The 72,089-nt window shown below is 41.1% G+C and overlaps 1 pseudogene; it reads right to left on the bottom strand.

Annotated features, from left to right (window-relative positions):
* Positions 1-34,216: 34,216 nt before the first annotated feature.
* LOC128106037 (vomeronasal type-2 receptor 1-like) lies at positions 34,217-59,518 on the bottom strand (annotated as a pseudogene).
* Positions 59,519-72,089: the final 12,571 nt, after the last annotated feature.

Genomic DNA, 72,089 nt, shown 5'->3' with positions numbered 1-72,089 from the left:
ATAGCACCTTCAGTACTATGAAAGTTAGCCTGCAAGAAAAGCATTTCCTAATTAGTTCAAGATTAATTTCTGTGTTCTGCAACCAAAGTGCGTGGTGTCCTCAGCAACAGGGTCATACCATCTAGTTATGGTAGGTAACCAAAAACCAATGCAAATAGCCTGTACTGTTTGGGGTGCCTCTGGGGCCTTCCTGACCCATAACTAATGGGGGGGGGTGGAGTAAACCAGTGCCTGGCACTAAGATTTTCATTTAATAACCTATGTCTCCAGGAACAACATTGTTCACTAATATGAGGTATCTCTGTTCAAACTCCTTTTAAAGAACTATGTCTTTAATTAGCTTACAAACTAGTAGGGTTTTATTTGGCTTCTTCATACCTCCTGTTTTGGTGAACCTACCCTCTATGCCTCTTTTCCTTTCCCCCAGCCCTCTGCCCCCATCCACCCATCTGTACTCAAGCCTTTAGCTTCCCATACCCCTCTCCTGCTCTTTTGTATCACATATGTTCTATTGTCCACTTCATTATAATGGTAATGGGGTTGCAAGACCATGGGTTTCATCTAGCTTGTTCACGCACACTTTATGTTGGTTAACCCTTCCTCTGTCCTCTCTTCCATCTTTATCACTCTACTACCTGCTTGAACCCTCCTGCTCCTAACACTTCTCCCCTCTACTTTTCATTTATTTATTGATTTAATGTGGTGGAAGGGACAGGTATCACGGTGCCTGTGTGGTGGTCAGAGGACAACCTGCAAGAGTCAGTTCTCTTTCCTCTATGTAGGTCCAAGGGATCCAACTCAGGTCATCAGCAAGCAACTTTACCCACTGAACCCGCTCTCCAGGCCACTAAATCATTGAGTTTTGTATTTCAACAAATTGCTAGGTATGTTAATTAGCTTTTTGAGTTTCTGCTTCTGTGACCACAAGGAGTGAGAAGTTGAGTGGCTTCCCTGCAATATGCCTTACCTTGTTGCTCTGAGACGGCATCTCTCGTTGAACTGGAATCTTACTTTTACTAGTCTAGCCTGGCTGGTCAGTGGCATTTGCCTGTCTGTGTTCCCCTTTGTCTCTGTCCCATTACAATACTGGGGTTACAGGCATGCAGAGCTACCTTAGTTGGGTTTTCATTGCTGTGAAGAGACACCGTGACCATGGCAACTCTTATGAAAACATTTAATTGGATGGCTTGCTTACAGTTTCAGAGATTCAATCCATTGTCATTGTGGTGGGGAGCATGGCGGTGTGCAGGTAGACATGGTGCTGGAGCTGAGAGTCCTACGTCTTGACTCAGAGGCAACAGGAAGTAGAATGACTCACTTGGCCGTATCTTGAGCATAGGAAACCTCAAAGCCCGCCCCCACAGTGACACGCTTCCTTCAAGAAGGCCATACCCACTCCACCAAAGCCACACCTCCTGATAGCGCCACTCTCTCTGAGCTTATGGGGGGTAAAAACATCCAAACTACCGCAACAGCCACGCAGACTTTTGCATGGGTGCTGGGTACTGAAGGCAAGTCCTCGTGTTTGCAGAACAAGCATTTTTATTCACCGGGTGATCTCCCCGACCCCAGACTTATTTTTTCAAACAGAGTCGCTCACTGGATCTGGAGCTCACTGATTGGCTATGCTGGCTGTTCAGCAAGGTCCAGGAGCTCTCCGGTTTCCACCTTTCCAGAGCTGAGGAAGTGTTCTTCTGGCTCAGCATGTTTGTATGTGGGTGCTTGGGACCCTAACTCGAGTTCTCATGCTTCTGTGTCAAGCACTGTACCAACTGAACGTTCCCAGCTCTCTTGCTCACATTTATCTATTTTTAAAACATTCTACAAAGTCCCAAGGTTACTTTTGTGTTCAGAAAACCTATTTTAAAACAATAAATTACATTTAAAAAGTCATGCCCACAATTACATGATGTCCCTGTTGGCGTCTCTGTTGCTATGATAAAACACTGACCAAAACAGACTGGAGGAGAAAGGGACTTACTTGGCTTACACTTTCACACCATAAACTCTCACTCTGAGAAGCCAGGGCAGTAGCAGAAACCTTGGAGGCAGGAACTAAAGCAGAACCATGGAGTGTGGCTAACTGGCTTCTTCTTCATGGCTTGCTCAGTTGGCTTTTTTATTCATCCCAGGACTGCCTGCCCAGGGGTGGCCCAGCACACAGTGAGCTGGGTCCTCCCATATCAATTATCAATCAAGAAAATACCCCACAGTCTTGCCCACAGGCCAGTCTGCTGGAGGTAGTTCCTCAGCTGAGATTCCCTCTTCCACGTGAGTCAAGATTTTATCAAGTTGACAAAAAAAAAGTAAACAAGCAAACAATAAAACCAACTAACATACATGGAAACAAAGAGGAATGGTCAAGTTTTGCCTCCCTGACCCCTGCTCCATTCTCCTTTGGTAGCCAAGTAATGAGCTGCCACAGATAATAAATACATCCAATATCACTGTCATCGGGCATCTCTGACATGAACAGTCAACATGAAGCAAATTTTATTAGATTGTTTTATTGTGTAATCCCATGTACACACACAGCCCAGAAAAGGGAACAGGGCTACTCTTACATTTGTGTTCCTTGTCCTGCTCCCTGTAGGTATGTTTGTTAAATATTCTAGGACTCTTGAACCTGCCTCCACCTCTAGCCCTTTCCTCTGATCAGTTAATACCCTTTGAAACACAGGTTGTTGTGTGATCTAGGTATAAAACAATCTGACATGAGCTAGAGTTAACTTGCTATGAAATACTTAAATTCCATTTTCCCAGGAAGGGAATCGGGAGTCAGAATACTTCACCAAGCCCTTATTGGTGACCATTAATTAAAGAATCTTCCAATGTTTCTCATCTACAATATGTAGCATCTTTAAGTTCCCCTCAACACATTTCATGCTCTGCCCCATAAACAATGTTTCATAGAAGCATAACATTTAAAGTGTCTTATTGAAAGCTTAGGCACATTTGTCATCTACATACAAGTCTAAAGTGAAAATATCACATGGGAGTCAAACTATTTGAGGAAAACACACTGCAAGTTCATAAGAACTTTCCATAATTCCCTGACAGCTAATCCAAACACTTGGGTGACTCGGGGATTCGCATCCCAATGTGAGCATTAAAAGGGAACTACTGTCTAATTAGTCATTGTTCAAGAAACTCACTACAACTGGGTACTTCCCATATTGGCATCTGCAACATCAGGAGCTGGGCAAAGGGAAGAAGGGCCTTGGTCTTCAGAGCTACGCAAACTCTGAGATCTTCAGCAGATTCATCTACATTTGGAATGAACTGAGTGCCGACTGCATACACTAGTTCCTTCCTGGATACAATCATACTGCAAAAATCAAGGCTGGATGGGCATTTCCTGTCCATCTTTACTCTTTCACACACTCACTAAGCAAGGGCAAGACACAGCTGGTGTCAATCAATGGTCCAATGGCACTGCCCTGAAGATTACAATAATCTCAAATCATGTCTTATCCAGTCTTTTCTGACAACAGGACCAGTTATTATTTAAGTAGAACAGTAAAGAGTAGTGATTTATTTTTCTCCCCCAATCTCTTACTAAACCTCATTATCTTAACTGATATTTCACTTTGATTTGGGAAATGTTGATCCAGTGTCAGATGACAGCAGGAACTTTGTGGTCCTGTATTATATTCCTTATGGAAAATTGCAGGTTTAGAGTAAGTCAAAGAATATGTTAGGGAAAGAAACCATTATCAAGGATTTCTGTTGTCAATTAACTTCCCCCCAGAGGCTCTGTAAGAATAGCTTTACAGACATGAAAGATACACAATGATTTGGGATATGGGTTATGTAAGGAGGTGAATTTTCCAGCAGGAACAAGCTCTTGAGAGTCTTCCTTAAATGAGACTACCCCTTCCTTGAGAACTTCCTCCTCCTCACCGAAATGTAGGCATCATAATTTATACAAGAGCTTACACAAGTTACCTTGCCCATGAATACTAAATTTATTTCCCAGAACATTTCTAGAAGATTTACTTCATCCTACATTGTAAGTGGTGATTTTTCAATAGTGACTCACATTTTGAAACATTTATTTTATTACTGCCAATTAAAAGGGGGAAATATAAGTTTGTTGAGACATTTTAAAATGTATTGTCCAAGTTTCTAGGGTATATACACTATCCACTTTAATTGCTTTAGAAGTTCCCTGGAATAACCTTTTTGAATTAGAAATATAACAATGGAAGCTGGGGAAAGGCTCAGTGGATAAGAGCGATTGCTCTGCAAGTATTCAGACCTGCCTGAGTTCAAATCCCAGCACCCATGTAAAAAGTCAGGAGGGACACGCATGCTTGCAACTCTAGCCTTGTGGGGTAAAGACATACAGATCCCAAGAGCTCCCTGGACAGCCAGCCTAGCCAAAATGACAAGCTTCTGGCACAGTGAGATATCCTGTCTCAATGCACTAAGGTGGAGAGTAACAGAGGAAGAAACACGATGTCCTGCTCTGGCCTCCCTGCACACCTGCACACTCATGGGCAGGCACCACACATCCAACATACTCACACTACAGACACATCACACACTCACACAACACATACAAAGATACCGAACATTCATATAACACACATATACATCACATATACACATATCACATATAGACAATATGTATCTCAGGATGCAACACACATCACCCCAAACATACATACATGCATACATACATACATACATACATACATACATACACACACACATACACACACATATCACCCCATACACATATCACACACACATACCCCACACATATACACATGGAAGCCACTAAAAGCATACTGGATGTTTTGATACAATAAATTGTAATCTTTACAAAAGACATATTTTGGCTATTTCATTAATAGATTTTTATTATCATTTAATGAAAACTACTTTGGACTTATTTACACAATAGGTTTTCTTGCAAAATTACCTTTTTTCCTAAGAGATTTCTTGATAAACAGTTGTTGGAAGTAAGTACACTTGTGCTTCAGAACTCCAGACACTTTACTCAGTACAGGTTGCTGTGCTGCAGTGGGTTTAATGAAACTAGCTTTCCTTACTGTTATGTGAAGCCGAGACTGAGGAAAGAAGGGAAAGGAAATCTGCAGGAAATTGCCTACCTACACTTACATCTTTTTAAATAATGCCCTTTTCTCCTGGGGTTATCTGTCTCAACTACTGAGGTTTACGGTTCTCAGTACAACCTGCTCGGCACCCCTCTTGAACCACCTGAACCTTCAACTACCCGCTTTCAAACAGCTAAAAGAGCCTTCCCTTCATGTCCCACTTCCCAGGGTAAAGGAAATGCTGGTAGACTGCAATGATACTTTGTCCTTTGGGGAAGGAACTTCTCTTTCCCTACAGCCTCTGAATTCCTCAGGGTTTTTTTGTTGTTGTTGTTGTTTTTGTTTTTTTTTTTGTTGTTGTTGTTTGTTTTTTTCTTGAGAAAAATTTTTACTCTCCTCCAGTAAGCTCATCACTGGCTTTCTAAAGGATGCTTCCCCGAATCTCAACCCAGAGAGCCGTGTTCACTCTTGCACCAAGTTTCTGCCTTTGGTTGCACATGCTCTGAAGTACCAAGTATCCACGAAGCCAGCCGTTAGAGCGGCTGCTAAGATTTCACAGCCTGGGAAGGAAGGCACGCAGCGCAGCGCAGCGCACCCGCTCTGCAGACCCAGCCCCGGATGCCCCCTTCAGCGGCGCGCTCACCTGTGCGGCATCCCGGTGGTGTGCGCTGTGGTGTGCTCGCTCGACAGCTCGCAGAGCTTCAGGTACCAGTTCATCTCCACTTCCCGCAGCAGGGCCAGCTGCCGTGCCCTGAGCTGGCTTTGCCCGCAGGGGCTGAGGCTGCTGTCTTTGACATTCTCGGGGCCTTTCTTGGGAGATTTGTCTTTTCCTCCTGAAGAAAGGCCAGACTGCTTTCTGAACTTGCTGTTGTCTTCGGAGATCTGACTCCCTGCAGCGCCCGTGCGGGCTGCCAGCATCCTGGAAGTTCCAGTCTGCCTTTCTGAGAAGATGCTACACGACTGTCATCAAAGTAATTTGAATTGATTTCTGCTTCTGTCTCCCTCTTCTGCCCTGCCCTCCCCAGCCCCCACCTTAACCTTATCCTGCCATGGACATGTAACTGAGCCTGCTGCGCTTGGGATGAAAGGCTATCTACCTCTAAGGTTTCCTGACGGAGAGGTAAGGCGGCCACTATCTGTCACTTCCTGGAATATGGAAATTCAAGAACAAGTCTCCAAAACTTTGTAATTCTGAAGTTTATGCTGCTATAACCTCTCTAAAGTTAGGTATGTGGCTTCATTCAACAACAGTAACTTTTACCTTAGATGATAAGGTTTGAGTAACTTATATTTCATCGCCACATCAGAGTTACATTAAAAAAAAAAGTCCTCTTGAGACTCATCAGCCCTTTTTGGAGTTGTGAAAGTTTTAATGTGAATTTCCTCCCAATAAGACTGACAATCTCAATGTACAAGACAGGTTACCTAACTTTTGACTCTGCTGTAAAGTGAAATGTTAACTCTATTTCACATTCCATTGGGAGCTCAAGGCTCTTTGAATGTCACTGAACCATATAACATACCAGCGGCTCTTTGATTCCTTCTATAAAAACAGTAAATCTACCCCAGCTGATTTTAGCAATTGACCCTCCAGATATTTATAATCCACGGAAGGCATGACAATCATCTTAAAATGGGATTTGCAGTCAGAGTTGAAGTGAAGATGGAGTTGGATGAAGGCTAGGAATGTGTGTGTGTGTGTGTGTGTGTGTGTGTGTGTGTGTGTGTGTGTGTGTGTGTGTGTGTGTGTGCATGTATATTCGTGTATGCCTGTGCCCATGTATGTTAAGAAATATGAAAACTAGCTCTGAAGAAAGGAGAGTTTAATGTCTTTTTTATTAAAGCACATGGATGGGACCCAAGTTTGCTCAAGGATTTATAACCTCTGTTTTGGCTGAGAGGATCCATGATACCTATGATACCAGTGCTTACTCAAGATTCCCACTACTGCATTGTTTGGTATTACTAACCCTCTGGTCCCCCTAATCATCCTAATCCCCTCCTCTCTATCTCCTATTTCTGTGTCTGCTGTATGTGAGCCTGGGGATATATGTGAATTCTCCTATTTATGACAAGACCACAGGTTAAAATTATGGAGGTATAGCAAGGTCTTATAGGCTCTGAGAAGGCAGAGGAGAAAAGGAATGAAGAGATAGAAGGAATAGCTCTTCAGAAGCATGCCAATATTTTTGAGAACCTTAACAGTTGTTAACTGATCTAAGCCAAGAATTAGACAACAACAGTCATAGCACAAGAACTCTTTTACATATAGGGAAATGCCATGTTGAGTCTAAGCTTAGAAATGAGCAACAATCCATATGTAACCTGAAACCCATATCGAAGGGCAAGGAGTTAGCTGATATCAACTACCTGAAACAGTGGTCACTGGAACTTGCAGTATCAACAGACTGCACTCTCTTTGGTATCTTCCCTTGGCTTCTTCTCTTTGATCGTTCAAGACTCCTAGTAACATGGTACCCATTGAAGCTAGGCTCTCCCCTGTGCACCTCTGGAGAGAAAGTTCCTAGTTACACATTCTCAGACTCCTGTCAAATATGGACTCTGCACTATTCACAATAGCCAGGATATGGAAGCAGCATAGATACCCATCAACAAGTAAATGGACTAAATGTGTTATCTTTATACAACAGAGTTGTATTCATCTAGAAAGAACCTTAAAATTGTGTCATCTATAGGAAAGTAGATGGAACTAGTGATTATCATTTTTACAAAAAGACCCAGAAAGACAAATATCATATTTTTCCCACACATGTAATCTATTTATCTATATGTCTATCCACACATATATACACACATAAGATATGAGGGTAGAAAAAGGATACAAGAGAATAATTGAAATAAAGATAGACAAATATCATGTGTTTTTATACACAGAAATTAGTTATATATACATCTATATAGATATAAATATATTTGTATGTGTATATTATGTAACTCTTCCAAGCTTTAGTTTCCTTATCTATAAAACAGACAGAATTATCTAGTTATTACAGCTTTAATACATGGATCTCAAAGCCACCCACTTCTTTCACACTCCTTTCTCTGAAGGGTAGAGTTTTTTTTTCCTTCTCATGCTTCTAATTAGGGGTCTGACTGTTTATATTTGTAAAATATAGGGGAAATGATAGTGTATGACATCTACATATCAGACTGGAAATGCTACATGGTTTCTACCCACTAGTCTAGGGCAATTCACTTTGAGAAATTCCCACTGTCCTGGAGGAGTGTGACTCCAATGCCAGGGAGTCTCACACAGGTGCTCTGACCATCAGCCCCAGCTGATGTCCCAGACATCATTAACTGGTAACTGAACAATCCAGCTTGGATATTCCTCACATCTGACTACTCCACAAGACATCTCTAGGTTAGTCCTGTATGCTCACACCATGCTCCAATTCAAACTGGCAAGGTTGTGAGCTAAATTACTTAGTTTTACTTTTTTTTTTTTTTTTTTTTTTTTGGTTTTTCGAGACAGAGTTTTTCTGTGTAGCTTTGCGCCTTTCCTGGAACTCACTTGGTAGTCCAGGCTGGCCTCGAACTCACAGAGATCCTCCTGGCTCTGCCTCCCGAGTGCTGGGATTAAAGGCGTGCGCCACCACCGCCCGGCTCTAGTTTTACTTTTTTTAAATTTTATTTTATAATTTAATTTAATTTTACATATCAGCCACGAATTCCCTTGTTCTCCCCCCTCCTGCCCCCCTTCCCCCAACCAACTCCCCATTCCCATCTCCTCCAGGGCAAAGACTCCTAAATTTAGAGTTATTGTGCAACACCAGTAACCAGAATACTATTGATACTTTTATTAGAAACCGTTAATAAAATGTGTGTAAAATACTTAGAAATGTGTTTACTATGAATTAAATTCAACAGACATCAGCGTCTTCATTACTACAGCACTCTTACAGCCCTGAAATGCAAGCTTTCTGCTTATCCTTTTCTTTTAAACATTTAAAACTAAGTATAAAGGTAAATACTTACAAGTACTCAACATTTTATCATATATTAAGGAGTTGCAAAGGATACTTGTCTAGTAAGTATACTGTATTATTGTTTTTAAAAATTCTTACATTGTTATCTTAAATTAATCCAATGAAATTGAAGTCCCAAAGTGATTTGATATCATCCTTTTTAAAAAATAGATGAGCAAGCTCTTCCTCAGCAGCTGGGAATTTTACATGCTTCCTTTTCCTCTCTGAACTAGTTTCTTCAGTACATCCTCACCACAGACCATCACTCACCCCAGCTCATCATCTCTCACCACAGTCCACCTCTCACCACTGCAGATCATTTGCTTCACAATCTTCTGTCTTTGACCTCATGAAATAACTCTACAATAAAATATAAAAACAGTAAACATTTCAATTTTATATCTACTATATTTTATAATATAGGAATTGAATTATCCTGACAATTAACTATTGTGCATAATTCGTCAAAACTGGATTTGATATATTTTGATACCTTGGTACCTAACATAAAAAACAAACTTTTATTTTACTGTTTCAATACAGTATGTATTTTATTACTCTCTTAAGAACTTCATGCATGCATACATGATTGTATTATAATTTTGCATTCTATTAAGCCCCAATTCCTCCCCTAACTCCTCCCAGATCCTCCCTCACCCTTCCAACTTCATTTCTTCATTTCTTCTTCTTTTTTTTTTTCATAATCCACTGAGTCCAACTTGTGGTGTCCACATATGTGTGAGTGTTGGGCCATTCACTGAAGCATGGTCAAACTACCAGGAACTGTACCCCTAAAGAAAATAGACTGTCTGTGCCCTGGAAGCCATCAGCTGTCAAAAGCTTATCAGCCAGGGGTAGGGGCTTATGAACCTCCCTTTCCCAAGGGGACAGTTAACTGACTTGATCTTCCCAGGTCTTGTGCAGGCATCCACAGCTGTGTGCATTCATGAGTGTGGCAGACCTGTCCCATCCAGAAGACACATATTCCTCCTGGACCTCTGGATCTTACCCTCTCTTGACCCCCCCCCCATCCTCATCCCCACCCCTGCCTCCATAAAGTTTCCTAGGCTTTGGGGAAAGGGTGATACAGATGTCCCATTTATGACTGAACACCCGAAGACATCCATTCTCTGCACTTTGTACAGTTGGGGATTTCTAATAATTGCTATCTGGTATGCAAAGAAGCTTCTCTGATGAGGTCTGAGAGTTGTACTAATCAATAAGTGTAGAGATACACATTTAGGAGTCAGTTTGATACTATGTCCATTTAGCAAAATAATAGTAGTAGGTTTACCTGTAGGATTTATGAGCTTTCCAGCCTGTTGTATGATATTTTGTTTGTGTTCTGACAAATAAAGCTTGCCTGGAGATCAGAGGATGGAGCTAGCCATTAGTTAACCATAGAGTCCAGGCTGTGGTGGCACACACCTTTAATCCCAGCATTTGGGAGGAGGAAGCTGGAAGATCAGGAGGTCAAGGTCACCCTGGGTTACACAAGATTGAACCAGTCTAAAAGAGAAACAAGACCAGGCAGTGGTGGTGAATACCTTTAATCCCAGCACTGGGGAGGTGGAGACAGGAATATAAGGTGGGAGGAGACAGGATCTCAGCCCTCCCCCTGATTTGGTCTGAGGATTCATAGAGGTAAGAAGTTTCTAGTGGCTGCTGCTCTGCTTCTCTGATCTTTCAGCTTTCACCCTTAACATCTGACTCCAGATTCTTACTGTTAAGGATCATACTTCACCAGCTATTTTGTTCTTGGTCAAATTGAGAGTACCAGGCCTCCATTTCCTCTTGCGGAGCAGGCTTTATCTTCAGTCATAAAGTGGTTGATGCCACTATGGCATGCATAGACATACCTTGCCAGGCCAGTCATTATGGCAGTTCACAGGGTTCACAGCTGAGTAAGACGGTCGATGACTTCTGTCCCCAGAAGCCAGCATTGTGCTTCCTGGTACTAAGAGAGCTGGCCAACAAGCAGGATGTTTCCCGGTCTGCACCAGCTTAGTTTCTCTATGTCCTGGTGTCATGTGTGGGACACCTTCCCTCAAGCTGTTCATCAGAGGTATGCTAGAGACTCTCAAAACGATACAAGCTATTACCACTGGTCTTGGTTACTCACCAAAACTTAACAGTAAAACCCAATTGTTAAAGACACAATCTACTTCTTTTGATAAAAACTCAAGTTTTTTCTTTGACCTCATAATGAAAAATAAAAAAAACAACAACCCATACTTCTCATATATTATTCTTACTTTTCACACACTGGTGGTTCTTGCTATCTGATAAAAAGAAATAAATCTGTTTCTCACCCATTCTCAAAATAAAGGAATGTCATTTTGTGTAAGTTTTGTGTAAGATGTAAACCTAACAAGTATTGTGAGGATGCCTTTGACTTATGTTTTCTAATATTATATTATATTAGCTCAATATTATTATATTAGCTCAATTGATCCCATTGCCTCAAAAGGACCCTCATTAATAAAATCCACAAATATTGTTAATGAGGAAGTAAATGGCAAAAGTAAATCAATAGTTGTCTACTGTAAATGGAGTCTGAGAATTCACTTAGTTTACAAAAGCAAATGGGGATTTAATGGACATCAGACAACAGAGGTGGATGGATGGCTCAGCTCTGTCTTATGTGAGCATGTGACCTTAGCAAGTCATTTGAGCCCTTGTCTTAGTGTCACTATTGCTGCGATCAACACCATGATCAAAAGAGACTTCGGGGGGGGAAAGGGTTTGTTTATTTGGCTTACATATCCTGAATCACAGTCCACTGAAGGAATCCAAAGCAAGAACTCAAACTGGCTTGGAACCTTGAGGCAGGAACTGATGGAGGACTGCGGCTTGCTGGCTTGCTTCCCTTGGCTTGCTCAGCCTGCTTTCTTATAGAAAGAACCCAGGACCACCAGCCTAGGGGTGGCACCACCCACCATGGTCTAGGCCCTCCTATATCAATCACTCATTAAGGAAATGTCCTGGAGGCTTGCCAACAGCCTGATCTTAGGGAGACAATTTCTCAGCTGTGGTTCCCCTCGCTGAGATGACTCTAACTTAATATAAAACTAGCCAGCACTGTCCTCATGAATGCAAAAGTAAAACATGGCTTATGCTGTTTCTATGGGAACTGTGAATTCTTCAGATAAAGCAATTGAGACCTAGTAAGGCACCAATAAATTATCTTATAATTTATTACTGTATTATTTCCATTTCAACACCTAGAGAGATTTTCAGATGTGTCAAAGTGTCCATATATGCCTTTTTTGTAACATTGAAAGATCTGGCCCATTTTTTCCATAGTCTGAGTAATAAAAGTCACTTTGTACTAGGTACTATGATTGTGACGTTCAGGCCACATCACCAGGGAGCTCCTGATTCTGCAATGTCTGCGACCCAGTTTAGGACACACTCTCCAAGGGCAGTTAGGAACAGAAAGACTGGAGAAATCTAGAGGTTCCTCTATAAAGACAGGTGTCCGAAGTGCTGTGGCTGGTTAGGACACAGTTAGGATACTTCAGGAGACAGGACCAGGCATGTCAGTGGTCCAGAACTGTTTGCAGGGCTTCTGTCTTCCCTATGGGGTTCTAGAAAAGTCAGGGAATATTATAGGACTTTCAGTTCTGAAGGAACAGAAGCCCAGTAACTTTCCTTTCTCACATTCACATAAACTAAGTATCCTTTATTTAAAATATTTGGGACCAAAATAGCTTTCTTTAAATTTCAGATTTTAGAATATTTGCATGTATACAGATAATGAAATATCTTGGAGATGAGATTAAAGTATAAACAAAATTTATCTATGCCTCACACATATTTTGTACACATTGCCTGAAGATAATTTTATATAATATTTTCAGTATGCCTGCATTTTGACCATGTTTTGCATAGGATTTTCCATTTCTGGCAATCATATCAACTTCAAAAAGCTTCAGATTTTGGAGCATTTCAGTTTTGGTGCTTAGATTTTCAGATTGAGGATGCTCAACCTGTGTTATAAAACACATAGAGTTTGGGGTTCTCACAATGTGGTTCGAGGACTAGCTAGCTGGCTGGGCAACACCTGGGACCTTATTAGAAACAGAGACTTACCAGGCTTATGGAGTCAGGACCTGTATTTTAATAAGCCCCCTCAGGTATCAAATTTGCACGCTGAAGTTTGAGAAGCAAGAGGTTGCACATCTTGGGAAGCTAGAGTGGATGATGGGGTTGAACAGAATGGCAAATGCACAATTTTTGAATAGTAGAAAGGAGACAGAGATCTCAAGAGGTTTGGTAACTTTCCTAGGTCCACTTCTCCAAAATATATTCCAAAAATCCAGGCACTTTGATTAACATTTGATAATTTTTATGTGAAAAGTACATGCTCTTCAGACATGAATTGAATAGCATTTAAAGAATAAATGTGGTTTCTATAGAAGATTTTCTCTTTACAGACAGTGCCTATCAGGTTAGTACAACTCTTCCCAAGTGCCCTGGATTAGGGTAAAGATCAAACTGAAGCCAGGTCAAGGAAATTTCCACAATGCAGCAAGGGCTCCCGTGGATAGATACAGACCTGCTTCTGGCCTTGAGCCCATTTCTTGATGTTGATGCTTCTTCCTGTCCCAATGGAACATGAGACATTTTTCCTTTTGCCCTGTGCATAGTACTGACCATAGCATCATCCATTAAGCTCTTATGCTCCAACTTAGTTCTACCATAGGTTTATTTTGTTATAATTGAAAAGTTAAGTGTAGGATATTGGCATTAACCATGCTTGCAAACTCTTCATCAGCTAATCATCCTATTTATTAAACATAAATTTCCAAACAAAAATGAATAAATTGTTTCAAAATGCTGAAAAGCTTGATTTAGTCACCAGAAATATGTTTCAGCAGATATGCTGTCCACTCAGAGCAAGAGAGGCCATGTTCCATCCTCAGCCCACAGAAGGTGAGGCTATATTGATTCAGTTTTTATTGGTAGATTGATGAGATAAGACAAACAGAACCATGATGGTGGCTGAGGATAAGCAGGTGTTGAGAATGTGCTTTGAGGATGGGAAAGCCTTGACCAACACTGACTACTGGACGGGAAAAGCCAATGTGAAACTGAGGTTGAGGATCCCAGAGAGAATCTTTTGGTGACAAGAGATAGTCAGTTAGGGTCCTGTCTCCCTCATTGTTTGGAGACTTCGTTAGGATCAACTCTATATAGTATAGGGAGTTTCCACTAGGTTTCCATACAGCCCCTCAATGGACTTGATGTAGCTGTCTCTTCGTCATTCCTTCCCTCCATTCCATCTCCCCTCCCCCTCCCACCTGACCTCCTCTTCTTGGAGTCCCCGAACTCCAGTCCACCCATAAAATATGTTCTATTTCCCCCTCCCAGGGAGATTCACAAGTTCTCTAGTCCCTTCTTCTATGTCTAACCTCTCTGGCTCTATGGATTGTAGCTTGGTTATCATATATTTAATGGCTAATATCCAGATATAGTTGAATACATAATATATTTATCTTTCTGTATCTGGGTTACCTCATCCAGGGTGATTTTTTTCTAGTTCCATCCATTGTCAACATAATGTTTTGTATTAATAAATAACTATTATCTCATTCCTTGTAGACATCATTGGACTATAAATCCCCCAAACCCCCTACCCCCTGGTCACACTGGTGGCCATGTTATCGAGGACTTTCTACTAAGACCATCGTAAATGTGTCATTTGCATGTTACTATGTGTTTATCCAAGGAATGAGCAAATAAACCTAACAGAATCCCTTCTGCTTTTCTACAGGATTGACGTGGAGGCTGGGAGAGTTCGGGAAAGGCAGGGAGGGGAGAAGGAAGGAGGATGTCTGTTCCTACTGCAGTGCAAATCAAATCATGAACGGTGGGAGAAATTAAAATGCCAAGGTTTCAAAGTCAAAGAGAGAGTGGAAAGCAGAGAGGAAAAACTGACAGTATGTACCCCTTTGGCCTCTGAGTCCAGTCCTTTGGAGTGGGTTTCTGATTTCATAAAATAAAAGCCCCCTTTGTACTTCAGCTGGGCTTTATGGGATTTCTGTTGGTTTTTATTGCATGTCTCTTGCCTCTCACTGGGGATGTCGTGCGTTACAAAAACAAGGGGGCATTGCAAGTGCCCAGCTTGACCGCGGACTTGTCTGACATTCAGTACTGCATGCTGGTCTAGGGCTGAACCTCCATGGGCTACTCCACTGCTCAGAAGAGCTCATGTTCTTGCGCATCCTGAGTCCCCCTTAACTTGGGGGATACACCTCTGTCAGCTTTTCTCTTTTGCTCAGGCTTACTCAAGGCTCCTCCTGCCTCAAAAGCCACCCAGGTCAACTTGTCACCCGTGGTCCTTCTACCTTCCTCATTGGAGCTAACCCAGATTAGTGTGGCTCCATGGCAACAACACGAAGAATCACAGCCATCTGGAGTCTTAAAGCAACATTAGTGTATGTAAGAGCAGATCCATTGCCTTAATTTTACAGATAAAGAAACAGACCAGACTTCTTTCCTGTGGGCATCCACTACTGAAGTACTGAAGGGACCTAATGTTGAGTGCATCGGGAAGTCACCACATGCTGTGTCCTGTGGTTGCACACATGTGGCTTCATTCTCAAAACCATCTTGCAAAGAAAATCCATTGTTATCATTTCCAGATGGGGACTCTGAGGACTCTAGGTTTTCTATAGCTTATCAGGAGTCATTTGATAGCCATGCTAGAGTCCGTGCTGGGCCCCTTTGCCTCCAAGCTTCCTTGCCTTCTGAAAAGTCGAGGGTGCTAGAGCTCTATGGAAAATGCAGAGTGAAAGGCTGAAGAGGGGCCTTAATTTAATATTCCAGGTAGATTATGCCTGGGACACACTGGAAGCTCACCTTTCTCTGATCTGTCCACTGCAGTTGTGACCTTTGGAGAAAACAGCACACCTGATAAGTAGTGAAGGATACTACCATACACTCATACTTTCAGATGCCTCCGCCAGGTAACACAGCTGGGATAGGGGGAAAGAGAAAATGAAGGGGAGTCTTTCAGGGTCAAAGTAAGATGCTGCTGACTTCCACAAGGCAGTTCTTCCCGGGATGTCAAAGACCAGACACTACGACAGAAGAGTCAAGCATTTCATTTTCTTTACTCCTGACAGAAGCTTCTGAGAGGTCAGTTCAGAAGCATGAGAAAACAATCCTTCTGAGGACCGTGCAAAATTTAGGTTAACTTGAAAGAAAATCCTGCCATCTCCTTGTCAAGAGCCGTATAGCATGCACAGAAATAAACCCAGATGAGCCACAATAACCCAATCGTTCTATGGCCTGCAGCTCTCCAAAGCCTGGTAAACTTCCCTGGCCTTGTTTTAAAGGATGCTAGGCACAATTAAGAAGTAAGAATGAGGCAGGCAAACATGGGAAGACTACTTGGTTTTGGTTATGCACAACTTTCTCTTCTAATAATGCACTTGGTGGTCTGACCCCTTTACCCACAATTGCTATGCACACACATACCCCTCTCTGACTAATGTAGAACGTTGAGTCCCTGCTCACATGAGGCCACCATCACAAGCCTCTGTGAGCAGAGAGATAATTTTCCCTTTAACACTCAAACTAGGACAATTTCTTTTCAAATATATTCTCAATGTTTCTAGTAAGAAGAATAAAGGGCAAGCTGAGCTCTCTAAGTGAACTTTTAGGGAGAATCCCCTATCTGCTGTATTACTCCTCTCTATAATTGACTTCATGATTTTAAAAAGACACATTGTGGGAAAGGATATCACAGCAGAAATGATTATATGACCTACTCTACCAATCGAAATAAAGAACCTCTTAAACTGAGCCTCCTTAGTAACCAGCCCCTCCTTCCTTCAGACACTACAGCAACCTACTTCAGGCAGCGACCAGGGACCCTGGAGCACCTGCACTCCCACCAGCCCCTCCTTTCTTCAGACACTACAGCAACCTTCTTCAGGCAGTGACCAGGGACCCTGGAGCACCTGCACTCCCTGTGCTGCTGCTCTCCTGCAACGCAGTCTCGTCTTTTCTGTTGTTTTGTGTTAACTAAGACTTCCTTGCTACTCCTGCAAATAAGTGTGAACTTTTTGTTTCAGTTCTGTGAATTAAAAATCAAGAAAGGTCCAACCACTATTAATAAAGACACAACACATTGTTCCTCTGACTCCAGTAACAGAATAACATTTGAAAGTATTCCTCTTTCTCTTATCACTAACAACAGTTAACATTTTTTGAGTACTACTTACATGAAAGCATTTTGCTAAGCATGTATGCATCTTATTTAAAGACATAACAACTCTACAAAGTAACTAGCCCTGTTACCTATATCTTATAAATGAAGAAATGGAGCATTGGGAGGCTTGGCTAATTTGCTTGAGATAAAACATCAGTCTGTGCCTCCTTATGAACCGGAGTGGAGTCATTGCCTCATATCTTTACACTGAGAAAAAAAAAGGGTGGCCAGCCTTTTAAGTGACTACTATGTGCTCAACACCTTGCTAGGCACATTGTTTTCTTATCACCTCTTCCTTATGACAAGCTTGATGTCTACAAGATAAGCCTCTTTCTATAGGAGTTGAAGAATCAGCAAATGTAACACCTAGTTGATGGTTAGGTGATGATCTGTCATTTGCTTGCTCTGCTTGGACCTTCCATTGGTTTTTCACAGCTGGAGAGTATTTCCTGGTAATCCTGTGGTCTGGCCTATTCTATCTCATGCAGCTCCTGCTCTCTGCTCAACCTTCTCCTGACACTGTTCCAATGTTGCCCGCAGGGTCCCTTTGGTCTACTTAGATAGAAATCATGAATAGACAAGGAGTAGTTATTCTAGTATCGGAGGTTCTGGGCTAGTGAGTACCAAAGCCTCATGGACTATGCTGACATACCCAGAGTTTTAAATCTCCAAGCCCTGAGAAATAGGGGCTTATCATACTGGGCTTTTGAGCACAGAAACTTGGAGGTCTAGGTGCTTGGATAGAGGCACAGAGCTCTGGGATTTGATTGACAGGGGCCCAGCACTCAGCACCTAGTCCTTTTGGTCTCTAGCAGTAGCCAACGCAGCAGCAGTCACTAGCAGTCCACCCCAGCTACTGCTACAGTTCCTAAGCCAGGGGTATCAGAACCATTGGTCTTTACCCAGGCTGCAACCTGTAATATTAATGTGAATGAAGGCTAGAACCTCTCATATATAGCCGCAAACCATCAGCTTTTTAATACTCTTTTGCCTTCTTTGATGATGGATTTCTTCCACTTCTGTTCCCCACTGGTTATGACCTGGCCACCTCTGGGTCTCTTTAGCCATCTCACAGCTTTGACGTCATCATCTGGGCTGTGTTACTGCCTCAATGCCACTGCCAGTGTCTCTTCACTGAGTTACCAGCTCAGCATACAATGTTTGCAATAAAGGTCTCCAGTAGTCAAAGAAAAAGACCATTCAATTGAGGAAAGTCTTTTAAGGCTGAATATTGCAACACCCAAGTGGCAATGAAGGGTGTCTCCTGACTGACTTGGAAAGTGAGTTTGACAGTGTTGTTATACAACAGGAAGCAAACATGACATAAATGTGGTAATTGTAGCTCTCACCAATTATAGCACAACTTCCAGTTTTACAAAGACTAATCACAGCTGATGTAGGTTCGATGCTCTGATCTCTCACCAGAACGGCCCATTAAGTTCTGCTTCTAGCATTCTGGCCCAAAGTACCAAACAAGTCCACATTCCAAGCACAAAACAATTCCAAAGGTCTAAGAACACAGCAATGGTTCCGTTTCTCAGTACCAATTTCTGTCCTAGCTTCTTTTCCTGTTGTTGTGATAAAGTACTCCTTAGAAAAGCTACTTAAGGGAGAAAGGGTTTATTCAGGCTCACAGTTCAAGTCCATCATGATGAAGTCAAGGCTTGGGAGCTTGAAACAGCTGGTCATATCACATCTGCAATAAGGAAAGAGAGTCATGTATGCATACATGTTGTTCAGCTCCCTTTATCTATTTACATAGTTCAAGATGCCAGACAAACTGATGCCATCCAGAGTGGGCAGATCTTCCCACCTCAATCAATGTAGTCAAGATAATCCTTCACAACAGAGTAGTCAGGTCTTCCCACCTCAACCAATGTAATCAACATAATTCTTCACAAGTATACCTAGAAGCTTATGTCCCAGCTGATTGAATTTTAAATTCTGCCAAGTTGAAAATTAACCATAACCATAACCGTCTCTCTCTCTCTCTCCATAAACATTACATGTATGTGGATATGCATACATACATATTATATATATATGCATCTCAGTGTATAGCCCTGCTGTCCTCAAACGCATAATATCTCTCCTGCCTTCACCTCCTAAAAGTTCTGGGAGTGTAAGACATGCACTGTCATGCCTACGTTTTGTTCTTAGTCAAAGTAAAATAACAGCTAAGATTGACATGATTTAGCACTGGATTTAACCAGGAAACCTCTGTGAACTTGGTTTCCTGGGATCATAAAAGAAAGATATGGATAAATTAAATAAAAGGCTATCATACAGTAGGCTAGAGTGAAGTCATGGAGAGTCTGGCTAGAGAGCTCACTCTGTAAATATCTGGATATATTGTTAACTTTTAAATCACAAAAGAAGGTCAAACAGGTTTGTTACTTGGATTGGTAGTACAAGGTTAGGATTGAATTTGGTAGCAAAGCAGATTGGCTCAGAAGAGGAGAAAGCGGATCCAGTGTTTACAATTACGAGTTTGGAAGCCTAAGACATGGAACAGATCATGATGGCTTGGACAGGCCTGGAGGAAGAGGGGAAGAAAGAACCTGGAAATGCCGAGGGAAGGTGCTGAACAAGCTGGAATCTAGACTGATGCTTTGGCAGCCAGAGACAGCTACCGTCCACTCCTGTAAACCTGGTGTTGATCTCTAAGGTGCGTGCATCTGAAAGGTTTATGCAGCACTTGTAAGCTGCTGAGTATATGGTATAATTTTAGATTTCAGAGGCTAAATTTGGAATTTAGAGATGAATAAAAAATGTTCTGTTTTGATAGCGTTAATTTTTCCTTTGGACTGAAGACTTCTTAGAGTGAGACCAGAGAAACATTCACCCCGAACTCAGAAGGCATCACAGAGCAAGGGAGAGCTTTGGTCTTGGGCATACAAAGCTGAAAAGGCGTTGAAGGATCACAGATACTGAAAAAAGGAAAGAAAGTGAGAAGCATAATAATTTCTGATCTCTTCATTACTATTTGAGAACAATTCTTTGCTACTTGCTAAGGAGCAGGCTTGTCTTGCTGCTCTAATGAATTCATAGTCACTTAGAATTTCAGATGATCTCCTTCTATTCATTCCAAGCTGGATTTTAGTGGGAAAGAATTGATTTCTAATGGATTTTTTTTAGTGGCTTCATGATCTCTAAGCCAGCTTGAAAATTTGGTGGAATGAAACTTTGTTCATAATCACTAACCTCTGCGAACATGTTGCTGGTACCTAAGACTCATCTGCGTCCTGAGCATCTAAGAGATACAGTCCTTTGGGCATATGTTGAGGAATGGTACAGCTGGGTCATATGGTAGATTTATCTTTTGCTATTTGGGAATGCTATACTGATTTCCATAGAGACTGCACCACTTTGCAATCCCACCAACAGTGAATCAGAGTTCCCTTCTCAAAAATAAATGAAAAAAAATTTAAATAAAAGAGAAACAGGTGTTGGAACAGAAGAGCCAGGCTATTTGTGGGAACGATGTGAAAGCCTTTGCTATGGAGAAGTGATCAGCTGATGGTCTTTGCAAAGTCATTTTATATGATAGCCTATGAGCAAGTGGCTCACCCACCACCCTGTAATAAAGACAGGTATTTTGTGACTTAACAGGACTCTTCATGCATTTTGACTCTAATATTTCTAGGAAGAGAGAAACCTGAAGACCCAGAGAGATTGTCAAACCCTTTTTATATAAACTAAGTGGATATTTGGGAGAAAACAGATAGTCTTGTGGGTTTGGATTAGAAGCATTTTCTTTAAATCACAGATGAGCCCACTCTACATATGCCATCAAAGTGTTAGTCCACAAATGAGATCTGAGTCAATAAAATGAATGTTGCTTTCAGCGATAGGGAGAGATGTCTTCAGAGTTATTGTAAATACAGTTTTGAAAAACTGCATTGGAAAAGACAGCATGGGATTCAAGGACTACTTTGTTAAAAGTCACACCTTAACTGACAGACAGGCTAACATCATAATCACTACACTTCTTCGGGGTAAGGGACACCAGTTCTTATCTCCCTGCCCTGCTATGCATTTTCTCATTTTCACTTGATAGATTAAGAAAAAGCATTTGTCTACTGCTATGGTGCTTGGGCCACGGCACCAATGACAACTGCAGCACAGGCAAATACTGAGCCTTTACTACACACTTTAACAAAGTGCAGTGGCATAGGCCTTTAACCCTAACCGTTAAAGACAAAGGCAAGGGGATCTCGGTGAGTTTGAGGCCAGCCTGGTCTATAGAGTGAGTTCCAAGCAAGACTCTGTTTCAAAAAAAAACCTAAACAAACCAATAAAAGCAAAAAAATCCACTTTAATGAAACTCCATACTCCAGCAGAGGACAGAGTATACTATTACTATTTTGCTGGACCATGTCCTCTTGTCCTACTCCTCTGGAAGACTCCAGTCATGAGAAGCCTTTCCTGAAAGTACTGTTTCACAGCATTTCTACATTGCATTACTTGAACTTTGTGACTTCTGAAATGTCTTATTCATTGCTGCTGTTATGTACTGCTTTCAATTTCTAATTTTCTACTTTAGTCATTTTTTTCCCGTGCTATATGCCAAATAGTGGTGCATATGTGTGTGTGCTGGAGAATGCCGAGTTTTTACCAATCAAATCTGTACAGCATTACTTTATTATTTAAAATGTTTACAGTAGGGCCTGGAGAGATAGCTTCTGAAGGCACCTGCACTCATATATGCTCTTTCCCTCAAAAGTAGTAAAAATAAATCTTGAAATGTTTTAAAACAATCTTGTGGGAGAACTAGGTATGGTGAAGGGCACATATTAAGCCCCTGGTAGGAAGTGCTTTCTCAAGAGGACAACACAGGCTGTGGACTTCAGAGGAAGGAGTATCATAAGAGGATACTGTGCAAAACCTGATTAACAGATCCAAGAAATGAGCCAACCCATTTTACAGGAAGACTCTCATTTAATGATGTTCTGAGCCAGTTAATTTTCTGTGATGAAGGGGCTCTGATATGCTCTTTGAGATGTTTAGCAATATCCCTGGATTCTAGCTCTAGACACTGACAGTTTCTTTTATTTTATCCTTTTATTACTAGACCTTGTCAGTGGGTACAGGGATAAGAACACTGAACTAGAAGAAAGTGGTCATAGCTTGCCTAATAACCAAACACTGGGTCTTTAAAACCTTTTGAAACTAGCAATGCAATTTTATTTATTTATTTTAGGTGCATGGTGGGGGTGTGACCTGGCATGTATGTGGAGGTCAAAACACAGTGTGCTTCAGCTGGTTTTCTCTTTCCAGTATGTGAGACATTGAGATTGAACTCATGCCATCAGGCTTGGCAGCAGGCACCTCTACCCACTGAGCTATCTGTGGGCCCAACATTCATTTTCTTACAGTAACCTCTGTGCTACTACATCACCTACAGCTCAGAGAGTAAGCTATAGCCATAGTCCATGGAAATGCAGAGATTTTGATGCTGGGCTGGCTATTATCGTCAAGACTAACACTTCCTGAGGTGAATATCGCAGATGAAGACAGAGTTCACCCCAGTGTCACCAAAACCACATACAGTCACATGGGTTAGACACCACACAATTCAGAGGGCGCTATATACACAAACTACAATGGGAAAAGAGCTCCTAGAGTCGTGCAGTGATGCAGCCCAGGATGTCACCATGTCTCAGTCATTTGTCTAGGAGCTCATGAGACACTATTTCAACTTTAAAATGGCAGTATCCAGAGTTAGACCAGTTATCAAATCTGAGAACTCTTGTTACAACTTTTCTTTATAATATTTCTATGTTGTTACAAGGACTCTGTGAGTTTCCTTAAAATCTAAAGAAGATACACAGCCAGTCAGAGGGAACTTGAACTTCCCACAAGAAGACTGAGATTTGAACCATACCTCTGACAACTAAAAAGTGTGTCAGCCTGTTACTGAGAATCTAATTCTACTTTCTCGTCATTAATTGGAGACAAAAGTGATGTTTCTTGTTCGAGAATGTTGTGAGCACTGAGAAACTGATGGGAATGTGCATACATGGTGTAAAGGAAAAGCTGCAACCCAGGGGCAGCTCAAATCCACACGCAGCAGGGCAATTTGAACTGGCTGAAAGTTTGAGACCATCTCCGGAGATACTGAAGGTGTCATTCTTCTAAAGCATACTCATTTTTCACATTTTAAAGGGCCCTTTAACCAATATGATAGTGAGTGTTGTTGTTCTGATAATATGTTCTATGCTTAAGGATCATAAAGGCTCTCCTACTGATCAGGAAAGTGAGCAAAGCCTAATGACTAGACAGGATCCCTGAACCTGGCAGAATGTTAAGTGTCCTCCAGATATTCAATTAATTCATAGAGTGTAATTAGTAATTTAACTTTTTTCATTAAACAATTAACTCATTTAAAAGAAACATTTTTTAATCCATCTCCAAATTAAAAGCTGAATTAAAAAGCAACAAAATGAGTTCGTTTAATCAAGATATTCTAATGCTTGCTTTTGAAGTAATCCAAAGATAAATAAATAGGAAATCTTACTTATTTAGCTTAATAGGATGAACCTCTCTTATATTTTGGTTGTGAGCCTAGTCCTTAATGGTGGACCCATCTCTCCATTTATTCCCCTGAATAAATCTCTCAATAGACACTTCCATGATGACTATTGTAGAATATTATTTTAAGGTGTGTTACTTTTGTTTATGTTGCATCTGTTTAACTCGGTGAAGCTGTGTTACTGTGCCTGTCTAAACCTGATGTTCAAATAAAAAGATCTGAACAGCCAATAGCAAGGCAGTAGAAAGGATAGGCAGGACTGGCAGGTAGAAAGAATGAATAGAAGGAGAAATCTGGAAGAGGGAGATCTAGGAGCAAGAGAAGGAGGAGGACATCAGGGGTCAGCCACCCAGCTATACAACCAGCAACAGAGTAAGCAAGAAAAGAATACAAAAATAGAGAAAGGTAGAAGCCCAGAGTCAAAAGACAGATGGGATAATTTAAGATAAGGAAAGCTGGCTAGAAACTAAGCCAAGCTAAGGCTGGGCATTCATAGTTAAGAGTAAACCTCCCGTTGTGATTTATTTGGGAGCTGGGTGGCAGGCCCCTAAAAGAGTAAAAAACAAATAATAACAGATAACAGTAATGGAAAAAAGTGATATAGTTCTTTGTATTTGATTTTTCAGTGTGAAAAATAGATATTTTTCTAAATAGCACAATCTTAAGAATTTATTGCTTCTCAAGCTACTAACTCAACCCTTACAAGGGATAAGGGATCCCATTACTAAATGTTTTTACAACCTGCTTATTAAAGTACCAATGAATTATCAGAATAGATTTTCACATATGATACAAACATTTTAAATGAAGATTTAGGCTTGCATTCATTAACTAGTGTACATTTTGATGGTTCTGATTGTCTGGAAGAATGAGCTAGCTCATTTTTAAATGATTTATATAATCTTCCAAATTATCAGGCTATACTGTGCATTGATCTGAAATCCCAGAAACTGGTTCCTTCTCCTGTGTGAAACACAGAAAGGTCCTGGGGCATGCCCAAGGTCATGGAGTTAATTATCCTTAGAGTTAGAACTAGCACTCACAACTCTGACTTCCCAAAATGTATGGGGTTAATCACTCCACACAGTTTATTAAGCATTTTTATCACCAATGTCTATGAGTTTTCATCACATGAAGATTTTGGTAAGACTGTTTCTTAATAAGTGATCATGCTTTCTAATTAGATACCTTTAATTTATGCATTGTATAACATCAGAATATATAGACTTTGTCAATGACTTTATTCTGGTCCGAAAGATGTCATGGTCATAATGTAGAGAGTAGAGAGCTTATGCTATGGCATTGGATAGGACAGGGGTCTGAATTTTAATTCTAATGCCTGTAAAACTAGTAAAGTTAAGTAAATTATTTGAGGCATTTAAGTCTTTAGAGCCTCCATGTTTTCATCCAAAATTATAATAATCAATGCCAACTTTAGTAAGCTTAATCCGAGACTCAAAAATGGTGTCTGGATTTGGGGGAGTTTCTTCAAACGTATAAAAACTATCAGTTTTCTGGCCTATCTAAATCAACTATTATATCCATTTATCATTTACTAAGTATCATCTATATGCAGACATTTGTCTAGATACTGGGGATGCAACAGTGAGCATGATTGATTGATAACACCCTGCCTTCCTTTGGCTCACCCTCTTGTAGGGAGATATAACCAATAGGGAAATAAGAATAAACATAAATTAACAAGATTTCCAATGCTGTGGGTGCTGTGACAGAAATCACAGGGTGGTGTGTCAAACACTTGCAGTAGAGAAGTTTGTGATGGTTGTAAAATCTGACAGGAAGCCCCTAAGTGTTCAGAGCTGTTGGGCAAAAAATAAAAAAACCCACTAGCTCTTGTTCTCCTTTTCATGTCAGCCATGAGGTATGCGACACACAGATTCTCACAGAGCTCCCCTGTGAGTCTGCTCAACTGCCCCTTCATTGATTTCCTCTGTATTGCTTTATAACTGAATGGCACAAGACACTTAGTACTGCTAAGTCAATTCTTATCATCAGCCCGACACTGTGCCATTACGCGAGCATTATCCCACAGTAACCTTCTCTTGACTCTCTAAGTACTTACATACATAACAATGGGGGAAATGAGACTCAAGAAGAAGTCTCAGAGACAGTCATTGACCAGACCACGGTATTTAGTCACGAACTATCTTTCATGGACAACTGCTTGGCATGCTTGCATTGACTGGGTGCAGGTTCATCTCCCCGGCTAGAACGTGAACGCTCAGGATGAGGCTCCCGTCTTTATTCTTCCACAACCTTCCTTCACATCTGTCTCCTTAGGCACAGCGAGAACTTGGTCATTCTAACTCTTGCCATCCACAGTCTCAGAAAGACTGCTTGAGTCCCCTGGCCCAATCCGGGTTCTATACCCCACTCTGCCAGGGAAAGTCCAGCTCACAATAAGCAGGGGAGTAGACAGCACCACACTCCCCTCTTGGTCTACTCATCTCCTTTCTTTGGGAACTCTGAGTAGACAACCAGCAGCTGGCACATTTTTGCATCATAGATCCTGACTAATTTTTCGACATGTATTTATTTTGTTTGTGTGCATATGTATGTATGCCCACATGGATGCCATGGGAAGCATGTAGAAGTCAGGACAAGTTGTCGGAGTTGGCTCTTTCCTTTGGCCATGTAGCTCCAGGGGGTTGAACTCAGTGTCAGGCTTGGTGGCAGGTGCCTTGGCCTGCTAAGCCATCTCATTAGCCCCTGAAGACTCTGAAACATCACCTGTGTTTACCAGTTCTTTCTGTACTATGGTTACATTGAGCTGAAATACCAGCTTGCAGTTCGGCAGGCCACCTGAAACTGTCTATCAATGAGAACCATGCCATTATTAAGTTGATCAGGCTTCTAAATCCAACAAACATTCCTGAATCTCTATTACTCTGCCTTTAAAGTACATTAACATGTTAAGTCAAAACCACTTGTCTACACTGGACTCAGAAGTTTGAAAGAAGAGTTCAATTTGAACTGTAACCAAATCAGCTTTCTGAAGAAAAGTTCTCATTATCTTTTCCACAGTTCAGGAGAAGTTAGGAAGTGATGGAGAGCATTGAAATACAGGCAAGAAACATTGTAGAGCATTTTGTGACTGCTACCGGAGACCATGGCAAGCCACCCATGAATGAGACACTTGGCGTTCCCATTAATGCTGTAAAATTACTGTATGGTTATCCATACATACATATATCAGGCAACTACAGGACATTAAAAGGAACAAGATTCAGCCATGTAATGGTAACACCTCCTAACGTATTTCTCACCGATTACATCACAATGTCATCTGAGCCCCTGTTGTTTGCCTGATGCAGGGTAGGAATGCTTCCTTACTGATTCCCTCCACCATGAGGAAATTCAAGGGCCACAGACTCAGCTTCTACCACTGCTTCACTCCTGAGGGAAAGGAAGGACCATATCTGAGTTTAGACACCTTATTCGTTTTCTCAGACAACGGGGTACTCACAAGAGCTATGAGTTTTCTTGGTTCCCCAATTCCGAATTATTCCTAAGAAGCTCCTTACATGAGGAGACAAATGCCCCAGGCCTGCGTTGCCTACATGAAACCTGGTGGTAAGTCTATTTATTTCTTGGAATCAGATTTAGGAACCCCCTTGACTCTCAGCCAGAGAGTCCAATAAGTTACACTGTGAACACAGTAATTTGCATAATAAAGACATATTGGTCTGCCCTCTTCTACTCTGTGACTTGTATTCTAATTTATTACGGACCTGGGAGAAAGAAAAGAGATCTTTTCGTTGGTGTTACAAGCAGTGACTGCAACGTTTTATAGAATTGAGAAATCCCATGCCCAAAATTAGACAAAGCTATGCATTGGAGAAACACAAAATATTTATTCAGAGGGTATTTTAGACCCCAAACTGCAGCTGTGAGCACTGAACTACAGCAGATCAGGAGGACATTTTGTTTTGTTTTGTTTTGCTCTGTAGAGCTTTGTGTTAGACCAGTTTTCCTGGCCTGTGTATGGACGATTCTGAGCTGACAAGATGTTACACTTACCTTGATGTGTGGCTGTTGTCTGTGGTGGTTTGTTTCATAGCCTTGAGATTATGTTTCTAGAGGCAAGCCACTGTTGATTCCATAATGGTATTTGTACCACAGCTACTTTTTTAAAAAATTAAAACAACTCTATCTGTCTGTCTGTCTGTCTGTCTATCTATCTATCTATCTATCTATCTATCTATCTATCTGTGTGTGTATTTGTGAAGCATGAATCTATTTAGCATGATCCTCCCAAGTGCTGAGATTAAAAGCATGACTACCACTGCCTTGCTCTATGATTAACTAGTGGCTAGCTATGCCCTCTGATCACCAGGCAAGCTTTATTTGTCAGAACACAAACAAAATACACACAACATATTTGCATGTGTCTGTAAGTATGCATGCCACAACATACATGTGGAGGGTAGAGGACAACTTGGAGGAGTTAGTTCTTTCCTTCCATCATAGAGGTCCCAGGGATTGGCAGCAAGCACCTTTACCCACTGGGCCATCTTGCCAGCCCACAAAACTGCTGCTTCCACTACCTCCCCAACCCCCTTTTTTATCCTCTTCTTTTGAAACAGGGTCTCACTATGTAGCCCTGGCTGGCCTGGAACTCACAGGGATCCACTGGCCTCTAGCTTCTTAAACTGTAGGTTGGGACACCATAGGAGTCATGTAACTAGATGTGGAAGTGCAAACCTTTGGCAATAGTGAAAGGCTTCTGAATGAGCAACAACCAAAACTTAACATCAAAAATGTAATAAATCAAGGAGTTTCTGACAATGTCCACCCATGTTGCGTCACACAACTTCACTGCATCTTGGTTTTGAACATGAGCATGCACATTTCACAGGGCAGATGCTTTCTTATTCCAAAACACCAACAAATACTGTTTGAAATGCCCCTGCTCAAATTTGAGACTGTCCCATGATATACTTGCAGTGTTCTTACTATACATCTAATATTTTTGTTCTTCTAGAAACATAATGATTTAATAGTGGTAAACAAAGACCTAAAAATTTTCCACCAATCATTCCCCAGCATGTAGATGTTAAAATTAGTGTATCTTTGGATTATACTGAATTATACTGTACTAAAATGATTTATTTTAAAAACTGCTATTTGTTTTTATTTCATAAAATATTATTAAACAAATTTTGTCTTGTAATTAGAACAGAATTTCTAACAATTTTGGAAATGGCCCTAAACATACTTCTGCCATTTTGTGCATTGTATTACTATGGAGGGGCTTCTCGATATCGACAATTATAAAATCAAAACATCAATCAACTCTAAAAACTATGGGAGATGTAGTCTCAAATAACCAGATGAGATTTAATTATTTATGTAAAATAAACAGGTGCATCTATCTTACTAGTATTTAAATTTGTTTTTGTTTTCAAAATGATAAAAGTACATATATATGATTTTAAAAATACACTTAATTACAAATAATTACCAGTAAATGTTTGATTTGTATACCTATTTTATAGACCTATAGATTTGTGTGATTAAAAACTTCCCAGGTGAAAACAGTTCAGGAGTGGAGAATGTCTAAGACACTCTGATTTACAGTTCCCTTTAGTATGACATTCATTGGAAAGCAGGACCATGCTGAAGAAAAATCAATACAGCAACAACCATGGACATAAGTACAACTGGATACCAGTATGACTTAGGAACTTTAAAATGAGCAAACAGTAATTATGTGCAGTTCCCTCTGATTACAATGACCCAAGACACCTCTGAGTTCAATAGCCACCTGATCCTGTCCAGTGACATTCAGAAAATATTTATCATGTGTCAGGTCCTCTCCTGGAAATGAGAAATACAGAGATGAAGAATGCAGAACAGCCTGAGTTCAAAGTGTTCTGTCAAAGGATATCACAACACAAGATGATAAATGTTAGTATCAGAGGCACCATAGCAGTTCCTAGGAATGTACCTGTGCTGATCTTTGCAATCTAAGAAATAAAGCTTGCCTGAGGATCAGAGGACAGAGACAGCCACAGAGTTAAATTTAGAGGTCAGGCAGTGGTGTTGCACACCTTTGATTGCAGCACGTGGGATCACACACCTTTAATCTCAGTACTTGGAAGTCACATGCCCTTAATCCCAGAACTAGGAAAGTTGAGACAGGAAGTGATATGGCTGGGCAGAGAAAGGAATATAAGGCAGGAGGAGACAGGAATTAGGCCCTTTTGGCTGAGAACTCAGAGGCATTCAGTCTGAGGATTCGGGAGACAGGATCGGCTGAGGAGTTGGCGAGGTGAGAAGTGGCTGTGGCTTGTTTCCTCTGATCTTTCAGCATTTACCCCAATATCTGGCTCCAGGTTTTTATTATAAGACCATTTAGGATTCATGCAACATGGACTTAATCCCAACTTCTTTGAGATATGTTGGCAAGAAAGCTTCTGTGGAGAAGAGATGCACACCAGGCTCTTTGAGGGAAGATGGCTGAAAAAGAGGGACATTCCAGGACGGAGAAGCAACTGTTTCTCAGAGGCAATGCATTCAGGGAATTATAATAATCTGACTAGCGGGATGGGAGATCAGAAAGGGTCAGAGAGGAATCTGAAAGAAAGATGAATGGGGAACATTCATGTTTGAACATCAAGAACAGGATGAGCAGCAGCCTCGCAGGGAATTTAACCAGGAAGTGGCAGTCAGATGTGCACCCACGATGACTCTTCCTGCAGCGCAAGCAGTGCGGTGTAGACAGTGTGGCAGAGACAAACAAACCATTCAAAATTGGCTGCCATCATCTAAGTAAGTGTGGTGCTGGTCTGAGAGAGGAGCCACAGAATTTGCTCTTTTGCCCTTTCGCTCACTTTGCAGGCATTCATTTAACAGATAGCATCCGAGGGTATATACCACTCACCAGGCACTGTTCTAGGCATTGACGATGCTATCGGAAGCAGTGGGGAGAAGGAGAAAATCAATGTAAGATACCGAGTAGAGACTAGTATCAAAGACAAAAGCTGGGTGAGGGACAAGTTCTGGGGTGGAAAGCTGCTGCTGAACTGATTGGTGAATCCAGAGAAAAGGACTGGTCTAAGAGCCATACTGAAGCGGTTGGCTCTCTGGTTCATGTGGGCGGGGTGGGAATATAGGAAAAGGAAATGGTGATTTTCGATCTCAGTGACTGTGTGGACCAGGAGCACAGCAGACCACGAGGAAATAGGGGAGTTCACCGACCCCACTGGAGTTTCAAATACCTGAAACTCATGGGCCTAGGATGGGCAGACACAAGACACAGCTAGCTTCTGATGATAGGAATAGCTCTTAAATACTTCCTATTGTAAAAGCTTCTAAAATTAACTAATAGTTAATTATTAAATGTTGAGTATTCACTGAATTCATGCTCAGAGAGCTAAGGCAACTTATGAAGCATTTCACAGGAAAGAAAGAAACTACTGATCCTACACCATATTTTCTAAACTCTTTATTGCTCTGTTATTTCCAACAAATCCTAAGACTAAGACACCGAAGTGAATCATAAGTCTTGGTCTCTCCAGTCAAGAATGTTGCTAAGGACACGAGCCTCTCCATCAATATTTAAACACTATATAAAGATTTACTTTAAAAAGCCTGAAAACAGCCGGGCACTGGTGGCGCACACCTATAATCCCAGCACTCGGGAGGCAGAGGCAGGTGGATCTCTGTGAGTTCAAGGCCAGCCTGGTCTACAGAGCTAGTCTAGGACAGGGTCCAAAGCTACAGAGAAACCCTATCTCAAAAAAAAAAAAAAAAAAAAAGCCTGAAAACATGCTGCTGCTGGAGGGCATGTAGAGGTAGGTCCATGATCCTCAAAGATTGTGATGCACCAAAGACTATGACAATATCTTTGGTCCATGTTGCCACTGGAGACCACATTGACGTCCATGATCAGAGCTGCCACTGGAAACCATGTTGATATCCACGATCCGTGCTGTTGCTGGATGCTATGCGCAAGGAAGCTTCTTTTGCGATGGTATTGATGACTTCATAACTCATAACTGAGAGTTATAACTCATAACTGAGAATGAGAGGCATTGATGGCTTCTGTGACAACCCCACACACACACCAAAAAGAGAAAGCAACACTTCAGACAGGAAGCTATTGAAGAGAGTCCTTAAAAATTGTGATAAAGACACTGAAGTGTAGGTCTTCACAGTTGATGGTTTCTGGCGAGAGGGTGGGGAAAGACTGTTTTCCTTAAGGGGCTGGCCACTGTGAGTTTACCCACGCTCCGGTGAGTATATGGGTAACACAAGTTGGACGTAATGGGTATTTTGGGGGGAGAGGTAGGAGGATGGGAGGGTGGACCTGGCAGGGATGGGAAGCCAGTGTGATTGGAGTGTGTTGTATGAAATTTCAAAATAATTAATAAAAATATTAGTGAGCGCCAGAAACCTCTTTGAGATTTCATGCAGATTTTATCAGCTTGAGTCATATCCTTATTAGACAGAATTTCCAAGAGCAGTAAAAGCCAGTTTACAATGAGATCATTTTTGGAAACGATGTTAGTTGCTTAAACATCAGTTTGGTTTTTTTAGGTGTTTCCTTTTCTTTTGAACATACATTTTTGTTCAAATGTGCAGCTGTCAACTGTCTAAAGTACATCAGCAATTCTGATGTGGCTGTGTTCAACCTGCCCATGCTGTTGAGAGCTCCGTTCCTGGCCCAAGCCATTCCTCTCTCCTGCCTATACGATTAACCTTCCCAGTTCCAAGTCACTTCCACTCTTTCAGTGTCTTTACCCATAAAGCAGCCCTGTCTTAAGGATTGCTCTACAGCATTCCATTGAGTGAGTGTATCTCCACTTCTTCACCTATTCTGCCACTACAGGATTTGGGGCTAGCTTTTGGTTAGCAATTAAATTGATGCTACTGCAAATCTCTTTGGTAACTATACAGACAACTTAGTTAGATGAGTTCCTGGCAGTGAATTCCCCAAATGATAAGGCATAGACATGTTCAGCTTCAGGAGATGCTGATAATAATTTCCTGGGTAGTAATGTCACATTTCTTATTGATTTTCATATCATTTGTTTTTCTCTTATATTACTTTCCCAATACTTAACAATAAGTGGAAATACAAAAGGTAACGTACTCATTCAGAAAAAAGTAAATGTTTTTATTAATAGAAGATATGTCAGAATTCAAAAACACTTCCTGAAGATACTGAAAATGCTCTGCCCAGTGGCATGTTGATGAGAAAGAAGTCAGACAGCCAATACTGCACCATGGTACTTCAAACATACTTAATGGTCTTGAAATGGTTATTGATACAAATCAGTCATAGGAGCCAAATATCTTACAAGTATTTTAGGATATGACATTGTGTCATTCCATCATAGCAAGTGTACATGACTACAGTCATGTTAATTAGCATGATATTGTCCTAAAGCATACAAAGCTTCTGTTCTCATCCATGCTCAGTATTGATACATGCTTTAAAATGACACTAGTTTAAATTAGGAAAGTGCTCTTTGATCTGCTGAACTTGAATACATTTTTTTCATCATATTGTGGACCTGTATTATACAAGGATAACATGAACGTTGTTGGCTAGAAATCAGAACAACTGTCATTGCCTGTATGAGATTCTCACAAAACTGGATCATTAACATGCCACTGTTTGGCACCCACACGCTCAGGAATCTCATGAGTATCACAAGGGGAGGCATATGAGGGCCTTCTCCTCCCAGAAGATGGATAAACAGTTAATTGCTGGAAAGGAGGAACAAGACTCTTCTCCAGTAGAGTAGATGACCATGCTTCTGTAAATGACATGTCACCCACATCTCTGTAACTGAAACTCATTGCTTCACCAAACTAAAGTTGAATGGAATTGTCCTGCCATCTATTATTGCCCCATCTATCTGACTAGCAATAGACTCCCTGGGAAAATTCATGCAGCATCCCCACACTGTCCTGTTTCTACCCGGTGCAGGTCTTATTCTCAACTTGGTCTTCTGAGTAGAGGTTTGCTATTTAAGTAACACTACTGTTGAATAGTCTGAAGACATGGACCCCAGGCAAGCCACAAACAGACCTTCCCATATCTCCTTCCACTCATTGATAAATTGGGGCCTGATGCTGTGTTCAGAATAGCCTGGTCAGCTTACCACGTCCACCTGATGTCAGCTCTGTCTTCGAGGTTTCCAGCTCTCATCTTGACTATGACTTGACCTTCTCCTTCCCCCAATCCCGTGTCATTGCTAATACCAAATGAATCTGACAGCTGTTGATGTTGATTTCATTCACCATGTTAACCTTACACTAACACAGCAACAAGCCAATGTTACCCCAGAGCAACAAGCAGCTGCTTCAGAAGCAACCTGAAAGGGAAGGTGGAACCAGGTCATCATATCACATGGGACTCACAACTCTAATCATCCAGCACAGTCGACACTGTGGTGTTGTTAAGTTCACTGCTCACAGAAGCTGAGGTCAGTTGGATGCTCCTGTCTATAGTGGGAACTCTCCCACCCACAGTTCCCTCAGTGTTCCTCTTTGGCCTCAGCAAGATAATGAAGCACTTGGGAAGAAATATGCATCCTAACAAGCCATAGCTGGATGCCAAAATGGCAAATATTTTCACGGCCACTTTGAATTTGCCTTTGGTGCTCAGGTAAGCAGGCACAAAAGAGATCCAGACAATGAAAAAGACCAGCATCCCCAAAGTGATGCATTTCCCTTCATAATAGTTATCCGGCAGCTGGAGAGCCACAAAGGTTGTAAGAAAACACAGTAAGGCCAGAAGGACATCAAACCCAAATATGGAGCACAGAAACTCTATAGAACCTTCATTGCATTCAAAGATGATCTTTACATTTTGAGGTTCAATGTTCTTGTACACTCTCGGAGGCTCCAACACCAAGTAAGCTGAGTGAGCATACACCAATCTCCCCTAAAACACAGATCAGCACAATGAGTTTTCGAATAATGGGGTGCATGGATGTAAGCCGAGTTTTGGATATGGAAATCCTGTAGGCAAAAAAGAGTGAAATAGTCTTTCCGAGAACGGAAGACAGACAAAGGCAAAAGCCCAGTACCAGAGTAGTCTGGCGAGCCATGCAGGACCAGTTGAGTGGCTTGCCTATGAAGAGCATGGATGAGACCAAGGTGATGACCAGAGACATCTGAATGAGGAAGCTCAGCTCCCGGTCATTGGCCTTCACCAACGGAGTGTGCCTGTGGATCACATACACCACGATGACTGCCAAGACCACAAGTGCCCCAAAGATGGAGAGGATGACAACAAGGGTGAACCCCAGGGCCTCCTCATAAGTGAGGACCTCCACCTCCTTTGGCACACACTTGTTCTTCTGTGCATTGGACCAGTCATCTTCCCCACATGGATCACATTCCCTTTGGCCTATTGAGAAAGAGCAGAGAACTGACTGCAAGAAAATCCACTTGTCACCTTTAATTGTGAACATTCCAGAGTAGTCAAAAGTTCTAGCAGTCATGTTCAACTCATGGATAGCGCAGCCAAGGACAGCTTTGAGTAACATGGAATGTAAAGTTCTTAAAGTAGTAAGAGATTATTTTGTGGTTTTTCTTTGTAAATCAATTATTCTGTTCTTGAGCATGAATTTTGTAGATGACATCATGTCACAATGTCAAAAGGTTGGAAAACTCTGCAAGAATCATTGAAATACCCTCATATAAAATCTATATAGTGTCTCAAATTAGTCACGATGAAATGGAGTGTGCAGATACACCTATAGATTTAGATCATTGAAATACCCTCATATAAAATCTATATAGTGTCTCAAATTAGTCACGATGAAATGGAGTGTGCAGATACACCTATAGATTTAGAATTACTTTTACTTTTAGGAATTTAGTCCTTCTTTTCCATTTCAGCTTTTCCTGAGCTGGTATTTTCCACTGGTGTGTTTCTCTTTTTCTTCTCCCTAAAGCTCAGAACAATCCAGAAATGGGGTGAATAACTACTGAGGTGAAAAGATCAGCAAGATTATTATTTGGACAAAGCTGTTTATTTAAACCCGCTGTGTTTTCAATCCACCATTCAGTATCCCCTCACAGAAGAGAATGTTATAGCTGCCCATTCGGATATCCCCAACGCTAGATGCAGATCTGAGTGGGTGGAGAGAATGAGGACAGGAAGGGAAACAAAGTAGCAACCATGGTCCCTGAGGCTAGGAAGAGGGGTCTGTCAGGATGGAGAGTCTAAGGGAGAGGATTGGTGTCAACGCAAGGTGAGTTTATGTTAGTCAGCGAAGTGGATTTCTGTTAATGTTCACTCAAGAATTCAGGTAAAGACTGGAGTTTCCTTTCATCAGTCTGAGTGCTGTGCTGACTCCTGTGGCTGGAATTCTCTGCAGACCTGACACCAGGGAGTAGCTCAGGTTACAGTGTGCTCATTTTTCCCTAGGCCCACAGAATGTTTTTAAAGTATGATCTGCTCTTAAGGGCCATTTGACAAAAGACAAGTACAATTGTGTCCTTTTAACAGAAACACAGCAAACCAGCATCAATAAAACCCACAGCCTGAGCCTGCTGAACAGTCAGCTCCAGCGAGCGAGGAGCAGCAACTGAGCAGACTGTTGTAGGCGTTCATGCAGCAGAATCTGTGCAAGGCATGTGCTCTCAGTGCTTAGAACATGAAGACAATCGGGTGACTTTCCTCCAATTATAGTTAACGTTTAATCTAGTTCATAAGCAAGGAATTTGAAGACTGTGAATTTATTCATATTTCACATTTCACAAATGTTGCTTAGTATCATCCTTTTCAGTTTCATATTTGTAGGTCTTTCCCAACTTCAGCTGCTTTGAAAATGAAAATCGACACTATAGCTTTTCTCACATTGCACAGAACTTTGGTGAATTTTATGTTTTTGTCATACACTGTCTACACAATTTACCAAAAAGATTCCCAATGACCTATTATTGACAACACATGTTTAATCTTGATTTAATATCACTGAGAAAATGTTCCTCTCCACCTGGATTTTCTCACACATCCATCTGTACATGGCAGACAATCAAAGTAACATAAGGTTCCCTGTAACAAATCTGTTCACAGGTCCCTGGAGGACACACATCTGCCCACAAAGACAAATGCAATGGATATACCAGAAGTCTTAAAGTATCTTCTTCTGTGAAACTAAGAAACTAAGAAAGTTCTCATTGGGTTCCCATGGAGACTTTTCTGTTTATAAAGGAAATGAACCCAGGGTACCTGGGACAAGATACTATACAGAGACAGCACAGAGAAGTCTAGAAAGAACATTTCCAACAGGATGGTCCTGTGATTGAGCTCAGAAATGCCATACTAATGCTCAGACTAGTTCTGCTTCTGGGGACCGAGACCAGGCGCCTTGCCTGTGACACTCTGGAGATGAGACTATTTGATAAGTCTATTCCTCCTTTGGGGGAAGCCTATGTCCCCAAGAATCATCTTGAGAACCTGAAAGATAATCCCTCTCAGCAAAGCAGAGATCTTCAAACAATGATTTCTCCCCATCATTGTATTAAAATCAAACATGAGCCATGAATGGTCAATAGAGCAGAAGAAAAAGAAAATAGCCTATACAACAGCAAAAAGTAGGAAAAGTAGAGAGATGTAGTACATAGGCATTTTCTTGTTAAATGAGTTTAGACATTCCTGTAGTTAACACAGGCCTCCCTTTATATTTTGAATTTTATCTTAATTAATTTGTTTATTTTGGTGTGTGTGTGCACTGTGTTGTGTGTATGGTGCAATCATGTGAGTATGCACCGATATATGTGTATGCAGAGGCTAGAGCAAGATTTCCTGTGTTTTCCTCTAATGTTGTTCAACTTACTCTTGAGGCCAGATCTTGCATTGGAACTGCAGCTCATTGTTTTGGCTAGGCTGACTGGCCAGCAAGCTCTCCATTTCTACATGCCTCTGCCCTCCATTGTTGGGGTTACAGGTGTACATAGCCATGCCTGCCTTTTTATGTGGTCACTGAATATTAGGTCTTCAGGTCTCATGTTTTCAGGATACATGCTCTTTATCTTCACAGACTCCTATATTTTTATATTATACATAGAGATATGCTTTAAAATTCAGAAGTAGCATTTATAAGTGTTTATATCTCAATTGGAGGAGGTGTTCTTATTTCAAGGAGGGGTAGGATACCTTTTCCGGGTCAGGCTTGGTGACACAGACTTGCAATCCCAGAACGTGGAGGGCTAATTCTGGATGATGGTGAGTTTGAAGCAGCCTGGGCTATAGAGTGAGCTCACATCTCAAAAACCAACAGAAAAATAATCAACTCACAATGTAAGCCTGTGAAATCTTCAATCACTAATCAATGTGTACTGTTGATGTACATGCTTATGAAATTTGTGTTTAACTACTACAGTGCGGAGGGAGGGGGCGGTTGTGTAAGAAAGCTGTGAACTGATTGTGAACTATGGACGAGGCAGAGTGCAGAATGTTCTTCCCACAAAGTGTCTTAGAAAGAATTGCATAAACTATGATAAGTGAATGCACTTGAAAGCAAGGGCATGAAGAGAATGCTCTGCCATGCTCACACTATCCCTGTGGGAAAGGCAAAGGCCTGGGAGGAATATTCTTGGCTCTTTCACATGATCAAAGATAATCAGACATCACACTAGGTGTATTCCCTTGCTATTCTTGTATTTGCTTAAGCTGACTGTAAATATCACCTGGTGTATTGCTTGCTTCTGTATGAAAATGAGAAGTGCTCTTTTTTTGAGCTCAAAAGCCTTGAGTCCCCTCATCACCCAACTCAGATCTTGGGCATTTTCTCTTATCCTGGGAGACTTAGCCTCACTGACTGAGGTGGGTCAACAGACTACATTGGAAGCAACTGCGATGTACAAATACATTAATTCTAGTAGAGAAGTTAAGAAAAAGTGTGATTGTACCGTATTGGAATAGTATTAAAATAGAAATTTGCTAAATTTTATTGTTTTTCTATTATTTTAATAGAATAAGATTCCTGCAAACACTGGACAAACAGCAACATATTCTTTATTCCTTTTTCCATGTAGGACATAAGCCCCTGCACTATACTTAGCTTAAGCAAAACAAACAGAAGAGTGTCAAGGGTCATCCATGAAGTAGTTCACCATGCAGAGAATAGGCTCGGAGTCATAGAAGATGTTACACAGTTCTGGTTAAGCAGCTCTGTCCTTTCTGCAATGTCAGAAGCATCCCAGATCTGTGTTGTCCTATGTGGTAGCCCCAGGCTATACAAGGCTGCTGAGCCCTTGATACAGCTAATGTGACTCAAGAACTAAATTTCAGGTTTCTTTTTCTTTTTTACTCTTTTGTTATTTTATCAAAAATAGAGGGTTTTTTTCTCATATACTATATCCTGATTAGAGTTTCCTCTCCCTCTACTCCTCCCAGTTCCTTCCCATCTCCATTCCCACCCAAATCCACTCTCATTCTCTCTCATTAGAAAACAGGCTTCCAAGAGATAATAATAAATTAAAATAAGAATAAAAACTAACACATTGGAATAGGACAAAACAAAGACACACAAGGAAAAGAGCCCAGGAAAAAAGCACAAGAAACAGATATAGATGCAGAGACTCACTCATTTGCACACGCAGGAATGCCATAAAAACACTAAACTGGAAGCCATGTTATATGCACAAAGAACCTGTAGGGGAGAGAGAGAGAGAGCTAGAGAGAGAGAGACAGAGAGACAGAGACAGAGAGAGACAGAGAGAGAGAATTCTCTCTCCTATATATATGCTCTGTATACCGTGTGTGTATGTGTGCATGTGTGTGTGTGTGTGTGTGTGTGTGTGTGTATAATAAAAATAAAATTTTAAAAGTCATGACAGAACATCACAAGACAATGAATCTCTGCAGATGTGGCTGGATTTGTTTTCTGTAGACCATCTACTCTGGGCATGCAGTCTACCCTTAAGAATAATTTGTTTTCCCAGTGAGACTCTCTTAGAGAAAACTAAATTTTCATTTTGGGTGTTTATCAAATGATAATAGCTTCTGGCCTGGGATGGAGGTACGTAACCACTTAGGTCCCTGGCCTATCTAGTATTAGGTTCTTGACAACTCGAGCAGTGTCAGACATTTGTTCCATCTCATGGAGTAGGCTTTAAATTCCATCAGAGTGTGGTTGGTTAGTCCCACCACGTTTGTGCCACTGTTGTATCAGAGTATCTTGCAGACCAGTCCCCACTGTAGACAGAAGTGTTTATAACTGAGTTGGTTTTTACCTTTCTCTTCTGGTAACATGCAAAGTACCTTTCAGTACCAGGAGGTGTGAAGACTCTACTTAGGCACCAGTATGGCTTTTCCGTATTCAATGAGATTATGTAGGTATTGTCTTCAGCAAAAGGTCTTACCATAAGCTTGTAGAGAGCAACCAATGGCCTTAGTAATTGCCTGGGTTATTTGTGGGTTTCCATGAGGCCAACAAATAAATTTTATGTAACCCATTTCTGGCACTGGAGGTTTCACCTGGTGGTGAGAAATGTCCAGTTGGGACTTCATCTCCCTTGTTTGGTAATTTCATTTAGATCTCTTTCATATATGTATCTATTTTAAGAAGCTGTGGTAGGTTTCTTTATGATCCCTCAAATAGCCCTTAGTGTAAGCTGTCCCTTCTGTATCCCTTCCTTTACCTCCCTCCCCCCATCATTGAATCCTCCCATTCTAGTCTCCACCCCACCCCTGTCTCTCCATAATTATGTGTTCTAGTTCTCCTTCCTTGGGAGAGCCTTCTGTACTGTAAGTTTGGGTATGTTGTTATGTCCACTTTCATTAAATTCTAGAAAGTCTTTCGTGTCTTTCTTATTTCTGTCTTGACCCATTCTTCGCTCAGTAGTGAGTTGTTCAGGTTCCGTGAGTTTGTAAGCTTTCTGTTGTTTCTGTTGCTGAAGGCAGCTTTAATTTGAGATGGTCAGAAAGGATTCAGGGAGCTATTTCAATTTTCTTATAGTTGTTGAGACTGGCTTTATGTATGAGTATGTGGTCAATTTTGGAAAAAGTTCCATGAGGTATTTGGAAGAACATATATTCTTTTGTGTTTTGGTAAAATGTTCTGTAAATATGTTAGGTCCATTTGGCTTACAATGTCAATTAGCTCCAGCATTTCTCTGTTTTGTTTTTGTTTGTATGACCTGTCTATTGGTGAGAGTAAGGTATTATAGTCTCCAACTATCAGTGTGTGGGTATCAATGTGTGATTTAAGTTGTAGTAGTGTTTCTCTTATGAACTTGGGTGCACTTGTTTTGGGGGCATAGATATTAAGAATTGCTATGTCCTCTTGGTGGATATCCTTTGATGAGTATGTATTGACCTTTCCTATCTCTTCTGATTAGTTTTGGTTTGAAATCTAGTTTGTCAGATTTTAAAATGGCTACACTTTCTTGCTTCTTGGGCACATTTGTTTCTAATATCTTTTTCATTCTTTTATGCTGAGGTAATGGTAAGGTTGTTTCTTGGGTGTAGAAAAAAAAAGAAAGAAAAAAAAGGGAGCACATTTTCTAATTCAGTCTGCTGGCTTGTGGTTTTTTCCCCCTCTGGGGAATTCAGACCATTGATTATATATATCAATGATTGTTGATTTCTGTTATTTTGTTGTGGTGTGTGTGTCCCCTCTTCTGATTTATTGGTCTGGGATTATTTATTCCTTGTGTATTGTGTTTTCTTAGGTGTATTTAACCTCTTTACCTTGTAGTTTTCCTTCTAGCACCTTCTATAGGGCTGGATTTGTAGATAGATATTGCTTAAATTTGGTTTTATCGTGGAATGTCTTATTTTCTCCATCTATTTTGATTGAAAGTTTTGCTGAATATAGTAATTCTGGGCTGGTATCTGTGGTCTCTTATAGTCTGCAGCACATCTGTCCAGGCCCTTCTGGCTTTTAGAGTCTCCATTGAGAAGTCAGGTGTAATTCTAAGAGGTCTGCCTTTCTATGTTGCTTGGTCTTTTTCCCTTGCAGTTTTAATATTCTTTCTTTGTTCTCTGCATTTTGTGTTTTCATTATTCTGTGCTGAGGGAAATTTATTTTCTGCTCCAGGATATTTGCTGTTCTGTCTGATTCTTGTACCTTGATAGACATCTCCTTTTTAAGGTGGGAAAATGTTCTTCTGTGATTTTGTCGAAAATGTGTTCTGTGCCTTTCACCTGTGCGTCTTCTCATTCTATTCCTATTACTTTTTACATTTGGTCTTTTCATAGTGTCCCTGATTCCCTGGATGTTCGTGCCAGGATATTTTTAGATTTAATGATTTCTTTGACTCATGTATCCATTTCTTCTACCATGTCTTCAGTGCCTGGGATTCTTCTATCTCTTGTATTCTGTTGGTGAAGCCTGCTTCTGAGATTCCTGTTCAAGTTCCTAAATTTTTCATTTCCAGATTTCCCTCAGTTTGGGTTTTCTCTATTGATTCTATTTCCTCTTTCAGATCTTGAACTGTTTTATTCATTTCCTTCCACTGCTTGTGTTTTCATAGATTTTGTTAAGGGATTTATTCATTTCCTCTTTAAGGACCTCTATCCATGAAGGCTATTTATTATGCTTCAGCTATGTTGCAAAACTCAGAGTCTGCTGTGGTAGGGTTGCTGGGCTGTAGTAGAGAGGTATCATTCTGGCTGCTAATGGTTGTGTTTTTACCATGGCGTCTAAGTACCAGGGTTTAGGATCATTGTAATTCTAGGTGCTGATGTCTTGTCTTGTCTTTGTTGGATGGGTGTTTTGTTCCTTAGTTTCTCTTGCCCTCTCTGGTTCTTATCGGGGTGTGGTGGCTGTGTGCTGCCTGGTAGGAAATACTTGAGATCCTGACAGGTGTGGCCACTGCAGGTTTTGGGTAAATGTGTTTCTAGGTATTGGGAGCTGACTTTTAGAAATGGGGATGTCCTGGAAGGGTGAGGTTGGGGAGAGTCCACAGGACAGAGGAAAGCAGGTTGTTTCACCAGAATCAGCCTAATCCCCTGGGAATGTGGGCAGAGAATGAGGAGAGGCCACAGAAGGTAGTCTGCTATAGAGGTAGGGGTGAGATTAGGGGAACTGGACTTGGAGGACAGTGGGGAGAGGTCTGTAGTTAGCCTATCTGCTTCCCTGCCTGGAGTCAAATTTTATGTTTTATTTAATTATTTATTCACTTTTTGTGTTTTGGTGCTGGGCTCAAACTCCAGGTTTCAATCCTGCTGGGTAAACACTCTCCCACTGAGCTATATCTCCAGCCCCGATGAAATTAGTTTACATCTTAAAGCTATCTGTAGTTAAGGGCTACTAGATTGGACAGAGCAGCTGGGCAGAGAAAGGTCTGCAGCAGAGAGCTCTGGCACCCCAGTGGCAAACACTGACAATCTGCTGTTCAGGCTTTCAGTCACAATATTCAAGTACTGCTTCAGGATGGGTCAAGAAAGATAGAGACTGACATGTAGGGTGTGTGTGTGTGTGTGTGTGTGTGTGTGTGTGTGTGTGTGTGTGTGTACTTTTGTGAGTGTGTATAAGCCTATATATATTTATGCATGGAACATTTAAAGTAATTGACTGATGTAAAAGATCTTGTAGATGTCTGGCACACAACAAGAGCTCAAAAATCTCAAGTTCCCAAGAAATTAGACATCAAAATGCCCAACAGTCCAATTAAGAAATGGGCTATAGAACTAAACAGAGAATTCTCAACAGAGGAAACTCAAATGGCTGAAAGACATTTAAGGAATTGCTCAACATTCCTAATCATCAGGGAAATGCAAATCAAAACAACTCTGAGATACCACCTTACACCTGTCAGAATGGCTAAGATCAAAAACACTGAAGACACCTTATGCTGGAGAGGATATGGAGCTAGAGGAACGCTCCTCCACTGCTGGTGGGAATGCAAGCTTGTGCAACCACTTTGGAAATCAATATGGCGCTTTCTTAGAAAATTGGGAATCCATCTCCCCCAAGATCCAGTTATACCACTCTTGGGCATATACCCAAGGAATGCTCAACCACACCACAAGAGTACTTGTTCAGCTATGTTCATATCAGCATTGTTTGTAATAGCCAGAACATGGAAACAACCTAGATGCCCTTCAACTGAAGAATGGATAAACAAAATGTGGTACATATACACAATGGAATACTACTCAGCAGAAAAAAACAATGACATCATGAGGTTTGCAGGCAAATGGATGGATCTAGAAAAAAATCATCCTGAATGAGGTAACCCAGACTCAGAAAGACAAACATGGTATGTACTCACTCATAGCAGGATACTAGATGTAGAATAAGGATGACTGGACTGCTACTCACATCACCAGGGAGGCTACCTGGAAAACAGGACCCCAAGAAAGACACGGGGATCACCCAATGACAGAGATATGGAATGAGATCTACATGAACAGCCTGGACATGAGTGGGGGTAGTGAAGGGCGAGGGTCGAGGGAAAGAGAGCTTGGGGGAGTGGGAGATTCCAGCTGGATCAACAACAGAGAGGGAGAACAAGGAATAGGAGACCATGGTAAATGAAGACCACATGAGAATAGGAAGAAGCAAAGTGCTAGAGAGGCCCACAGAAATCCACAAAGATACCCCCACAACAGACTGCTGGCAATGGTCGAGATACAGCCCGAACTGACCTACTCTGGTGATGGGATGGCCAAATACCCTAATTGTCATGCTAGAAACCTCATCCAACTACTGAGGGATCTGGATGCAGAGATCCATGGCTAGTCCCCGAGTGGATCTCTGGGAGTCCAATTAGCGAGAATGAGGAGGGTTTATATGAGCGAGAATTGTTGAGACCAAGGCTGGATAAAGCACAGGGACAAATAGCCAAACGAATGGAAACACATGAACTATGAACCAATGGCTGAGGGGTCACCAACTGGATCAGGCCCTCTGAATGGGTGAGACAGTTGATTGGCTTGATCTGTTTGGGAGGCATCCAGGCAGTGGAACCGGGTCCTGTGCTCATTGCATGAGTTGGTTGTTTGAAACCTGGGGCCTATGCAGGATTGCTTGGCTCGGCCTGGGAGGAGGGGACTGGACCTACCTATACTGAGTCTACCAGGTTGATCTCAGTCCGCGGGGAAGGCTTTGCCCTGGAGGAGATGGGGGCAGGAGGGGGGAGAACAAGGGAATCCGTAGCTGATATGTAGAACTGAATTGTATTGCAAAATATAAATAAATAAATAAATAAATAAATAAATAAATAAATAAATAAATAAATCTTGAGTTCCTTGTACTTTACTCTTAGATAGTTTCCCCAAAACTTGGAAGATTGGGGATTCCAAACTTTATGGCAAGTGGGTATATTCAAGTAGTGGGGTAGCACTTTTCCCATTCTGTCCTCCCCTGCCAAAAAGTTCTGAAGCAAGGACATGTCCCTTACTATACATGTACACTTTCATCACTCCCTTCTGGTAAACTCCTCCATTCTGAGATTTATCAGACACATTAAATTTCCCTTATAGTTTATCATTTTACTCCAACTCCACAAGTTACTCAACAGCGTACACTAATGTCACTGCTCTATAGTTTTATTTTCATTGAGCTAATATTTCACTAAAGATAATCATAAATTTAGTTGTTTGGTCCAAGATAGCACTCTTAATTTCCAGCAAATGATGGGGGTTTTGTTTGACTTTTTTCAACATTTCTCTTATTCTTTTTCTTTCTCTTTCTCTCTCCCTCCCTCACTGTGTAACATAGCCTGGCCTGCCATTTGTGATCCTCTTAGAACTGGATTATAGGCCTGCACAGCATGCCCTGCTGTTCCCCAGCACTCCTCTAGGTATTGTTTCCACACTGAACCAGGAGATAGCCGGTAGTTCACCAAATACTTCCATTGTGGAACCTCCCGCCTCAGATTTGTGTATCAAAGCACCCCCGTTGCTGTAGAGGGAGCAAAGACACCCAGTGGTGGAGTACTGTGGAAAGCCGTGGTTTTGATATCCAGAACTGGAAAAGGGAGAGTGTATGGGAATGCTGGAATAATAATGACAAATAAGTAATAACAATCAAAATGACAGCAGTAAAAAAAAAATAGACTTTTCCGGAGTAAGCATTTCACATTAAAAAAAACAAAACAAAACAAAACAAAGCCAGTATACCTACTCAAAATCCTGACTTCTATTATCTCCCAGGATGATTTTAAAAATAAAATCTTAGGTTATAAGACTTAACTGTTGTTTAACACTCCAGAACAGAACTTTTAAATGATATGTTCAAACTTTTCAAAGTGCATTTGTACACATACATAGAATACCTGGTTACAAGGTTTCTGACCTCAATTTACGAACCTGTGAATTCCTCCCCTCCTACTCATCTTCCCTGGAAATACAGGACAAGAAAACAGGGAAGAAATGAGGTCCTTCTAGATCTACAGTCAGAGGGAATAGATGCTCCAGGATTGCCCCAGGGTAACTATACATGTTGCTCTGAGAAATCACTACACATCCTGCAAAAAGACAGCATAAATTCAAAACAAAAATGTTCACACATGTCCCAGACTTTGACATCACAAAGAGCCTTTGAATATCAGAAACTTCAAGGTATTTATGAGCAGAGAAATAGGCATGAATTCCAGGAAAGCTATCTCAAAAATTCCCTCTTCAACCGTACACAAGCAGAAAACTCTGAATTGCAAAGGAATTATGTAAAAAAAAAAAAAAAATTACAGAAGAGAGCATAGAACCCAAGGTCCATGGAGAATAGATCAAACCCTTCTGAAATAAAATGATGTTCTCTCCCACACCGAAACAGAATCAATGTGTATGCAACGATAAGAAGATATCAGTTTGAGAGTGGGGAGCGGGTGGAAGGAGTTGAAGAGAGAGGGGACTTTAGAGGGGTTAGACTGGGGAAAGAGAGGGGAGGAGAGAAGTGAATTACTGTATTTTAATTAAAGATGTATAAAGAATTAGAAAGAAACTCAAGAACGAAGCATTTGTTATAGGGAAAGGGCGGAAGAACAGGACTCACAGCAACACCGAGCGTGACGCACTTCAGTGGGAACTGAAGATAGGTCAGGGAGGGGAGGGGACCGACACAAGTCCTTTAGGACGCTGACAAAATTGTAAAGACGTAGGAGGAAGGGTTAACCACCCTACAGAGCTGGATGAAAGCAAGCAGTCAAGTAAGTTCTCCTTACCACAAGTGTTTCCATGAAAGAAACTACCCTTCCCTGTGCCAGTAGAGGGCAGTCTTCAAATAGGGACTTTGGGCCGGGCGGTGGTGGCGCACGCCTTTAATCCCAGCACTCGGGAGGCAGAGCCAGGCGGATCTCTGTGAGTTCGAGGCCAGCCTGGGCTACCAAGTGAGTCCCAGGAAAGGCGCAAAGCTACACAGAGAAACCCTGTCTCGAAAAACCAAAAAAAAAAAAAAAAAAAAAAAAAAAATAGGGACTTTGGAAGCCAATCCTTGTCAAGTCTACTGTGGGGGGAAAAAAACAAAGACTCAAAATCAAAACATTCCAACAAATACTAATTTGCCTCTGAAATATGCATATTCACCATTGCAGTCACCACTACTGTAAGGTTTTGGTCCTTATTTACGTCCTTTAATTACGTCATCAGCCTTCGCCGGCTTCCCAGCCTAAAAAGCGGTTGAGCCCTCTGTGGGCTCTCTCTCTGTCCCCTCTCCTTTGCGCTCCTTACCCCCGTCGGTCCTCCTCTCTCCCTCCCCCCCCCCCCCCCCCCCCCCCCGTCTCTCTCTCTTTCTCTCTCTCCCTCTCTCTGTCTTTCTCTGTCTCCCCCCCCCCCCAAATAAAGCTCTAAAAAGGTAACCATGGCTAAGATTCTTTCAATCAGCACGCTCCTCCACGGGCATGGCCGCCGCGGGCGGTGACCAGCCACGAGGGGCAGCTCGGCGGCATAACCAACAATGGTGCCGTTCAGACTCGGATACACCACCGCACACCGAGGACCTGCTGACTGCTGCTGCTTGCCGCCTCTTCCCCCATCCAGCGAGACCGCGAGACCGCGAGACCGCGAGCGCGCGCGCCATGATTCTTCACCACAGTAAGTCCGCCGTTCTCGTGCCGGTTGTAGTCTGAGCTATATTATTTGCGACGGACACCCCGGGGGTGTCCTCGAGCTGCACCAGCACCGGCACATTTCCGTTTCTGACGAGAAAGTAAATGCTGTCTTGGTCTACCGGGTGGATCAATGCGGTGCAGCTGCAGCCCTTCACATCCCTTGACGAAGAGGATGGTGAACTTGAGCTGATTCATGGATCTCTCTCCACTCTTTGGGGACGCCCAAGATTGTAGTCTGATCCCGGTTTGTTATTTTAATTTTTTATTTTTTTTCTCTCGGCTACACCCATGCGACAAAAGGGCGGATATATTGGTGGATAGGGGCGGGCACTGGTAAACCTGGTCTCATAACAATGTAAATCTGGCCGCATAACAGAGTCGCGGGAACTTCTACCAGAGAACGGGCAAATAAGAGTCACTTTATCTCCAAGCTTTCTGCTAAAGTTCTGAAACCCTGCTCCTTCCCCACTTCTGAGTCTCCACGTGCAACCTTTTCTGTCTGACTTCCGCCGGCGGTGGGCGGGCTCAAATGGGCGGGCTTGGGCGGCTTCTAGGACTCTCCCTAACTCACCTTAACTCCACCCACTCATTCTCAAACTGCCTTGAGAAGCACAGACGGGTCTAAAAGCGGCTAAGATCCATACAAATAAGTTTACAGTAGTCAGGATGGCTCTTAAGCCAAAAAACAGCTTATAGCCTCAGACAAGTCTTCCAAAAAGGATCGGTTTATAGTCTGCCTACTGGCAGATCTTCCAAAAGCTGTCCTTAAGCCATCAATCAGCAGGAAAAAAAAAAAAATTCAGGACATAGAGTAAAATCCGTCTCTTGTTCCCCAGACCTCCCCGACTAAAACTTAAGCATATGCAGAGCAAGGCTCCTGACCCCACAGGCAAAAGAGTCATCTGTGGCATTTAAGGTGTGCCAGGGAAGAGATAAAAGCCCGAAAACAAAATTGCCAAGTGCTGGCACTCGCTGACTCCCAAAAGCTGTTGGGTCCCTGTTTTAAGTGAGAAAAAGGCCACGGGCTAGAGAATGCCCTGCCAGGCCATCGACAGCCTTGTTAAAAGTGCCACCTAGAAAGACAGAGTTAGCTGACTGCCCCCATGCACCAAGATGCATGGGTACATCAAGCTAAGACCTTCAGCAGACCTAGGCTTGGCTACAGACATGGCAGGGAACCCAGAACGCAGCAGGGAAGCGATCTGTTTCTTTCCTTCTGGACACCAAAGCCACTGACTCAGTCCTGGGAGTTTTGGGATGCCACCTCTCCTTTATTGTCGGGTACAGAGGACAGCCTTACCACCTCACCTGATTTAATTGCACTTTCAGAGTTACTTAATAAAAAAAGATTTCCACCTAAAATAAGAGCTCATTGCTTCATTCCAGATCCACTGCCTGTGTTTCTCATGTGCATACAGACAGGGCCCTGGTCTTTGCCTTGTCCCTAATTCCAAAAAAAAAAAAAAAAAAAAAATTTCTCATGTACCACAAGCTTTTCTCTTCCCAGTTTCCTGTTCTAACTCACTGTTCAGCTAATGGTACAGGACCACCACAGAACCGGAGACCAGAGATCATCAAATAAAAAACTGTAGCAGCTAAAAGGTATTTACACCCCCAGACCCAAAAGCGTCTGGGCGCTACAAAAAGACTTTAATGCAAACATCTATTACTATGAGATGCTTTTAACAATTGATCACCTGTCTCCTAGATGCTGAACCAGTAAAGGAAACAGGTACTTTAAAATAATCTGTCTCTGATAAAGCTTAACATGTTTCAAAATCCATAGGGACAGGCCGGATCTACCTCAGATAAATGTCAACATAAAATAATAATGATTCTTTTCTCTCTCTAAGTTTTTTCTGTGTCACCAGCATCTTGTCAAACAGAAAGTTCCCAGCCACAGCCAAGAGGGATACATGTCTCCAGAGCAAACGGATGACAGACAGCATCCCACAACGCCTGTCTACCTCGGAAGACTCCTCTTCTCCATTCCCCCAAGAGCCAACCAACGTCCAAAAGTCAGCTGGAAGCAGTTTTTGAGAGGAACGACGCCCCTAGTCCCATCTACCTGCTTTTTTTTATAATAAGGGAAAGTCTGGGATGTAAGGTTTTGGTCCTTATTTACGTCCTTTAATTACGTCATCAGCCTTCGCCGGCTTCCCAGCCTAAAAAGCGGTTGAGCCCTCTGTGGGCTCTCTCTCTGTCCCCTCTCCTTTGCGCTCCTTACCCCCGTCGGTCCTCCTCTCTCCCTCCCCCCCCCCCCCCCCCCCCCCCCGTCTCTCTCTCTTTCTCTCTCTCCCTCTCTCTGTCTTTCTCTGTCTCCCCCCCCCCCCCCAAATAAAGCTCTAAAAAGGTAACCATGGCTAAGATTCTTTCAATCAGCACGCTCCTCCGCGGGCACGCTCCTCCGCGGGCATGGCCGCCGCGGGCGGTGACCAGCCACGAGGGGCAGCTCGGCGGCATAACCAACAACTACCATCACCATCATTATCACCACCAACATTAATTTAAAAAACCTACTCTAATAAACACAAGCAATTAAAATAGAAACAACCATCATTGATAAGAAACCTACTCTAATAAACATAACAATTAAAATAGAAACAAATACTCTTAGAAAAGTACTTGAAGATAAAATTGTCTTCAATAAGAATGTAAAACTTAAGGGTTCTAGACATAGCTTGGTGATGGGGCACTTGCCTACCATTTATAGCAAACTTAGAAGGGGAAAAATGAAAAGAAAATTGAAAATTACGGGATACAGCCAAAAAAAAAGTGCTAATAGGGAAATTTATATCCATTGATGTCTACATCGGAAAAGTAAAGATAGAAAATAAACCCTCTGTCATTGTATCAAAAAGCTAGGAAAGCAATAACAACCCAGTATAAAGAAAAATATAATACAAATAAAAACAAATATAAATAAGAAACTAAAAATATAATGCTTAATTAATACAGTCTAGAGGGTCTTGATTGGGTTCGTTTGCTCTGCCAGTTCAAGAATTAAAAGGCAGGAAAAATCTCAAGGGCAAAAGGAGGCAGCAGAGAGATTTCAAACACCACAGACAGAACCAGCAGCTGCAGATGTGTAGGGTGGGGGTGGGGCCATGCAGCAGACACAAAGAGAAAAAGACCTGCTAAGAAAAATCCCATCTCTTTTCTAGGGCTGGGTTTTTAAAGCCTCTGAAGAAGCTTCCTCCCCTAATTTAGGGTTGATCCCTTTGAAGAAAGCTAGGGTGGTTGATTGGTCCACAACTGTTGTGTACTATGTCCTGAGTAGGCCTTGAACTTGTTGAACCAGTCCATCAGCCTGGGGCCTGCTGGTGAGAGACAAAAGCCAACCAGGCCTTTGTTTTAAACTGTTCTTATGATCAGCTGTAGACCTATATTTGGCAACCTAGATGGAATTGACAGATTCCTGAGCACATACAGCTTACTGAGATTTAACCAAAAGAATGTAAAGGAGCCAGGAAACTTCAATGGGCCAATAATAAAATTGAATCAGCAATATTTGTTATTGTTGTTAAGTAAAAGTCCAGGAAAAAGTGTCTTCTCGCTAAGTCATGTTTGAAGTATTAGTAGATCTAATGATATAATAATGGTTCCTCTTTAAATTCTTCCAAAATATTAAAAGGGAGTGGCAGACTCAAAAAAATACAAATATCATAATTCTCACTCATATTGGAATCTGTATTTTTTAGAGGCATGAAGGTAAAAGTAGACTAACTGTAGAGGGGAAGGGAGAGAGACAAGAGGGGTATAGAGGGAAAATATGATTAAATGCATTGGGTATGTATGCAAAATAGCATAATGAGGCTTACTGTTTGACATAATGAACATGCATACATTGTATACACACAAAAAATCATAAGAATCAACACAAAGTGATGTTGACATACATGGGGCATATAGACCAATGGTCTAGAAAAAAAAATCTTAGATGGAAATCTGTGCATTCCCCAACCAAAAGATTTTTGACAAAGACTCTAAGAACATTAGTTGAAGAAAGGGCAGGCTACTGTAACTGCTGGGAAAAATAAACCAACCTTCACCAGTAAGCAGGGTTATTATCAGAAGGACAAAGGGCAGTGCTGTGAGGATGTGGAGAAATCAGAACACTTCACATGGGTAGTGTGAAACCACATTAGTCCACATGGATGGTGTGAACCTACAGTAGTACTCCACGTGGACAATGGGAATGTACATTAGTATTTCACATGGAAGGTGTGAAGACACACTAGTACTTCACATGGACGATGTGAACATAAATTAATACTTCATATAGATGATGTGAATGTGCATTTAGTACTCCACATGGGTGGGGTGAATGTAAGTTTGTACTCTACATGGATGGTATGAACATAACATTGGTACTTCATATGGATGGTGTGAACACACATTAGTACTTCATATGAACAGTGTAAATGTATATTAGTGTGGACACTATAGAAATGGTTATGCAAATCACTCAAAAATTGAAAACAGAACAGCTACATATTCAGCAACCCCAATATGCATACATGGCCAAAGGAGATTAAATCTGTTTATCAAAGAAACATCTTTACATTCATATCCATCACCACTCAGACTACCCAAGAAATGGCCCACATCATCAACTGATGAATGGGTACAGAAAATATAGTATATATGCCCAAATAGAATACATTTATGCACAAAGGGATGAAATGTTTCATTTGTAACAATATGGGTGAAACTGGAGATCATTATACTAAGTGAAATAATTTTAAAGAGATAATTTTTAAGATCTCCTTAGAGATGAAGAACATAGCGTGTGATTACCAAAAGCCAAAGAGCATGAGGGAGAAGGAGAGAGAAGGAATGGTTGACCAATGATACAAGATTTAGTGGATGGTAGTAAGATGTTCTTATATGCAACTGTATACTAAAATGACTATAGATAATAGTAACATACCATATTTAAAAACTTGAATATTTTCAACATAAAGCACTGATAAATGATTTGAGAAGACATGTACTTAACATGACCTAAATATCACATAATGCATGCATGCATGATAACATCACACAACACTTTATAAGTATTCACAACTTTTCTCATGAATGCTTAAACATATTTTTAATTAAAGCAAAAAAATTAAAAAATAAATGGATATAAAAATGGAAGAAATAAAAGATTAATTTTACTCAGGAAAGAAACCAGAAAAACATCTAAAAAATAATGAGGGAATCAATATAAAAGTAATAATAAAATCAGAAAGAATACATGTCAATGAAATGTAACATGAATCTTAAAAGGGCTTATTAAAATCAAACCTGAAGCCAGGTATTGGGGTGAATGTTGGAAGATCAGAGAAGCAGAAAAAGCCACAGCCACCTCACCTCGCCAACTTCTCAGCTCATCCTGTTTCCTCAGACTGGAAGCCTCTGAGTCCTCATCCAGAATGAATCTCAGCTGAATTGTTGCTAAAAAGCCTAAAAGCTTAACCAGCCTAGTTCCTGGTTTTCATGCCTTATATACCTTTCTGCTTCCTGTCATCACTTCCTGGGATTAAAGGGTGAGTCACCATGCCTGGCTGTTTCCAGTGCGGCTTTGAACTCAGAGATCCAGGCGGATCTCTACCTCTGGAATGTTAGGATTAAAGGTGTGTGTGCCACCATTTTCTGGCTTCTATATCTAGTGACTGTCCTGTTCTCTGACCCCAGATAAGTTTATTAGGGTGAACAATATTTTGGGGAACACAATATCACCACAATGAAATTTAATAAAAAACCACTGAACAATGAAAATAGGAATAAAATGGTGAAGCCAAAAACTGCTGAGAGAAAGTGTAGGAAGAGCAATAAACTAGAGGAGTCAGACATAAGTGTGTTTGGAATGCTCGAAGAATAAAGACAAAATAACAAAACTAATATTTAAAGTTGCAACCTCTGAAAGTATCCAAAACACCCTGAATATTTACACAGATACAGTATTTACTATACTTAGGGAAACTCATTTGGTTCCTGGAAATAATGCTGATATTTTACAGTCCATTTGTGTCTGAAAAAAAGATGCAAAACTTCACTTTTCTATATATACATAGATATATCACAGCAACTAACCTTTGATGATTCGGGGGATCCCAAAACACCGTCGAACACTTTGGGAGAACAAACTCAAACTTAGGCCTGTGAACATGCATTCTCCAACTTAACCAGTGTAATTTTTTCTGCACTATTGTCTGTTGCACGAATCTTAATTGGTCTTAATAAAAACCCGGAGCCAGATATTAGGATAAAAGCTGAAAGATCATAGAAGCAGAGCAGCCAGGCACTAGTTCTTACCTCTATAAATTCTCAGCCTGTCTCTTCCTGCCTTACATTCCTTTCTCCGCCCAGCCACATCACTTCCTGTCTCAACCTCCCTAGTGCTGAGATTAAAGGTGTGTGCCACCACTGCCTGGCTCTATTCCTCTTTTAGACTGGATCAATTTTGTGTAGCCCAGGGTGGCCTTGAATTCACAGAGATCACTAGGATTAAAGGTGTGTGCCACCACTGCCTGGCCTCTGTGGCTAACTAGTGGCTTAGCTCTGCACTCTGATCTTCAGGCAAGCTTTATTTGTTAGATCACAAACAAAATATCACTACAATTGTCTAATTGACAATTTAGGATGTTGTGGTATCTGTTTTTCAATCTCCATTTCTAGCAAATCCTGTTTTTGTTTAATTGTGGGCTATAAATGCAAGACTTTCAACTAGTACAAAAGCTATAAAACCCGGTAAAATTTAGTTGTCCAGAACATAGAGTTTTATTAAGAGAATAATTTGAAACTCATTAAAGCATAAGATAGTAATTTTCCTTTTCATTTTTATTATCTACTGTATCAAGGTTGATAATTCAAACATGAAAAGTAGTTGGTCAAATTGAGGTGCTATATGAATAGACTAAGCATAGTGGATCATAAAGATTTTTGAGAAAAATAAAGACTAAAAAATTTAGCAATAGCTTCATATTATTATAATTTAAATAACATGGTAAAGAATATTTTAGATATATTAGGTTAAATAAATCATTAAATTTAATTTTATATGTCTCTTTTTGCATTTACCAGTAGGAAGTCTTATTACTTTTGTAATAGGGGAGCAATGGGGGAGTAGGTATGATCATGAATGTCATATACACATATGAAAATCTTAATATTTGGCATTGTGGTGTCAAATACTCTCAACTATCTCTAGATGAAGGGAAGTGAGGGTATTTTTGTTTTGTTTTTATATCTTTCCTAGATTTCTTCCACTTCTAAATATCAGCCAGTGCCATATCCTTTTCCCCCTGGGTTATCAGGGTCTGTGGACAGGAAAGCCCAGAGACCCATTTTCTGCCTTGGCAAATCTCATAGTCTAGTGAAGAGGCTGGATAAACACGCACTACAGTCAAATTCAATAAAGTCTATGCTGCTATTGTGGGAAGATTCTAATTGCCTTAGGAAAAAGGGAACACGTCTTTTTCCAGGAAATGACTGCCTGAGATGGGCTTAATCACACTAGCTGTCCATCAGTGGATGTTTGCATAATGAAAATGTGGTACAAACACACAATGGAATTTTATTCAGCTGTAAAGAAAAATGAAACTATGGAAATCATGGGTAAATAGATGGAACTGGAAAAGTTATACTGAATGGGGTAGCCTATACCCAGAGAGACAAAGGTTTGCCTATTTTCTTAATTTGTGGATCTTAGCTTCTAATTTTAACTTTATGTATCTAACCTGGAGTACCTGTAGAAGCCAGGAAACTAAAATGGTAACATTGGGGGGATGTCATAATGGACGTGGACTAGAAGAACATGGGTGATATGAAAGTAAAGAGGAAGGACGCTGGAGAAGGAAAGGTTCAGTCAGCAATGGGGATGAGAACAGAAAACATGAAAGGATTGGGAAAGGGGCTTAACCGACATGAAGGATGTATCAAAAAGCCATGTGGAAACCTACTACTTTGTCAGCTAATTTCCAAATACAGGTGAAATGGTTAGAAGGGTGATATCCTGCACAGTGGGCTAATGGGCCTCTAGAGTCCATTGTTTATCAAACAAAATCCCAGTGTCGGTGTGGGGTAAGAACTGGGAGAAAGGGAGAAGAGAATTGTGATAACTATTGCAAATGTGCCCTCACGGCAGCCCTGGTAGCCTGTCTTGGGTTGTACGAGACGGGGCCTACCAACAGCCAATCATGATTGAGAAGGGGTAAGGGGGTGCCAGTCTTTCCTGCTGAACTAGGGGGAGGGCTAGTCATTGACTTCAGCTGTGTATCAAACGGTGATCTCACGCCAGTGGATACTTCCCAATCCCTCGCTAACACAGAAGGTCCTAGTTAAAATCAAGGGGTCATCAGAAAGAGAAAAAGAAAAATGGGGGAAAAAGTGTATGTGGGGAAGAAGAAAGGGAATAAAAGGGGGGAAGAAGAAAAAAATGTGTGTACTTAAGGAGAAAGGGAATAAAAGCAAGTGGGGTGAAGCTAAACACAAGGCACTGTGTGCGTGTGCGATATTGTTAAATTCTTACTATTCTTTTTCCTTTAGTATTCTTTTATTAATTGGGTTTTCTTAGACACAAAGAGATTCTGAGCCTCTGCAATCCAAAGTTCCATCCAAAGGGAAGGGTGCCCCGAAGAGGTCACGGTCAAGTGTACAACAGTGTGTGAGAAAGGTGACTGTTAGACATTGACAAGAAGCCTTTACAAAAATAACCCTTCTCTGACTCTGTCCCACCCTGTCAACCTAGCTTGGAAAGGGACACACGTCACGCAGGGACACACTTCTGATCATCATCTGAGCATCACTCAGATTCCTCATCCGAAGGACATGGTACAATCACCAGCTCTTCACAGACAAGCAAGGCTGCAGAACTTGATAGAAGACTGGATTACAGTGTCTGGTGTTATTAATTCCTAAGACTCTGTTAAAAATCCTAACTTTTGGCAAGACCCATATTAAACTCTTATTTCCTGGTCTGTAAGCAAAGACAATCCTCACTATCTTAGTGATGCGGTAAAGGCTATATATCAAAAGCTTTCACTAAGTGAGTTTATCAAATGAGTTTTTTAATCACCATTCACCTGTAGGACCTCTAGGACCATTTCAGGTCACCCAGCCTCTTATTCCTCCTTTGTATCTTGTCATCTCAGTCCAGACAAAACTACATCAGAGTTTACATAAGTGCTATTTTCATTGCCAAATGCATGGGAAAGGTTTTCTTTTTTCTTTTCTTTTCTTTTCTTTTCTTTTCTTTTCTTTTCTTTTCTTTTCTTTTCTTTTCTTTTCTTCTCTTCTCTTCTCTCTCTCTCTCTTTCTTGTCTCTTATTAGAACTAAGCAAGGAAATGCTCAAAGGCTTCTACATCCTGACTATTCACAGGATAAACTTCCTAAAAGTGTATTTGCTGGTCATTTAGTGCTGGAACACACATCCCTACCATCAGATATGGGCTCAAGTCAGTGCCAGCTGGGACCCTGAGGGTGACAGAAGAGGTGACATACGTGTCTCAATAAAGGAAGGAAGGAAGGAAGGAAGGAAGGAAGGAAGGAAGGAAGGAAAGAAAGAAAGAAAGAAGACAGGCAGGAAGGAAGGAAGGAAGGGAGGGAGGGAGGGAGGGAGGAAGGAAGGCAGGAAGGAAGGAAGGACGGAAGGAAGGAAGGAAGGAAAGAAAGAAAGAAAGAAGACAGGCAGGAAGGAAGGAAGGAAGGGAGGGAGGGAGGGAGGGAGGAAGGAAGGAAGGCAGGAAGGAAGGAAGGGAGGGAGAGACGGAGGGAGGAAGGAAGGGAAGAAAGGAAGGCAGGAAGAAAGGAAGGAAGGAAGGAAGGGAGGGAGGGAGGGAGGGAGGAAGGAAGGAAGGAAGGAAGAAATGTCCATATAAACCATGAAATTAACAAGATTTTATAAACGTTCTAAGTCAGAAATCAGATACGCTCTAAAGTATAAAGTACATACTAGTTTGTTGTTAAATTTTAAAAAATTACTTGGTACATCTATCAGGCTTTCTTAGGTGTCTATATTAAGACTCTCATGTCAGGTCTTGCTTTTGTTATTTTGACTTGCTGACATGTGGAGACATACTAAGGAGAATAAACCTTGCTATGGACTAACCAACATTCCTCCCATGATATGCGGTCCCCTAGTGATCCTTAACCCATTGTTCCATGCAATAGTTGTTACTCTTGGAGCAAGTTTAACACTGCAATGTTTAAATGATAGTTTATAGGATGGTTGTTCACCATAAAAAGAATCCTCTTTATAATATGGGGAGTTTTCTAATAGCTTTTTTAAAATGAAGGGAATCTTTTTGACATCTAAAATATAACCTAATTTCTCATTATATGTTTATTATAACTTCCTAGCACTCGGATCTTGGTGAGTTTCTGGATTCTATTCCTTTATTACTATCACAGGATTCTTTGGGGAAATTGCTCTTTGATGCAAGGGGAGCAGAGAAAATGCAAAATGGGTCTGTAGTGTCTGGGGTTCAAGCAAGTAAGGGGCTCAGAAATGATAGAGAAACACCAAGAGGAACAGCTTCAGTGGTCAATCAGAAATTTTAAGCAGAAAGAAAGAGAGATGGATTACACCCTTATCTTGAAAAAAAGCAACATATTTGTCTGGGTTCAAAAAGTCACACAGTTGTCATTAATAATAAATGGCCCCATCCTTATTTACACCCACTGAGATGATCCAGGGCATAAACCATAGACAGCATTCACAGCCTGTTTGACATTGTTTGTGATTCTGAGCTAAGACATACAGATTGATATCTTTCAGGTCTTCCAGCCTCTCCTCTCCAGTGCAGAGCTGATCAGACATGTCATACAATCTGTCTTCTTTGCCAGTCATGTTCACTCTGTGGTCCACATTGCAAGGCACACTGCTGTTGGGCCAGGTGCAGTTAAAAGCAGTTTGCCAGACTTCAATGGTCCTTTGAATCCTTGGATGGATGTACATCATTTGGATCCTTGCTAGGGTGTACATCATAAAGAAAATCTTTTAATCCTGGTATAACAGCTCTTAGTACTGCAAATCTAATACTTCTTCCAAAATATGGAAAGTACTCTGGCTTTGCAATGAGGGCTGAGGTAATCCAGGCTTCACTGGCTATCCATGTCCTATCAGTTATGTTGTGATGAATCATTTCCAGCACAAAGGGGCTGAGGTCAACGTCAGTTGTAAAAAGCACAAGGACAGGGTTTTTTTTTTTGAGACAGGATTTTTTTGTTTTGTTTTTTGTTTGTTTGTTTGTTTGTTTTGAGACAGGGTTTCTCTGTGTAGCTTTGCGCCTTTCCTGGAACTCACTGTGTAGCCAAGGACTCTGGCAGTGGAACTCTTTATTGCATTAACAGCTTTTTGCATTTTCTCATTGGAGTAGACTGGGAATGGGTTCAGAGAAAGCAACACAGAGGCTGGCAGTCTCTACTTTTTCCCTGAAGGATTTTATTTCATATTTCCCATAATCATCATCAGCTACAATAACACCTACTGAGACCTCACCAAACTGTTTGATGAAATTAACCATGGCCTGAGACTGATCTTTTCACTGGCTACTATGCAACTACAAAACGGAAACTGGAGTTTGTCACTAAAGAGCTGAGCAGGAAGAAATATCATCAACCTACAACTGATAATATTTAGTTAATGGAAGGCATGACTTCTGAATATACTTACTGAGAGGGAGTGAACTGGACAGGATTCACTTCTCCTCCCATCCTCCCATAGATAATGACTTTCTACTCCATCTACCCGGGAGGGGGGGATGCTTTGATTGCCTCATCAGCACAAAGGACATCAGGGCTGCTAGTTATTAAGGTGAAGACACCTGATAGGCTAGTTTCCATGGTGGAGGTGGGGGGACCATAGCCCTGACAGGAATGTCATTTGCTCTCATCCAAACTCTTCATCAGCTTTAGGTCTCATATACAAACATGAACGAATGAGCCCAGCTCTCAGTCCACTCAGTAGTCCCAGTCGCTCTCACACTCTTTCTCCCTCCACCCTCATCTGTTCCCAATACTTCCCATCTTGTCTCTCTTCCTCTCTTTTCCTAATTTACTCTTCCAGGACTTTTGTCTATGTAGGTCTTAAAATTTAGTTTGAGATGGATGATAAAAAGTGCTACTCCAACCTCATATCTAAGCAATATCTCCAATATGTCACTAAACACTCATTTTATATGTGTATATTAAATAAATGGAGTACTTTTTTTTTATCTTAGCATCCATTGATCTTTAGATGTATTTCCTATCTTTGGAAACATACAAATGGAGGTAAGCTAACCACATGCTCCTGAGAGTCTTGCATGCATCTTTGCTGTAGTTTACCCTCCATGTTACCCACTGTAGTTTTTTTAGAACATGTTACTTCTCCCCTACACAATCTGATGTTACTGAAAAGTCACCTCAAGTGGGGTCATCTCTAATGCCATAGCTCCCAGTCTGCCAGTCATGAAACCAGACTATTCTATGCCTTCATTTCTTTCCCTTTTGTTCTATTCTTACACTGTCAGCTACAGTTACACCCTTCTTTAGAACTACACAAGCAGCCACACCTAGAGGACATGTACAAAAAAAAAACGTGTTTCTGAAGCAAAGACAATGGATTTCAATAGCTTGCTAAAGAATTCATCTACTGTGGGAGGAATAACTAATGTTTGAAAAGGCTATATGGAAGCCTAGTATTTTATAAGCTTCATAAAAATAATACATACACATATAATTTATATTATATAAAAGGATTTAGTTTGAGTTACCTACTCAGGGGAGTATGTTTACCCCTGAAGCCACATGTTGCTAAATAAAAAGCCCAGTGCTGGGTGTGGGATATCTCCCCTCTGGGTCAGAGGTGTCCCAGAAATCCCTGAAACAATACAGGCTATTACCATTGCTCTTTGTTGCCCATGAGAACTTGATGGTAAAACCTTATTGATGAAGATACCACACACACACTGGTCACAGGGTGTGAAGTTGATACTCACCAGGAAGCTTCCTTCATGCTGGCCAGCTTTCATGGTACTAGAAAATGCTATGCAGGCTGCTGGGGTTAAACAAGTCATCTAAAGTCTTCCTCAACTATGGACCCTGTGAAATGCAGTCATTTCTGCCTTGGCAAGATATACTCATGGGTACAATAGTGGCATGAATATTATAGTATACCTTTCTGATTTGGGTTTAAAGCCTGCTCCACAGGAAGACAAACATACATAGATTTGGAAGGCTGGGGATTTTATAGGCCCTAAGAGTGAACATACTAGTATTATTCTGCTGAACAGATAAAATATCAAACTTTCCTCTAAATTCTTATCTCTATCTGTATATTAGTGGAGCTCTAAGACTTCATCTGAGAAGTGTCTGTGCAGCCACAAATGAGACATTTATCTCATAACCTGCTTGCCAAGACTTGGGTATCATCAGATAGTGAGAGCATTAAGAATCAGAGTTCAGGGAGGACTGGAACAAACCCATGTCTTCTAGACAGGACAGGACTGCTACACTCATGTCCTCACAGAGATCATGGTTACCTGCACAAGCTCTGCACACTATCGAGCCAGGGAACATCCTAGCATGGAAGAGGAAGGTGTTCATGAGTTCCCATTCCTAACAAAGGAGATGTGAATAGCTAATGGATTCTGGGGGAAGGCGACTCAGCTTTTTTTTAAGAGTATGGCTCCTAGTAGGCTGACCCCTTACCCAGGAGTCCATGGAAAGAACAAGTTAGACTCAATGGGTTAATAAGACCAAAATAAAAACCATGAATTTGGGGAAGGTAGAGAGGTGGAGGTAGATTTGGAAGGCATTAGGAGGAGAAGTGGGATTGAATACAATCAAAATACACTGTATGAAATTCAGAATGAGTAGAAATATTTTAAAAGAATTTAACCACATGAGATCTTGTTACTTGTGGCTAGAGAGATGGTTCGGTGGTTAAGAATACTTGTTGCTCTTGTTCAGATCTGAGTTCAGTTCCTATCACTTATATAGTAGTTCACAATCATTCATAAACCCAGTTACAAGGGATTCAACAGGCACAAATATGGTACACATATATGTGTCTGAGCAAATCATTCATACACATAAAGTAAACTAAATATATCTTTAAAAAAATTTGATCTGTTGCTTTAAAACAATAACAATAACAAAAATTATCTTGCTATTTGAACCTCTTGGACTTTGGCTTCCCCTCAAGGAAATTGGAGTTGTTAATTTAAATAATATAGATGGTTGTTCAATTTAGTAATGAGATAACAAATATGAAAGTGTCACCTTTTGCCTTCTGTTTAGATTTACTGAACGACTTGAGGGAGCACATCTGACTAAGGATCCTTGGCCCATATGAGATCTGTCACTAGTATTTGATAGAAGACAAGCCTCGCCAGAACAGCAGTTTGGCTAAACTACACCAAATCCACACCTAGGGTGCCAGCTGAGTCACCCACCCTCTCCTTTATTTCCGTTTCTCTCTGTTTTCTGTTTCTTCTATATTTGCACTTGTAGTTCTATAAGATATACAATGCAGGGCTGAGGATATGGTTTGGTGGTGCAGTGTTTGCTTAGCATGAACAAAACCATAGATTCTGTGCCCAGTACTACAGGTGAACAAACAAATAAAATGCAAGTTATATTCCCTTCCCATTGCTTTAGTGCCACTAGTAACTTTAATCATCATTCACATTAACATGCTTTGGCATGAATTTGTAAGCTATTAACTGAAAAATGCCAGTGTCCTGCATGAGACACCCACCCCTCAATGAGATGTTAGTCAGGTGTGTCTCAGGGGCCTACAAAATAACTCAAATCATTGCCTATACTCTTGGTTTCCCAGAATAACTTGATGAAAAGTCCCTACTGTTGATGACACCACACACTTTGATTGCAAAACATAGAAACTCACCTGAAATTAAGCAGAAGCTTCCTCACCAATGACTAGCTTACATAATAGGAGAAAGTGCTATGTAGTCTCCTTGAGGAGAAAAATTACCACAGTCCTCTGTATACAACATGATCCTTGTGAGCTACAATATCAACTTTCCAGGCAAGATGTGCCCACTGGTACAATAATGGCATGACTTTTATTGGAGGTAGTCAACTGCTTTCTGACTGGGCTTGAGACCCACTTCCCAGGACAGAATTCATGCCTGGTACCGCAAATCTAGTCAAAAGCTATGAATGGGGAGATTTGTAGGCTTCTGAGAGAATCCACTACTGCTGTTGTGCCTTCTAAATTTTTATTTCCATAGATTAGCATTAATCTAGACCTTGGTCAGAGAAGCTTCTGTTTGCCATTGGCGATGGTTAATTTAGAGACTCATAGGCTCATAACTGGTTAAATGCTGAGAATAAGTGACTATTGAATGTTCAGCCTAAATGGAACATCTTTTCTAACTACTCTAAGGTCAGAGAACATTGAGGGAGACAAAGTAGAAAAATATTGTAAGCATGGGAAGATAGGAAAGAGTGTTGTGCTATGCTGTCCTCTGTATACAACATTGTTGCTGTACCCAAGAGCTCACAGAGGCAGTAGTTACCTGTATAAGACTGAACTGTAAGCATTCCATCATGGATGGGAGTGGGCTCTTAAGTCCCCACCACTCCCTAAGAAGTTATAATCACATAATGATTTCTGGAGAAGGGAGAAGAATATTCCTCAATGGTATATCTACTGATAAATTACCCTTGGTCAAGTAAATAATCCCACATGCATGCTTACTCAAACAATCTTAGTTAAATGCAGTGGAACACACACACACACACACACACACACACACACACACACACACACACACACACACAGCATGAAAGTATGAGGCAGATTTGTGAAAAAGAAAGAATTGGATAAGAGGTAGAGGAAGATAAGAGAGGATAATGGGAAGAATATGGTAGATGTGATATGACTTGTGTTTAGAAATAATTACAGAAATTTTTAATGTTTTTATATAATCCATTCTTCATGATATCAGCTATGTTTATGTTTAAATATTTCACTCTCTCTGAATTTAAAATAATTTGCAAAGTTATAAAAAATAGTAACCCTTAATTATACCCATCCTGTAAAATTCCTAGGCCCATTTTAGTATGTTAGTGTGATGGTTTTGCTCATGATCCCAAATGAAAGTCTGTATACTAGCTTACTGATGAATTGAGGGCCTATACCCACTTACTCACAGCTGGTTTTACCTTCACAAGTGACCCTGTAGGTGACACTCTTCTGCAAATGACCCTGTTCAAATGGCATCTAAGTCACCAAATATCTTACTAGTCTTCATTTTCTGAAGTGTGGGTCGTTCACAAAGTCTCCCCTTATAAGTTAAATATGTTGCTGACAAGACTAACTGAATAGCTTGATTCTCAGAGGGCTCTCTCCCTAGATGCCCTTCAGAGTTTGACTTCATCTAATAAAATGTCACACTGGATGAGTGACCACTCGTAACAGCTAACAGCATAAGAATCCCTCCTGAGCTTACGGCTTAGTCTACAGTTTTCTCAGAAAGCTTTGGAATGATTCCTCACTCATGCTTGGGCTCTCTTTCTTACCAGAAGGCAGTTGTTCCTGAGCAATTACCCTTTGGTTGCCAAGGATACCCTTGGCAATTGTATGCTTAATACACACACAGTGATTTGTCTAAATCCTCTGAGAAAATTCTGTGCTCGAGACCATAAAATCATGACATTATTTTAAACTATATTTATATTTTAAAGCTAGCATTTTATACTTACAAATTGCTCTTCATTCCTCATTCTTCACCTAGGTCATGAATTAGATTCAGGTTGAGGAGGCTCCTGATTTGTGTAGCAGCATCTGGTACCCAGTTTGGGAATCTTCAGAATATAAGTATTTTATCAGGGCCACAGTGATTGCATCCTCCAGATGTCATGGAACTCATCAAAGATAAAGCAAAGACCACAGAAAGCCATCTCTGTGTTCTCACAGGAAGGATCTTCTGAAATGCACACTGATGGGTCAATTTCAGCATGTCATTTTCCATCATAACTCCTCAGGCAACTTTTTCATTCAGTTCTCTTTACAAGTGAAGAGACATGAGCTCACATGGCTAATGTATGCTGAGATTCAGACACCAAAGCCCATGATCTGCTTTAGACCTCATGGAAAGGAAACAAGCCAGGTGCAGGAGGTAGATTATTGCTCAGGCTCTCTCTTCCTTTCCTGGGGTCCCAATCCTCTGATTACACAGCAGAGCTCTTTAAAACAAGCATCCTTTTCCCACTACTCTGAGGGTCCTAATAAGTCAGGAATGCTCTGGTTGTGGGTGAGCCTTTCCAAGGGTTAGATTCAATAGTACATCTATTGAATAGTTATACTGCCAGAGTATTAAGTAGTACATCTTTTGAGTAATAATAATACTGTCCAAGGAGGCAATGACAAGCTATTTTGGTACCTGTCAAAGTAAGTGTTTTTTTTCCCCTGACAGACATCCAAGTGCCATTTCCACAGAGCTCTGACAATGTAGGCAAAAGGCAACCAGACAGATGTTAATCACATGTGTCTTCATCTAGATTCCTAGATCAGCGATGGTGACCAAATATATTCCCCACTCCACACTGTTAAATATAATAAAAGAAGAGTAGTCATTGGTCCAGAAAGGAAACTGACCACAATCCTGTCTTAGTTAGGGTTTCTATTGCTGTGATGAAACACCATGACCAAAAGCAACTTGGGGAGGAAAGGGCTTACTTCACTCACAGTTCCATAAAACAGTTCATCATCAAAAACATTGACGGCAGGCACTCATAGAGGGCAGGAATGCGGAGGCAGGAGCTGATGCTGATGCGACAAAGGGGTGCTGATTCGACAAAGGGGTGCTGATTCCTGGCTTGCTTCCCATGCCTTACTCAGCCTGCTTTCCTATAGATTCCAGAACCACAAGCCAAGGGAGTTCTTACCCACAATGGTCTGGGCCCTCCCACATCAATCACTAGTTAAGAAAATACACTACAGTCTGATCTGATGGAGACATTTTCTCAGTTGAGGCTCCTTCCTCTCTGGTGACTCTAGCTTATGGCAGGCTGATGTAAAACCAGCCAGTTCAGTCCCCTTCAGGTACAAGGTCTATTAGAGTCAAAGAGCCTCAAGGCCAAAAATGGTCCTTGAGGTGGGAGTAAGCCTTAAAGGGAAGGAGAAGATTCCTTTTAAAAGCTGTGCAGAGCTTCTTTAAGAGTGGGGAAAGACAGAGCTAGTGAAAGAGAGAGAGAAGCTATGACAGGGATGGGGGAGAAAGCCAGAGGAGCGTTTTGAGAGAGAAGCATTCAGAACGCGTTGCTGAACAAATGCCCCCACCCCCACAACCCCATTCCCACAGAAAACTGCAAGCCAATGCCCAGGGCGAAGAGGAATCAGATTTATAACAACCTTTTAGGGGGTGGTGGGAGGTTCACATCATGGGGTTTAGTTCAGTGTAATATACATGACAGAGAGCATGTGAAAGATTTACAACAAGCCCCCACGGTCAGGCGTGTCTGCATATGCCTGGCGGATACTTCTGCCTAGCTAGGTCCAGGTCCAGATAGCCATTTCCGGGTCAGGGCATCTCGCGTGACCAAGATCCATGACGTCCCACTAGCCACGTAAGCGCGCAACGTGGCCATGTGATCTACGCGCTTGCGTGTAGTAGTGACGCTGATCTGTCCACGCCCAGCCTTTCAAATCAGGCGCCATGTTCCCGGTTCCTCCTTCTTCTCCACACACGTGTTTCCCGCAGGTCTGTTCACTCTCTGTTCCTTTAATAAAACTCTTGTTAGCGGATTCTGTCGTGTTTCGTGGCATTTCCTTGCAGGGTAAGCACACAACACAGCCGAAAAACTAACAGCATGGAGAAACCGGGTACCATAGATTGAGAAGTGTCAAGTCACAGCACAGACTGCTTCTAATTCTCTCTCCTAGAGAAAGCTGTGAGGAGGTGTGGCCTGATTCCATCTCTTAGTGAAGGCCCATGTTCAAGACACACTTCCCATGTCTGATCCCTTCAGCTCGATGAGGACCCTTTTAAGAACAGAGCCACATTCTGTCCACTTTTCTTTGTCCCTAACCAAACAAAACACCAGAGCCTCCAGAGGCTTTTATCTCGTCAACACAGAGAAACAGGATTTAAAGGTATTGTATGGATTTTGGGAGACTGTTCAACCCCAAGCCCTCTGATGAACCCCCCTGGGTGCTGCTGAGAAGCCAGAGCACCACAGCCATCGCAGTGAACGCGTGCTGGACCAATTTGTCAGGTGTTTCTTAATCATTCCTTCAGTTTTAAGGTCATTTGGAATCCTAACTAATGCCCATTCCACGATAGCAGATGGATGGATACATTGATCTCTTTCATCTTTTTATTTCATATGCAGACTGTCCAAGTCAGTAGGAAATTAACACAACACCCAATTATTTGTATTTAAGTTGCTTCTATTAATTTAAATTACTTTAATTTTATTTAAATTTATTAAATTAATAATTAATAATTTTAAAGTAGGATGCTACAGTTTGTAAATTGCTTCCCCTGCTTTAGTCTCATCTTCCTCTAAAACATTTTTAGTGTTGAAAAAGCTCCTGGTGGTGCCTGGTCTCAGCTTTTGTGTTCCTCAACATACGCTATGTTCCACCTGGGCCCAATGGTTGCATCCTCTGGTCACACGTGAAACGCATACCACTTCTTCTAAAAATCAGTTAAGAATTTACTGCCTGTAATTTGAACTTTGCAACATAATATCTTATTTGTGTCTTTATTTAAGAGGAATGGAAGAATACAGTTTTGACAAGGACATTGATATGCGACTCGGGTTATTGACGCGAGACCATGACAGGCTAAACTAGACTTTTGGATTTTGAATTATTCCAGCACACACTTCTCGTCACAGAGGAGCCCCCTCTGTGTCTAAAGAGAGAAAGCTCTCAGTTATAGCCAAGATGAAAGGCACCCAGACACTGCAGGCGTAAACATTTCTCAGCATTTGCTTTGCTGAACTGAGACAGCCACAGGTTGCCACTCCTTTTACTGCATCTATTTTCGGGGAAACAATGTGACATCCTAATTAATCTCCCGCTGTGAAATTAGCTGACTTGAAAAGCAGCTGTGGTTTAGCATATGGACCCTAGAGTGTCCTCTTTCTCCTCAGGTGCAGCCCATGCATAGCTGCAGTGTCCTGGGGCTACATGGCAACTGTGAAGATGATGTGGGTTCCAGTTTGATTATTCTGTCCCCACAGGGTCACGTGCTGATACCACCCCTTCTGGTGGTGCTGTTTTGGAAGGGTCTGTAAATCTTAGGAAGTGCCATCTAGCCAGAGGAAGCCTCTAGCCATAAGGAATATCACCGGGTTCCCACTGAAGGACAGCCTGCCTCCTAGTGCCCCTCTCATCACTTGGCTTTATGTCCAGATGAAGTGAAAGATCCCCTCCGCTAGTCTCCTGCTGATGCTCTGCGGGCAAGTGACTTTGGGCTGGACCCTCTGAAGCTAGGAGCCAGGATAAGTCTTTTCACCTGTAAGTAACTGTTTCTCTCAGGCGTTTGTTCATTCATACAGAGGCAACGGACAAAGCACACAGCCGACTACAGCTGGCAAACTACTGTAATCCTACCCGTGAAGAGCAAATACCCAACTTTAAAGTCAGGAAAACGGCCAGATTTTACTCCAATCTGAAAATGCTGACATGTTTATCTGCCTGCCAATTCTATACTAAAAGTTGACTGCAACAATCTACCAATAGTTTTAAAATATTTTTGCAGTTTTATCATATAATTAATATTCCATTAAGCAAACTCTTCAAGGTGTATAATTCAGTATTATATACATTAGTATATTGATAGAGTTGTATACCTTAGTATATTGATAGAGTTGTATACCTTAGTATATTGATAGAATTATATACCTTAGTATATTGATAGAGTTGTATACATTAGTATATTGATAGAGTTGTATACCTTAGTACATTGATAGAGTTGTATACCTTAGTATATTGATGGAGTTGTATAGCTTAGTATATTGATGGAGTTGTACACCACAATCACCCTTTAACTTTATAAGCTTTCCCTCTTCTCAACAAGGAAACCCCATTTACCAATCGTCCCTCACCCTGACTCCTAGGCAGCCACTCACTTCACCTTCCATGCCTGTACATTCGCCCTCTCTAGACATTTCACTTAAAAATAATTATGCAGAGCAAGATCCAGGAAAGGCGCAAAGCTGCACAGAGAAACCCTGTCTCGAAAAACCAAAAAAAAAAAAAAAATATGCAATGTGTGTTTTGTGTTTATTTTTTTCATACAAATTATGTATTAAAGCTTATCTATGATGCAGGATATGCTAGTTCTTCATTTTAATAACTTAATAAGATTTATATGCCACAAATTTTATCCAATTGAAAAGCTTGATCAAGTGAGGTTTATTACCTGTGAGGATCTGCAGCCAGCAAATGAACTAACTTTAAATGTTTTCACCAACCAAAAGGAAATAATCCATCGTATCTGATCACCCCCATTCCACTCCAGCACCACCCCAAGACCTAGATAATCACTGATTTGTTTTCCTGCCATGAAATATGTTCTTCTTCTGGAAATTTATGCCAATGAAATCAGACAATATGTGGCCATCTTTCCCGGCTTCTCCTGTCCTGTAGTTCAGGGTTTTTCGAGTTCTGTCCGTATTGAAGCATATATCAGTACTTTCTTCCTTTTTACTGATCCATTCTCTTTTTGCCTCATGACAGGGATTTCTAAGAATTCATGACATGCGTTTGCCTTTTCGTAGCAATTTGTAAGAATTCACTACATGCGTTTGCCTTTTCGTAGCGATTTGTAAGAATTCACTACATGCGTTTGCCTTTTCGTAGCGATTTGTAAGAATTCACTACATGCATTTGCCTTTTCGTAGCTGATGCATGTTTGGATTTTTTTCCATCCTGGGCACCACGAGCAGTGCCCCGTAAACATTCTAGTAGAATGTGTAGATGTGTGCTCTCAGTCCTCGTGACAAATCCCAGGGCACAACTGATAGATCACGTGACGATATTGTTCGCCTTTGAGAAACTTCCCAGTTGTTTGCTGAAGTGGCTGGACCATTTCTTCACTCCCACAGCAATGTCTAGTTTCAGCAGGCCTTTGCAAATGTATTGCCTCACTTTGTGAATTGTGCCATAGCTTATACTCCCATATATGCTTTGCTTTGCTTTTCCCTAATGCAAAGTATCTCAAAGAAAACCACGGCTGGGTGCCTTCTTTAAGATGGTATCAAATTTAGGTTCATGATCTCTTTTGAGCTGATTTTTGTATGTGAAATAAACTAAGATCTAAGGGGTTTGGGTTTGTTTGTTTGTTTGTTTGTTTTGTTTCCCCCTATACTATTCTTTTCCAAATGAATTATTGTGGCACCTTTGGTAAAAACTGACTAGCTGTTAATGTAAGGATTTATTATCTCAGTCCATCCAATATGTCCATCTTCATGCTGTCTTCATTATAGCAGTCTTGCAGAGACTGAAATTAGGACGTGAACTCACAGAGACTGAAGCAACAAGTACAGGGCCTACACGGGTCTGCATCAGGTCCTCTGCATATATAGTATAGCTTTCATTTTAACATTTTTATGGGACTCCTAAGTGTGTGAATGAATCAGTCCCTGATTCTTGTGCCTGCTCTTGGGACTCTTTTCCTTCTGTTAGTTTGCATTGTCCAACTTCAATGTAGCAGTTTTTGTTTTGTTTTATTATATTTTGTTTTGTTATGTTTTGTTGTTGTATCTTAGAAGTCTGTTCCTTTTTACTGACAGATAGAAAAGAAGTGGATCCAGATGGGAGTGGAGGAACTGGGAGGAGTAGCAGGAGGGGAAACTGTAATCAGGATATATTGTATGAGAAAAGAATCTATTTTCAATAAAAGGGACAAAATCAAATAAAGGAAATCAGGATGTGTAAGCCCTCTGATTTTGTTCCTTTCTCTTGAAATCACATTAACAGTCCTTTTATTACCATGTGAATTTTAGGATCTGACAGCTAGGATTTTCACAGGCTTTATGTTGAATTTGTAGATCAATTTGGAGAGTAGCTGTCACCTTAATAATTAAGTTCATGTATCCGATGATCCATGTCATTTTCAGAAGATCTACATCTGTCTTAAGATCAAATCCATCCACACCAGGCCTTCCCAGGTCTATCTTTAACCACCCCTACTGAACTATGCAGCTTTTCACTAAAAGCTTCCCTTTGCTACCATAGAACACACCATTAGCCACACAGGCCCACCCTTGACTCTTACACATGCACCCCACGTTCCTTGTATGAGGAGCTTTCTCCCTGTGTATCAAACCCGGAGCACCTCATTTCCTTCAGACCTCAGCTGACTTTTCATTCCTCTGATGAAACTCCCATAGTTGATTTTACTTGTCTTGTGTCTATTCCAGGATGGACTTTGGGTTATTTGATGGAAAACAGTTTAAATTTGATTCAAAATTAGTTGAATGCCATGGTAATTAAAATACATACTATCAGTCTCTGTTTTAGGCAATATTAGAAATTGTGTTATAACTTTTTATATTTATTTACACATCTCAAATGGTATTTACAAAATATGGAGGATGTAAAGAGAATATTTTCCTTCTTTTTCCCCTTCTATTTCCTCCCAAAATTGTGATTTTCAACAGCTATTGTTGTATGGCTGTATGTATGTATTGTTGTATGTATAATGTAGGCTGAATAATCGCTGCTTAAGATATCCATATCCTTGCATGCCCAGCATAGACGGCCAACAGAAAATGAACCCAACAGCATCTTTGGGGGTTTCTTGTCTCATAATGTCATGTCAGAGCTTTTCCTTTTTAAAAAAATTTTATTATACATTTTTCTCTTTTTTCCCCTATAGGTCCTTTGTATATATATTATGGCTTCCAGTTTAGTGATTTTATTGGATTCCTGTGTGTGTGCAAACAAGTAGGTCTCTGTCTCTTGCGCCTTCTCTTGGGCTCTTTCATTCTGTTTGCTTGTTTTGTCCAATTCTGATGTGTTAGTTTTTGTTTTATCTTAATGTATTCTATTTTATTACTAAGGGAAAAAACATACCCATGCCTTGATCCTCAGAACCTGGAAAAATATTAATTTTATGACAAGAGACTTAGAAGGTATAGTTAAGATTAAAGATTTTAAGACAAGAAGATTAACCTCTGTCATCTAGGCTGGTCCAGGGGTGTGGTAAACAGGATCCTTGTAAGAAAGAAGCAGGGTCTATTGTGGGGTTATCTTTGTGGATTTCTGTGGGCCTCTCTAGCACTTTGCTTCTTCCTATTCTCATGTGGTCTTCAT

Source organism: Peromyscus californicus, unplaced genomic scaffold (assembly GCF_007827085.1).
Source record: "Peromyscus californicus insignis strain IS unplaced genomic scaffold, ASM782708v3 Scaffold_9__1_contigs__length_137607984, whole genome shotgun sequence".
NCBI classification, from domain to species: Eukaryota; Metazoa; Chordata; class Mammalia; order Rodentia; family Cricetidae; genus Peromyscus; species Peromyscus californicus.
This window is presented reverse-complemented; position numbering and strand designations above follow the sequence as displayed.